Genomic DNA, 72,089 nt, shown 5'->3' with positions numbered 1-72,089 from the left:
GCATCTCCATAGATCTCTTTTGTACAATGTATACAACCCTTTTTCTACCCGAGAGAGAGAGAGAGAGAGAGAGAGAGAGAGAGAGAGAGAGAGAGAGAGAGAGAGAGAGAGAGAGAGAGAGAGAGAGAGAGAGAGAGAGAGAGAGAGAGAGAGAGCATGCTTCCCAACTTAATCTTAAGAGACATTAAAGATCCTAAGGTCATTGGCCCCTTTCTCTTTGTGCCATGCCAACTTTGTTGGTGCAGATTTCTACTGTAGATTATGTGATGATATCTGTTGCTACACTTTCTTACTCACATGAAAGAGATAGCGATATAAGCCCAAAGGACAATAAAAATTTACCTAACAAGTCTTGAACTAAACACTTGGTATGAAGAGAGAGAGAGAGAGAGAGAGAGAGAGAGAGAGAGAGAGAGAGAGAGAGAGAGAGAGAGAGAGAGAGAGAGAGAGGAGGCAGAGGAGGAGGAGGAGGAAAGGGAATGTTGTGCTGATAAGCCAGTTGATTCTCAAGAATTGGGAAAATGAGAGTCCACATCATGGTTGGGACATAAATGTGTATAGGGAGATCTCATAGCTAAGAATGTGTGGACAAAGTATGCATGTTGTGACCATGTGAAGTGGTGTTATTATGTAGGTGCAAAAGACAAGGGAAATTCGGGGTTTGCATAGTACGCATTTGCTAAGAGAGACATTAACTATACATAATCTAAAATAGCTGGTTGTTGATTTCCATACATTTAGTGATTTAAGGCCACTTAGAAAGCGCACATGGATGAGGAATATTTTGTGAAAATAACATGGCAAAGCATTCAAATGAGAACATGTAAGAGCACGCCATAGCAAGTTAGGCAAAGAGTAGAGCAATGTTGAAAGGGGAAATATCAAGTCAAATCAATTGAATGGGAACAAAGCATGGAAGGATATAGGTACCTCTTATTGGGTAGGTTGCTGTGGTGAATATAAGTGCTCATGAAGGGGCGAGGGATGTGTATATTGTTGGGTTAGGATAACATAGCACACTAAATCTATGCATAGCAGAAGGCAATGTATGGGAGCAATATGTGTGTTGGGGCATTTGTCAATGTGGATGCTGGAGCCACAAGGATATGGACATGGCTAGGACAAAACGCACTAGGCCGTTATCCGCCAATGATTTTCCTCAAGATGCAATTACATATCGGCATTGGAAATTATGCAGGTAGTTGATACATTGGAGAATGGAATTTATGATGAGATTTTTTTGCAACACGTTGGTTAGATATGATGAGAAAGTATGCTAGGTGCAAGCACATATTGATTAGGATGTATGTCAACAAGTGTGGTGTACTTGCAAAGGAGAATCAAATTGATACAGAGCATTCAATCCAAGATGACTTCTCTCTCTGAATGATAAAGTGTTGATTGAAAAGACAGGTTTGTACTTGGTTGATGTGAATTTTGAAGGTAGTGGATATATTGACGAATATAATTTATGATGAGTTTTTTTTGCAACATGGTTGTTAGAAAGTATGCTAGGTGCTAGCACATAATGGACATGATGTATGTCAAGTGTGGTGTACTTGAAAAAGACAATAGATTGATAAAGAGCATTGAGTCCAAGATGACTTCTCTCTTTGTATGATAGAGTGTTGATCCAAAAGTTATACTTGGTTGATGTGAATGTGTAGAGTGGCATGTCTACACCTTATGAGTTGTCAAACATTGCCCTGCAGAAAGTAGTTAGGATGGTGGTTGAACTGTCAGTATTGTAGATCTCCAAAATCTCGCATGAAAATCATAGAAATTTACTCGCCACTAAGGAAATGAGGAGATCAAAGATTGCTATAATTGAAGCATACCTTCTTTTTGGCAGCAGCAACGCACGGGTCCCATACTAGTGAGTAACAAAAAGGCTTCTACTCACAAACCTCAGTCTTAGACACGAGTGTATAAGAGAGCTCCACTTCACACAACTTTCATCACCAAACACCATAAAAAGAAGTGAAAGTGCAAAGGTCTACACCCATGTTCTTGTCCATCTTAAGGAGAAGAGACACACTCTCAATTTAGGCCACAAAACCCTCGCTCGGACATGCCTACACACACACACACACACACACACACACACACACACACACACACACACACACACACACACACACACACACACACACACACACACACACACACACACACACACACACACACACACACACACACACTAGTATTACTAGTTGGTAGGGGTTTTGGTTTTTTTCACTCCCCGTCGTCACCTTGGGACCTTTTTTTACTCATGGCTAAAATAGGGTAGTGTGGACACCTACCTCCTCCGAAAGGTTTGTTTGCTTTCTTGGGATATTTCCCTAGTGGGAGGATACGCTTGTTGAAGGTGCTTGGTAAGCATAACCTTATGATGGCGGGGATAAATGATGATGGGTAAACTCCCCCCTCCCATTTACCATAGTTATTTTCAAGCCCTTACTCTCTTTGTCTCTCTCTCTCTCTGTCTCTCTCTGTCTCTCTCTCTCTCTCTCTCTCTCTCTGCATGGGGGGTAAGGTGCTTGAGTAAAAAAGAGACCCTATAAAGGAGGGGGAAAGCCCCAAGTTAGGGGAATATTTGACCTAACCTCCCAGTCACCCAATGGGCACCCCTTTTCTCAAGGGGCACATGGGACACATGTCAGACTCTCCGTATGCTTAGCCACATGGTGTGCTTGAATGCTATTGGTTGGGCTAAAGAAGGGTCCAATGAGCTTCTAGGTCCATCCAACAAATATCTAGATATTTGCAAGCTCTCTCTCTCTCTAAGGGGTAAGGAGGACACTTGTCCAAAGACTACCCATGTACTTAAAAGGCATGCTTCATGTGGTTGGCTAGGGGGAGAGGGACCAAATGAGCTTGAGGCATGAGAAAAAGGTAGAACTCGCGCCAAGCAAGCAAGGGATGTGCTGGAGGGGTATACACCACACACACACACACTCATTTTGTGGATGGATTCTCACTTGGTGAAAGTAGAGGAACTCCACCTCCTTCTCCAAGCTTGTGAGAAGTGAGAGCCTACACCAACACTCTTGGCTATGGAATGCAAATACAACCAAGAGCCATGATTCAATGTTGAAGCTTGCCATCTTCTCCATCTTCATTACTATGCTATTATGTATGCTAGCAAGAAGAGTGCTGATAAGTGAGGAACCATTTCTTTCTCCTATGGAATGTTTCTTCTTCCTCTTCCCTACCCTCATTCCCCGCTAGCTCTCTCCACCTTCGAAGGTGTTTGAGGCCATGGAACTGAGGCTTGGGATAGTTAATGATTTCTACAAAGTTTATGTTATGTTTGTGATGCATGAAGCTTTCCCGTCTTCATTGCATCACCTAGGTCACAAGGAACACAAAGATTGTATTGTACCAAGTCTCTCTTGATGGGAGAAACTATAATACAAATGCCTATTGGAGGGGGGGACCGCCGGTTCCGTATGAATCCGGTCCTCAACTGTTGTCATGTTCTCTAAACTCTCTCTCTCTTGAAAAAGTATTGTTCATGCCAAGATAAGTAAATACCATGTTTATGTTGCTACCATCAATTAAGTTCACCCACTATGCTCACAAAGTAATCTCACAAGAAGTGCTTTATCTAATTCCCTAATTCCACCAATCAAAGTTCATAGGCCATTTCCATTACAACTATTACGTGCTGGGATCTTCTAATTTTCATCAAATTAAGGTAGTAACACTAAAATTTAAATTCTAACCAAGGCAGACAACATGGAATTTTGAGTAGCATAGAATCAAGAACTTTGAGAAGATATACACAATTTGATAGCAAAGAGTACCGTGCTTTGCTTCAAAATGTTGTGTGTACACACACAACATGGAATTTTGAGTAGCATAGAATCAAGAACTGTGAGAAGATATACACAATTTGATAGCAAAGAGTACCGTGCTTTGCTTCAAAATGTTGTGTGTACACACACACACACACACACACACACAGAGTGCAAAATCGGACAGGGCTTGGAAGAAAGCACTCATGCTTGAGAAAAAGAAAGGCAATTGCCGTAAGCAAAGGCGGGCAACCCAATTGGCATGTGTGTGTGCAACCGTGCAAAGATGGGATTAGCAGGCAAGTAGGCGCAATTTGTAGCCAAGAGCATGTGAATGTGTAGTTTGCACAAAGGAACTAGCCCGTATTGCACAAATTTGTAGCTAGGGGTGAGTGGATACCTTAGTGAATTTCCTAGCAGCTTGAGGAGAAAAAAAATAGCACTGGAATTATTCAAGCAAAGGGGGTAGCACACAAAACATTGGTGGATCCTATAGCTAGTACATGTGGTGCTACATAGAGAAGAGGTAGAGAGAGCAAGATTTGGAGAGATCTTTTCTCGGTGTAGACATGAGAAGTCAGAGAGAGATTTTCTCTGTGTACATAGGAGAAGTGAGAGGGAGCGGGATTGCATGCATAGTACAACATGCACACGGTTTTTCTTTCGGCCTCAACTCATAGAATCAAGAAGATTTGGACATCTCACAACATATGAAAAATGGATTGGCTCTAAAGGCCATTTCCCTCGAATTTGACATCGACTTGGATATTTTGCACTTCCATTCGGTGATGGAATACAGAAACAATTACGGGTTTTTTTGTCATCACGTGCTCTTCTTAGCATCAAATTTGAGATAGTGAGAGCAAGAGAAAGTGATTGAGCTCTCCTTCGGTGTAGTCTTGACATTGGGTACGTTCCCCCAACATAGCCTCACCATCAGCTCTCCTCCCACACTCATCCGGAGTGGTTTTGCTCCATACTTTTTCTTTGGCATCCTAGCCTCAACATACAGATCAAGAGAGAGCGTCATTGACTCTCCTCTAGCCTACACCTGGAGAAACTCTGCTCCAACATAGTCTCCTCGGTGACCACCCTTGAGATTGATTTTGGCTTTGACACTTCTCCTTTTCCTCTTTCGACCACACTTTAGACACACAATGGCTCCAACGGACCATTTCAAAGTAGATTTCCCATGAGCGTGTTCAGATCTTGGAGGACATTTACAACCATAGGTGGCTAGTTGCTCTATGTGTCTAATTTTTTGTCAATGCACTTTTTGACCAACGAGTTAGTGTGCCAGATTTTAGCATTCTTCTCATAGGTTGCTTTCTTTTTGGTGAAGATTATGCAGCAGAGGGTTTGTGCTCATGTATGATTGTGTGGGTCAATTTAAAGAGTAGTTTGTGCACAATTTTATGCGGTTTTTGCTATGTATACATATGTGGATATAGAGTGAGCTATTTATAACTCGCAGGTGGCAGATTCATAGGTTTAAAAAGTTTTAGAAAAATGCAATTATCCATAGAGACACTTGTTCAGGAGTGAGATAGATTGTCAAGATTTTGGTAGTTTTTGTATACCATATGTGGACTTGTGTATTAAGACACTATCCATGGCTTATGCGGTTTTGGTGAGATTTTTGCTTAAGTTTTAGGGGCAAATCTGTCGGATTTTTCCTAGATTCTTGCCATGATTTGTGCATATCTGTAGTTTACTCTTTAATGGTTTAATTGTTGAATGTGACTCCCACTTTGACAATGATTGAGTTTTGACTCTCACTTTGATAGGTTTTGTTAGTTTTGGACATAGATTGGTGTATTTTGTACCCACTTTGGCAAGAGTGAGATTTGGATATTCTAATAGTGGTTACAGATAGTCATAGGTTATATGTAAAATTTCTATGCAGTTTATAAATTTTACACACAGATTTGTGGGTGCATATTAAACATCATGTTTGCTCTCTACTTATGCATACGGTTATGGATTTTATGCTCTGGTGAAAGCTGTTTATCCCAGTCTTGAGTCTTTTCTGCTGGATGTGCTTGCATTAACACGTGATGCTTGTTTATGCACTAACTTTTCTTGGTTTTAAGAAGAAATTGGACACTGCTAGTTTACAAGTGAGACTCTATCAAATCTCCCCAAGGATTTCTCACCTAGATTTGGTTTCTTGACATCAATATATGTGATGTTGGCACTGTTTTCATATAGGGCACATTGGGTGTTATTGCTTTCAATGTATGAGGCAACACAAGCAAAGTATGTGAGATGCAGATGTGGTTTTAACACATGCTAGAATGGTGGCTTCATATGCCAGTGAAAATGATATCACGTTCACATTTAGCATTCCTCTTGCTTACATGTCTTCAAGAGGTGGCACTTCTCATCATTGGTTGGTAAATGAAGATGTAGTTCTCCATGTCACAACACATTGGGAATGGTTAGAACTTTCTCTAGTGGGAGCTTTGGTCATGTACACTTGGACAATGGTTTAGTGTTTGACATTTCACGAGCAGGAGATATATGTTTATCATTACCTAGTGGTGCATCCTTTATGCTACAACATGTGCGATATGTTCCTTAGTTGAGACAAAGTTTGATCTCAATGAAACAATTAGAGAATTGTGGGTGTCAACAGATAGTGCCATACTTTGATATATGAGATGGCATAGTCTCAAAACTTTTTTTGGCATGCATTGAGGGATGAGACATCTCTCCTTCATGAGTGAGCTCCACCTTGCTCATGAGATAAAGCTTTTATCTATGCAAGACATGCCAGTACACTCTATGGAGATAGAGGTAGAGTTGTAGTGCTCTAGTGAGACTAATAGGTGTCATTAGAGTCTGTGCAAATTGGTAGAGTGTGAGAGAGAGAGAGAGAGTATGTATGTGTGTGTGTGTGTTTATGTGTGGATGCATGTGTGTGTTTATGCGTGGATGCATGTGTGCATAGTGTGGTGTGGGAGAGGGAAGAGCAGCATAGTGCTGTGTGTGAGTGGAGGAAGCCTCCAAGAAGTGGGAGGAGCTCCTTATTATTTTAGGTACAAGAATTATAAGAAACATGGGCTAGTGGGTGGATACACAACCGCTCGCTTGCATGTAAGTGCATGTCGGCCATGGGCAGAGGCATAAACTCTTTTACCCCAACATACTCCCAGTTAAATGAAATGCGCCAATAAGTGAGTGCTACTAGCTAAACTACTAGTATGTACGAGAAAATAGGTGAGAGACTCTCTCAACGTATGCCCACTAGCTCACGCAGTCAATCTACATGCATTCGTATTGGCACTAGTGATAAGCGAGTGTGCTGTAAGTCCGCCAGACAACTCTATATGGTATGCATAGCTCTAGGATGGATCATGCTAGTGTCACTCATCATAGGAATGACAATCCCTGCTATAAATTCTCCCACTATAGCTGCTAGGTCGATCCTTAATACTAGTAGATCATACATGAGATGCCCAAACACTGACAAATAATGTGCACAAACCTTGCTAAACTAGCCTCCCCTATGCTATCTGCATACATTGCATCATCATGGATACTCATCATGTATGGATGTATCATTGTTTCCCTCAATTGGCTATGTCTCCCTCATGAGCATATCAAAGAGCTCCATGTCTCTCATCTTTGCCTGTGTCTCGACAAGAATTTATTCCCACGATTCAGTAGTCTCAAAGATACAACACATGGCGTATCTTATCTCAGTCAAATATTCTACAACTAATCCAAAAAACAAAATCACAACTAGTCCAATTGAACCACAAGACAATTGACAAAAGACATACAAATTCAAATATACTTCAAATGACTCAACGAGGTGAACCACCCGAAACCCAAAAAATAGACCAATGCAAATAAAATACCCAAACAACAAGACAAAGTACGAAATGTTTAGGCTGGGTAAAAAGACAACACAAGTTCAACAAGTGGTTGATAGACAGGATTAGGGTATATCTTTAGATGCTCTTTCATGATTTATTAACTTCATCCAACAATCCACTTTTATCTGAATAGCCCTCATGGCATCTTGATCAAAGTGGTAAAATACATCCTCTGGGAAATAAATTTTCCTAGCTACACTCCAAAAGTCTATCAACATGTCAAATAGAAAACCTAATGCATAAATGTTTCTTGATTTTGTGTATGTATCTGCACACCGTGGATCATATATTTCTAAAGAAATCCACAGTCTCTTTGCAATCTCTCCTTCCCTTGCTTCCTTTGCCTCCAAAATTGCAAAGTTCGATTGAGCACTCGGATGCAAATAATCAAAATGGGCTTGTTGTGCCTGCTTGATGGTTTTTGTTGCAATATTTGCCCTCTCCTTGCCTGCTCTACGTATAGTCGTGTCGAGACAGCTCTTTGTTCGCATCAATTTTGCATGTATCGGTGTGTAGATTCAATTTTGGCCATCTGCATATTTCTATCCATTCATTTTTCAATCTTTCTCTCAAGATTTAAAGTGCCCCAATTGGAGTTTTCCTCTTCAGGTTACGACTAGTTCTTTGTAGGGTTATGGCTATGGAAACCTAGTGGCAAATTGTGTACAGACAGATTGGGAGGGCATGTATCTATGGATTGTGGAATTGATGTTGAAGTTGTGGGTTTTTTATGTTCAATTGTGAAATTGGAGGCCCTTGTATTCTTATGCATAGGTCGGTGTGTGTTGTGAATCCGTTCTTTGATAGGGTTTTTCTCCTAGGTGACATAGTCTCTTGCGTGGGCGACGGCCAGTAAATTCCCAAGGGGACTACTCTTGTTGGATTAGTGGTGTTTCAAAGGGTTTTCCCAAAGATTTTGGTGTTCTTTTAGTGCTCTTTCAATGCTCTTGGATGACATCGCTATATAGGTATTCCAATTTGCTTGTTTCCCAACAATATGTTTGAATGGTGCTCTAAGCATCATGCCCCAATCAATGATGGTGATGCGGGGTTTATTTCCATGAGTAAAGTCTAGAATTATGTTGAAAGTGTGAAGGTTGCTGTGCACTCTACCAGCTAGTGAGCAGCTGCAATGCCATCAATTAAAACATGTAAGATTGTTGTCATCTACTCAATCACTGTTTTGATCTGTGCAACCTCTATCTTTGGTAAGTGTTGATTTGTTGGTGACAGAGACCTCCAACCATGTTGTATCCTGTGCATGTAGCATCTGAATGCTCCATGGGAAAATGGCAGGTGGCACATCATGTTCCCCAAGGTGCCCCCATTGTAGTATGGAAAGATTGCGATTCAAGGAGCCTTGATGGTAAAGCCAATGCATCTTAAAATGGAGGGGTGAAGTGTTTGCATTCTTGGCTCTATCTAAAAGCTATCAGTTTTTTCCTCACTCCCTCCCTCCCTTGCAGCATTTTCCTACATATGTAATGTGCTCTAGAAAGAAAGAAATGCCTTTAATGGTGTATAATGTACATACACCAAAAGAGCCTGATCCAGCCCTTGCACCATCCACCAGGGCCTCATGGGGAATGTCAATCAAATGAGCATACTTGGCATTCAATGTTGTGTGCATGATTGTGTCATTGTCACTGGCATCTGATCAACCACACACAGTCGCTTGCGTATCTTGGGCCATATTCAATCTCTTGGGTAAGGAAGCTTGGTCTAAAGCTTTCACCCACTTTATCTTGACCTTCTGCTCCTCCCATAGTTTGTCCCACATCTCTATTTTTACCATACGCAGGTGGGAGGGAGATCTTCTTTTAAGACTATGCAACAGACTTTCATATTGCCCACAACACTGACCTATCCACCATCATAGCCGCTTGCGCATCTTGGGCCATCTGCAATCTCTTGGGTAAGGAAGCTTGGTCTTGAGATTTCACTCGCTTCATCTTGACCTTCTGCTCCCCCCATAGTTTGTCCCACAGCTCTATTTTTACCATATCGCAGGTGGGAGGGGAGATCTTCTTTTAAATATCTACATCAGACTTTTATTGCCCATAACACTGCCTTGACCTTGTGGTGGGGGTCAAATTCTCGGATCCCTGTAGGAATCAACAACTTATACTGGCCTTCACCTCGCAGCTTGCACTCTGTGCTCTCCCATATAGCTCTAGTGAGGTCTTTAATGAAGAGGTACTTTCATTGATCTTCTGCTACATGCAACCATCTGCATATGATGATATTGCCAAAATACATTCTTTTCAAATGGCACACTTAATTTTTTTCTTTTGATTTGGCATCATTTTTTCATTGAAAAATAAAAAACAACATATCAAATACAGTTTCATGGGTGCACTGACACTCTCACACTAGTTCAGGCAAACCATAGCCGTGACTTCAAGATTTCAAAAAAATGTGCACGATTATATTGATACCGATTGAAAACCACTTTCACTTTAACATGCTATGTTTACTCAGATCAAACAAAATATGTTAAAAAGACATTTCATCATATTGTGATAAACCATAAGACATTTTAGCATATTGTGATAAACCATAAGACATGAGTTCATTTTTTGCACATGTTGCACTCTCACACTAGTTCAAACAAACCATACCCATGACTTAAAGACTTCAAAAATTGTGCAAGATTATTTTCATTGGGGTTGATAATCATTTTCACTTTAAAATGCGTGCAAAATGCAGAAAAAAAAGTTACTCCTAAGAAAATCATCCAGATCCAATTGAAGAGGTTAAAAACCCAAAACATTTCAAAATATTCTAATAGAATATAAGACGTGAGTTTATATTTTGCACATTATCACTTCAAAAAAAACTGTCAATAGAAGACATATGCATCATCATGTACATATTGCCAAATGCGTTTTAGCTTATTTTAAAACATTGATAGTATACAAGACACTCATAAATTGCAATTTACAAAGAACGTCTTTCTCTTTAAAAAGTTAAAATGAATGTCTTACATGCAAAATATGTGCGTATACTTTTTTAAATTGAGAGTATATTAGCTATTTGTAGACATAGAGAAATCGCATAGTGTGAATATTGCTTATGTAAATATAGCATTTAATATAATAATGATGATTGATGAATAAAAACACACGTTATGGCCTCCATGACATCTCATGTACTCTTTGCCTCCAAAACTGCTTCCAAAAAGGACGCGAGTTTATATTTTTCACGTTATCACTTCAAAACATTTGCCAATAGAAGACATGCATCGTAATGTACATATCGCCAATTTCATTTTAGCTCATTTTAAAACATTGATAGTATACAAGCCACTCATAATTTGCAATTTGCAAAGAACATTTTTCTCTTTAAAAAGTTAAAATGAATGTCTTACATGCAAAATATGTGCATATACTTTTTTAAATTGAAAGTATATTAGCTATTTGTAGACATAGAAAAATGGCATAGTATAAAATATTACTTATGTAAATGTAGCATTTAATATAACAATGATGATTGAATAAAACAACACTCCATGGTTTCTTTGACATCTCATGTTCTCACGTACTCTTTGCCTCCAAAACTGCTTCCAAAAATTGTGTTGCACTATATACATAATTATTTGACATTGGCTTGGATGGGATTTTGGGCATCATGCCCAATTAATAATGCCAATGCAAGGTTTATTTGCACATGTGAAATCTAGAATTATATTATATAAATATAGATCACAATGTACAATGCCAGCTAAGTGAGTGGTTTGCGATGCCATCAACCAATGCATGCAAAATGGTTGGCATGTGTTCAATCACCATGCTGTGATGTGCATGCTCTATTTTTTATGGTTGTTGATTTGTCTGGGAAAATTTATTCCAACCATATTGGAGTTTGTGCATGCAATGTCAAAATGCGCCTTGCGAGAAGGATGCTTGGTACACGAGCCCCCATTATAGTATAGGCATAAAGTGATCCATGGGGCCTTTATAATGAAATAAATGCATGTGGAAACGGATAAATACAATGTTTGCATGCCTTGCTCTATCTAAAAGCTATCAAAATCTGCTTTTATCCCTTTCTTATAGCATTTTCCTACGTAATTTCTAGAAAGAAATATATGCTCTTAATGGTATATATGCTGCAAACACTAAAAAAATTTGATCCAATCATGGCACCTTCCAGTAAGGCTTCATGGGGAATTCCAATCAAATGTGTACACTTAGTATTCAATGCTATGCACATGAATGTTCTCGTTCCAATGGAATCCAATTGCCGATGGATCCCTTTGCATCTTACACCATGTTTACTTGCTTAGGCAAAGTGGAGTGATCTTGTGTTTTCACTTTTTTCATCTTTACCTTCTGCTCTTCTCACTATTTGTCCCATACCTCTACCTTGGCCATATTGCAAGTGGCAAGAATATTTTCTTTCAAGTCTTTCCAACATACCTTCATGCTGCGAAGCACCATTCTGATTTTGTGATGCATGTCAAATTCTTTGATACCAAGAACTCATGGTGGCCTTCTTCATGCAACCTTCACTCTCTATTCTCCCAGATAATGCTAATAAATTCTTTGATAAAAATGTCACTTTTATTAATTTGCTGGATTGTAGCATCTGCACACTTAAAAAATACATGTATACACTCTTTGCGAATGGCATGCATGAAGATCTTATTTTGTTTAGGTATCATTTTCACACTGGTCAATAAAAAAACAATTTTGATGTTGCTGCATAGTGCATCTAGGTTTTGTACATGTTAGACTATCAAAATATTGGGTTAGAGACATGTAACACTTTAAAAAACTATGTTAAACCATAAGACATTGGTTCACATTTAAAATATGACACAAACCATGGTAATAATGCTAATCAAATACATTGACTGAATCTTTCAAACCACAAAAGTTAAAGACATGTAACACTTCAAAAAACTATGCTAAACCATACTGCATTGATGCACATTTTGATTGCTAGCACTAGTTATGTGCAAAGTCGGTAAAATATGGAAAAAATAATGATGATAAGGCTAATCAGGTACATTGACTCAACCTTCCCAACCATACAAGTTAAAGACATGTAGCACTTTAAAAACTATGTTACACTATAAGACATTAGTTCACATTTTGATTACTAGTTCTAGTTATGTTCAAGGCTGATAAAATATGGTTCAAAGCTAAGTGAAGGTGTACAAATGTCTCTCAATGGTCATTTTTTATAGATAAGAAAAAATGGACAGTTTTTTGCTAGATTATTTTGAAAGGGAATCAAATCTTTCAAGAATGTTGATATTTTTTTTTCTTCATTCTTATGTAGTAAAATTCAATTTTACAAAACAATTTTTCAATTTGAGGTAAAAATTTTATTCTCAAGCTTTTCATGGCAATTGTAAGGTTTATACATATGTAAATTGAGATTTTCTTTTCTTAATTCCATATGTAAGAAGTTTAAAGAGGTTTTAATGCTACGTAAAAAAATTTAGTGTCTCATTTACTAAAATCTATGATCTGAGCAATTTTTGTGTCTCAAGTCTGTTTGGTAGCTCATTACAAGTTTTCCATCCTTGAGAGAGAGAGAGAGTTCAATACAAAATATTAGTTTTTCGATAACATGATAGAGATGATTGACAATAATTATGATTCTTTATTTTTTATATAAATTATGATTTGATATGAGATACTTTGACAAAATAATCAACATGAACATTTATAGACATTATGAAAATTTGTATACAAAATACTCTTCATTGCTGCATTACTAACCAAGTATTCATGTACAAAGTACTCAAACAAACACTTTATACATGTACATATAATCTATACGGTGTTCATATGGGTGGGTTGATGACCTGAACATCAACATGAACATTTATAGAAATTATGAAAATTTGTATACAAAATACTCTTCATTGCTGCATTACTAACCAAGTATTCATGTACAAAGTAATCAAACAAACACTTTATACATGTACATATAATCTATACGGTGTTCATATGGGTGGGTTGATGACCTGAACATCACATGTATACATAAGTACATGCTTCTAACAAACAATACATATATTAGCCGTGTTACCGACCAAGTGTAACTCAAATCTTAAGATTGTTTAAGTACAAGTGTCATATGGCCACATTACCTACCAATGCCCATATGTTGCCTTTGCTTTGGGAAGGAAAGTTGACTCACTGTAATTATACTAGTATTGCTGCAATACCGATGTAATACCCATGCCATGAGCCAATACTTACAACAAGGACACCATATTCCTTTTGTAACTGAGGTGATGCCCCCCGTGGTAAACATTGTTCTGTAGAATGACTAATGCAATCACTCACGTTTATGGCCATCTCCTTGCTATTGCTGTGCATCATGACACATGGCATGCTACCACACAACACACACATAATACAAGCACATGAGTCGTGTGGTCTGCTACTGCAAAGCACGCTCCCACATAACCCCCTCACTCCCAACCTCTTCTTGACATATAGGTCCGAAGGTCATCGTCTCTCTCTCTCTCTCTCTCTCTCTCTCTCTCTCTCTCTCTAAATGAGTCAATGTGGGCCCACCTAGCCTCGCCTTTTTATTATATTGTGGGTTTTGCGGGGTTTAAAGTTCTCCCACTGGGCTTTTGGTGGGCTATTATGTCACCAATAATCGGCTTAATTGTGATCATGTATAGTGTAATTGGGTAAATATGATAATAAAACATTGTAATCACATAAAATTTTATGTGATCGTGTGATTTATTAAACCCCTAAAGGATGACATCTTGCTCAATCTAGACCTTTGTTAGGAACCTTTTGATCCAGGTCACTCTCCTAGGCATCCATATATGATAGTTCTCTTCATTTATGTCAACCTTCTTGGCTAGTGGCCACTATGTCTTGATGATGGTGACCGTTATCTATGTCCTTCAGCACAACCACACTTTTCCTCCTCAATATTATGTCTCCCTTTGCTATGGAAATATCATGTAGGTGAATATCATTAAACAACATTCTCAAACTTGGAGTATGATAAGGTCCCTTAAAGATAATGAACTTTTGCACTCTCTATATGACGTGAAAAAATGGAGCTTTGACTTTCTTCTAGAAAATGCACAAATAGCCAATGTAACCTCTAATCGGCAATGGCTTCCAAGAAGGCCATGTGAGTTTGAAGGAAAAGAGTCTCATCCTTTGTACGATGAGCCTAATTTTTGAAACTCTCATCATGTATCAAAGAGAGAGCTTCAAAGTCAAAGAGACAACCATAGTTGATGGGGTCCGAAAGGTGGTCCCATCTCCTTATTCCCTCAAATTTTTATTTTTATTTTTTTGGAGGTGGTCGTTGTGTGTGGGGCGGGGGGGGGGGGGGGGGGGGGGGGGGGGGGGGGGGGGGGGGGGAATGAAAAATTTGTGTTTGAAGTCTACGTTGACTTGGATGTCCTTCTTATGGTGCTTCTTGGGTTGCCAAAGCATCCCAAGAGGTGAGATCATCCTAAGGGACACAATTTATGTTTAATGGTCAAAATGGTGGAGAGGCGGAGGTTGGCCTTCATTGAGCTTAAAATTTCTAATATTTATGAGTAGAAGGAGTGACCATACTTCTTGAGGGGATGAGAAGTTACCAATGATGTGCTTTGTTAACTATGGAGCTTGATTCATTCCTTGTAATTTTTAGTCTCAAAAAGGCACATTTGTAAGGCCTTTGTTATGAGGAGAAGCCATCGTGCGTAAAAAAAATCACTCATAAAAAGACCAAAAATTCACACACGGTCAAGAGCTTTACAAATCATTGGCATGACAAATTCATGCATGGTTGAGAGCTTTACAAATTCACGCCCAGTTGAGAGCTTTACGAAGTTGCTTGACAGCCTCTACGAGAAACCATCAGTATCCGATAAGGTATTTCTCATGAACTGGCAGAGAGTGTTTCTCGGCTGCAGAACACCTAAACCACTTCAACAAAAACATAATTTAGCTTCATTCGGTGTAGATCAACTTTGGCAATGAAGTGCGAGCTCTCTTTATACTATCGTATTTGCTGGATAGCTAGGGCAACCTTGTGATGGTTGTAGGTAACTCTATCTCTTTTACAAATACTCTTAAGTTTTATGATGTTGTGGGTACTCTTTTAAGCAAGGAAATGCAAAGGATAAGCATAGATAAATCATCAGTTCTCGAGTGCTGGAACTGCGGCCCAAGAAGGGCTACATCAAGAAGGATTGTGGGTTCAAGAAGAAGAAAGAGTTGGAGTCTCAAGACAACAAACCAACATCTAAAGCCAATGTGGCAGGTAAAGTAGAGCAAGATTCTCTAGTTCTTTCACTAGATAATGTGTCAAATTCTTGGATAGTTGACTCTTGAGCTTCATCCACGTAGGACCACATAAGCATCATTTCCAAGATTACACCAAAGGTACTTTTGGGTATGTATACTTGGGAGATAATGAAGCTTGTGAAATTGTTGGAAAAAGTACAGTTTGTGTCAAAATTGCAAATGGAAATGAATGGAAGCTTAAAGATGTTATTCATGTTTCCTCTCTTAGCAAAAACTTGATCTCTTCAGGTCAATTAGGCGATGAAGGTCACAACATTGCATTTGGAATATTCGTCTCCATTGTTGGATCCAAACCTCGCCTCGCCTCAAGTGTTTGGATGCGAGGCTTTTTTGCATATAAATAGAATCCTAAGGTTAAAGCTAGAAGCAAAGTCCAATATGTGTTTCTTCATTGGCTATGGAGAAGTGGACTTTGGGTATCGCCTATGAAATTGTAAAGATGGTAAAATATTTAGGAGTTGGGATGTAATTTTCAACGAACATAATAAATACAAAATTACTTGGGAGAAAAGAACGGTACATGTGATGAGTGCATAGAGCTAGAGGACGGTGAAGACTCAAGGAGTGCAAGCGGTGACAACTTGCAACAACGTTAACCAGATGAGGATCCTTAACCTATGTCCCAAAGATCCACAAGAGCAAGTAGACCTCCAGAAAGGTTCATCCCTTTCTTCAATCATCTCTTTGTCTCAGATTTTGGAGAGCCAGAGTCATACGAACAAGCCATTAGAAAGAGAAGGAGTCTAGGGGATCCTCTGTTAACTGAGTCAACGTGAGTTAACAAAAGCTTCTAAAGATCGAAGACTTACGAATGTACATCGAGGATAAATGCAAAGAAGCAGTAAAGATTGGAGTTACACATTTTCCACATTTTCCCAAAATGATCACGTATTCTAAATTCCCGACTTATTTCAAGCCATTGTAATATTTTAATGTGTTACGGGCTCAATGGGAGTTCCAAGTTGTAAAGAATAGGCCACTTACTGTGCATAGGTTGCAAATTCAGTAAGTGATGAGCCCTAAAGGCCTTGTGCGGCCGGACATTGCATATTTTTAACCTAGGTATATAAGGAAGTGTGTAAAAGAAATTAGGGTTCTTAAGCTCATTTGTTGAGAGCACTCTTTGGTGAGAGCTCTTGAGGTGTGTGGCTATGGAGTCCTTGAGCTTCTCCTTGCTTATGAGACATGATTAACACTAATCAATGATTCATTATCTTTCACTATGCCTCTCTCATACTTCTTATGATTGCCTATGATGCTTAGATTAGCTAGATCTTAACTAATTAGTGGTTAATCCCTCTCTAATCTTGTGTGATTGCCCTCTTTTGCTTGTGTGTGCATGTAGGTTTGATTGGAGTGTGGTGCTCGATAGATCTATGTGTGTGTGCTTGCGATTAGTGTATGCATGATAAGATTAGTGTTGTGTGCGTCTTGCAATTGTAGTGTGTGTGATTGGGTTGGAGATTGCCCTTTATTGCGGCTTAGCTCCTCCATAGGCCAAGAAGCTCACTCATAGAGTTAACTATTTGCATTGCCACGATTAGCTCACTAACCGTGTGAGTGTTTCCATGCCCTAGCCAAGTAGCGCATCCCCCCGGATTGATAATTTTGTTGGTCATTGGAGCTATTGCAACGATGGAACCTCCAATATTTGGCGCCGTTGCTGGGGACGATGGCCTAAGCTAGTGTAATTGTGGCATAAACAAATGCGTTTCCTCACTAATTTCACTTGTGTGTTTATGTTTTTGTGGATTTTGAATGTGTGTGCATGAAGCATTGTGTTCATAATTCCCTAATGTGTGACCATATCTTGCCAATTGTGTGTTTTACACACCCTAATTTCTCACTAACCCCTTGCTAATTTGACTAATTTTTGCTAGCTTACTAATTTGCTATGAAGGATTGGAGCATTCGACCATTCAATTGATCTTCAATGCAAAGGTAATTAAGGTGGTATTCTCAACCTGCCTAGAATCTAAGGATGTGTTGAATTGTGTAGAAATCCCACCATGATGCAATGTAATGCAATCCTATGTTGATGCAATGTGGATTGGAAATTTTGCGATTTTTCATTTTCAGGCCGTTGCAATGCCGAAATTTTTAAGATGGTGACACATGAATTTGATAAGTTTCAATTGCTAATTGATGAATGTGTGTTTCTATTTGGATGTCTAATTGAGTTAATTGCATGCTTGGATGGTCAATTTCAAGTGTGTGTGCATTCTAATTGAGTGTGTGTATGCTAATTTTAGGTGTGTGTGCACTATTTTGCCCATGCTTGAGCACCTAGAAATCAATGTGCGCGTTATGATTTTTCAACTGTGATGATTAATTTGTGTTGTGCTCATGCTTAACTATTGATTTGTGAAGTCACATTGAAAATCCGACAAATTTAACCCTTTTGTGTGCGCACCTAAAGATTGGTAAAAACTGCCAAATTTTTAGTGTGTGTGTGTATCTAAACAATGTGTAATTTGCATGGCTAATTCAATGTTTTGATTACATAAATGATGTGTGTAATGATGAAATGCTGCTTTTTTGTGCTCAAAACAGGGATTTACACACTCTAATTGCGTCAATTTTTGACCTATTTTTGTCAGTAATTTTGTCGATTTAATTTCCTATTCTTGATTTATTTGATAAAATTGGTGGTAATTGAATTGATTTGATTTTGGAAATTTAATTTGGCTACACCATTCCCCAATGTGTGGAGAATTTGTAAAAAAATTTTGGGTATTTTTCGGATAATTTTTGTCAATTTTTTGCTAATTTTTGCATTGATTTTTGGATAATTCCATAAAAAAATGATTTTGTGATCTTTACGATCTACTTTGTGTGTGCGTAATTATGGCATCATTTTGTTTGCATTTGTGTCCTCCATGGTCAAGTTTTGAGCGTTTCACGATTTTCGGGGACCGGGTGGACAATTTTGTTGAAATTGATGTTTTCAAAATCTGCTATTTTTGGTGTGCTTTTGTGTATCAAAAGATGTTCGATGTGAATTACGATGATTTTATAAGATTTTTGAAATTTTCTAGATAATTTTTGGACTTTTCTGGCAAATTTTGGGATTCTCTGGGGATTTTAGGGTAAATTTTAGCTAATTTTGGACTAAAATTGGCTTTTTCGGGCATTAAAAAATTGAAAAAAGTTGCTTCGACGAGCACCAGCTGATTGATCTCGAGCTTTGGCTCTTTTGGAGCATGCCTTTCGGCACATGAATGGTCTTCCACTTGCGCATTTGGAATTTCCTCTCTCCTCTGTTGACGCCGGAAGCCACCTCTTCGATCTTTTGCGATAATTTCCTTCGACATTAAAACTCTTCTTTTTCTTCTCTCTTGAATATTAAGTTTGGAGTTGAACTCCTTGTCGGCTAGATCTTACGGTCCCTAGGGATAATTTCCTGCGACGTTAAAACTTTCTTCTTCTTCTTTTTCTCTATGGGTGAACACACCCCACACTCACACACACAATCACTCTCTCTCTCTAACTTCTCCCTCGTTTTACTCTCTCTCCTCCCTCCAATTCTCTCTCTCTCTCTCTCTCTCTCTCTCTCTCTCTCTCTCTCTCTCTCTCACTCTCACCAACTATCTCTCTAACTCACTCTCCCCATCTCCCTCTAACTCTCTCTATATCCTCCCTCTAACTCTCGCGAGATACCTTCCTCTTCGTCTTCGTCTTTATTAAACATTGCCCCCGCGTGGCTCCCACCCACGACGTCGAAGCCTTCAAAAATTAGGCATGATTCCTCATATTGACGGTGTCAACGCCCTCCCACTCCCCGCGCATGTGCAACTGCTCTCTTCTCTCTCTCTCACTCGCTAACGCTAGGCCCTGGACCGCTTCACGCGCTGCCATTAACTCTCCCCGGACCCCCTCTCCACTGCTCCTGCACGCACGATTGGACACCCCTTCGCGCGTAATGGGACGCTGTCAGCTTAACGACCTCCAGGTAACTGTTTGTTTTTGTTAAATTCAATTTCCAAAACTCATTAATAAAAATAAAACAACAACAAAAAACAATAATAATAATAAATAAATTCACAAAAAGAATAAAAAATAAAAAAAATCAATAAACAACTCAAAAAAGGATTTAAAAATTACCAAAAAATCTAAAAAACATAAAAACAATTACAAAATTCAAAACTCAATAAAAAAGAATTAAAAAAAAAAGATTTTCTAAAATTCCAATTAAAAATTAAAAAACTCATAAAAAATCAAAATTGTAAAAAAGTCACAAAAATCAAAATTGTAAAAATCAGAAAAAGTCACAAAAAGAGTAAAAAACTCAAAAAATTTAAGAAAAAATCACAATAAAAAAGAAAAGCATAAAAAATTCATTAAAAAGAAGAAAAAAAAACATCTTAGAAAATTCTATAAAAATGAATAATTAAAAAAACCACAAAAAAGGTAAAAATTCCATTAAAAATCCTAAAATTCACAAAAAATTTAGAAAAATTCACAAAAAATAATACGCACATAAAAAAATCATAAAAATTTCAAAAACTCACAAAAAATTCAAAAAACTTCAAAGATAAATCAAAATTGACTAGAAAAATCATAAAAATTTATAAAAAGTTCATAAAAATTCACCAAAAGATAGAAAAAAGACTTAGAAATCATCTAGAATTTAAAAATTTCATAGAAAATTCACTTTTCCAAAACCATTATTAAAAAATTTCATAAAATTACTCTAAAAATTAGAAAATTCAAAGTTTTATAAAAAAATTTAGAAAAATAAAAGGAAAGTCACTGGAAGTGCCAGAAAAAGACAAAAAAGGCAAAAAAAGCCAGAACAAGCCAGAAAGCGTTAGCGAAGCAAAAGAACAGCTGGGAAAATTACACCGAGTAAAACAAATCGGATCAGCCAAAAAAGCAAGCGAAACGACCAACTCAAAGCCGTGAGCGGCCGAAAGTTGTTAAATTTGTCAAAATGCCAAAAATTGACAAATCAGAATTGTAAACTCATTGAAACTCAAAATTTCGTGATAACTTTTGGGATCTCCTTGGGAACTAAGATTGAATTAATTTGGCCAAGAATATTATTATTCTAGATAAATTTTGACAGAGTTTCCGCGATTTGATCAAGGAGCTAGAAGTGAACATGCACGCTAGAAATTGGTAAGTGCAAGCAATTGCATTGACAATTAGCTTGTAATTGGACAAACACGAGCACAACTCGCATACGATTGCAGATTAGGCTAGTACGAGTAGCATACATTTTGCTAATCAATACCAGAATCTACCAATTGATAATTTTTGTGGATTAAGTTAACATGGACTCAAATCGAGCTGAGAATTCAAGTACATCAGAGCAAGGTAGTAGTAGTGGCAGCAAAAGTGCAACTGCAACTGACCAAATTCTACAATTATATGGCTACAATGGAGACAAAGTCTTATATGCAGATTCAGAAGGCCATAGATACTTGATGAGCAGCAAAAGCAGCACAGGAGCCAAGATCCTATTAGCAGAGTAAAGCCAGATTCAGAGAACTTCCCAATGTTCACAAACTTCAATGGAGCCAGGTATTGTAAACTTAAAGACGAAGTGTAGATAGAAGTGCAAAAAATCAACCTGAGTGTTTATCTAGAAAACTGCACAAGTCCACAAAGCATCCATTTAGTGCATATGCAATCAGGTTCATTGTACATGGATTGCAGTGGTCAGATCTATAGTCAAGAGCCACAATTGCAAGATCCAACAAATCAACCAATTGAAGCCAATCTAATTGGAGAACCGAGCCAAAGATGGTACAAAGGCCAAGATGGAGCAGTCTATAGCTTGATGCTAAGTGTTCTGAAAGAAGATGCCGACAACTTGGTCAGAATAGAAACAGAGACTTCTCTGCAAGAGCTTGACATGACATAACCAAATGAAATACCCTCAGTCATGGCGTATTGCTCAGATTGTGGACAAAAAGATAGACATTTTTTGAAGATTGTCCAAGAAATCCAGACAACAGGGATACGCCAACTGCCAACAAGCAAGGTACAAAGAAAAATGGAAATGTGAATCTTGATGTAAGTGCATCTAACCCGTCACTTTTAATGCAATCAGATGATTCACCATTAAAAGCATCAGTAAAACCACTGCAAATTCAAAATCAGCATAAGGATGCACAGGCACCTGAAAAGCTTAAAATTGATTCTTTGAACAACAAATTCTTGCATGAATTTAGTAAAGGTGTCGAGATATCACAAAAGGATGAAAAGACTGTTAGGTTTGAAAATGATTTTTCATCCATTGACACAAGTGTGCAATCATTCATGAGTCTAAGGGACACATCAAACAGAATGATGTTAGCTTTGTATGGACACATAATTCATATGCACACTGTGTGGACCAAAAAGGGAAACTGTACAAAAAGGATCAACCAGTGTTTGAACGGCCCACATACCAGCTCATAGAAGTGAGTCCAGTGATAGATCAGAAAGGATGGTTCATTTCAGAGGAAAGAATCTGTTATAGCCCATCCTCTCTAGAGCTGAAGAATATTACCCAAGTGAACCCATAAATTTTTTCATAGCCAAACTCTCCTTCATCGAAAATCAAGCTTCGATGTTGTGACCAAAAGAACATATACTTTGACCAAAATAGTTGTAGATATAGACGAGAGTCTAGCATCTATGATGCCTTGGGTCCTGAAACCACATAAGCTCATATCATAGGAGATCCATGGGATAGATAATATCAGGGCAAAGATAATTCTATCTACAGCTTGACTTGGGGAATAATTTGTCATGTTTCTCAAAGATACATAGGAAACTATGTAGAAGGTTTACAGATGTCAAACATTACCAGTGCTACCCAAAGTGTATCTTCACAGTCCCAAAAGGTGAGACTAAACGAGAGCCAAACACTTTTGAACTCTTACAATGAAGCCCGCTATAGTGATCACCCTAGGAAGGGGGGATCTGTAAATTCATCAAGCTCAGCTCTTGTACCAGGAACCGCAATGTCAGTTAGAAGCCCTAGAGCTTCAAGCCAATAGACCTCTTTAAAGAAGAAACAATTGAAAGATCATATGGTTGTTGGAAGTTTCCAGTTGACCCAGATTCCATCAGAATCTGTAGACAAATGCTTATATGAGGATTATCAAGGACAAAAGTTTCAGATGATCTCCACAAGTCAGAGTCAAAAGCAGACAAGTCCAATAGTGTTCAAACAATTACATGTGACCAAGCTTACATATGAATATCAAGATGCACATAGTAACAAATATCAACAAGGTCATGACCTTGTACGAACTCATACGGATGGCCCGACTGAAGTCAAAGACTATCTAAAGATGATGCAAAGCCTCAAGCTACCAAAACAAGTGACAACAAAGTCAAAATCAATGGGAGCTAAAGTCCAAAAAGCTACACAAAGGTCACCACCAAAATTTCCTCCAAAGAGACAGATTCTGCCAAAAAGTACAATGGATCTTTTAAGGTCAAAGGTTACTCAGATGCAGATAGACAATGCTCAACAATTGCAAAAAAGTGCTGTATCACAGCCAATGGAGTCAACAACGATTGAAACAAGTGATCAAAGCAAAGAAAATACAGATAAATCTCAACAAAAGGATGCTGTCACAACAAAAGCAGTCAATTCGGATAAAAATCCTAAGAATATCAAGTGCAACATGTTGGTGAAAAGGAAGAAAAGCTGTCAAGAGAAGTAAAGCTAGATTTTCAATTAGATAAGAACCTCATGTCTTTTCGCACTTGGAAAAGATGTGGCCAACCACACCTGGAAGATGCTCTTGAATTTGTGAGCATATCAAGAAACAAATGAGCATAATGCTGGGGAATCATCTCCACCACCATTGAAGTAAGTTCACAGATCATCATAGCTCAATTCTATGTGATCACAGCAAAAGATACGCCAAACGACATCATATTAGGAATGCCAATGGCCTAGAAGATGTTAGAGATATAGAATGCAAACATGTCGGAGTCATTACAGGCATCAAAGAATGAAGACCAAGACTGGTCACCCGCGGACGATAACATAAAGTCCTCAACCACAGTTAAATTAGAGACCTATGTCAAAACAGATCTTATTGAAAATGATTCATCTCCATCGACCATAACTTCAGAAGTGCTTAAAGAAAATCAATCAATAGTAAGTGCAGATCAAACAGAGCAAAGAGAAACCACTGGATCTATTGAGCAGAGAATGTCACTAAAGCTAGAAGTAAAGAAGAACGGGGTTGCAGACAACCAAGAAGCAATAGGAAGTCAGATTGGAAAACAAAGTCTCAAGGCACCCTACATGGAGACACAATTAGATCAAGATGAGACCATGGAAAAAGCTGGACAAAGATCTTCGATAGAACCAAAAATTTAGATTCAAAGTTGCAAAAGTCGCAAGGATCAAAGAAAAATCTTGCAGATAAAGGTAAAGCTAAAGTGGAACTTCCACCAATTAGCAAAGAAGGTGTGACAACATATGCCTCTACATCAAAACACCTCATGAATCAGCTACTTCAACCAAGTCAAGCTTTCAAAACTTCAAGTCAATTGCTGACCCAACTGAAACTAGAAAAGCAAAGACATTTCAGCCAAAGCACTCAAAAAATCAAAGGAAAGTCAAGCAAGTGTTTGTTTCGAGAAGTTTAGTCAAAGTCAATGATCCAGTTTGGATTAAGGACAGGAAATCAACACAAAAAGACAAACACATGGGATGGATAGCATCACAATGGAGCTTAAAGGAACATGAGTACTATGAAGGTAATAGACAGATATGGGTGCCAAAACCGCAGGTTAGAGCATATGAATTAACTTCAAGTCCCTCCCAAGAAATCAGGCCCACAAGGTATCAACTTCAACAATATCCTAGGATACCTAAGAAGCAGGTATGCAGCAGAACAACATTGAAAGATGCTAAAGTCTACCACAACTTTCAAGAGGATACAGAACAAATACGGATCTCAAAGACTGTTCCTCTTGGACAAGGATTCTACACAGGCTATACAAAGATTTGGCTACCAACCAACCACAAGCTAACTGCAACTACACCAGACCTGCATGAAGATCTCAAGAGCTCAACAAGACCTAGAGCTCAACAAAGTCAACAACGGAGATACAAAGGTCATCAAGAGATTTGGATTCCTAAGTCTTCCAATGCTCCGAGTCAAAATCTAGATACCGACATTGAACAAAGGCCTACAACAACATCAAAGACTTCTCTCAACATGCCTATTTGGAAAATCAAACAGATAATGGAATCTTCACAGTCAAAGAAGGACAACCCAACCAATGCGAATGCAAATTCAAAGATGATAAAATAAGTATGGCAAAAGAAACCTTCAATGCCAACTTGGTCCTTCACTAATCCTCTTTTTGAGGATTCAAGTTTACTTTTACCTGAAGAAATGTTTGTAGTAAGCACAAGAATGTGAAAAGTCAAGTTGCCAGGGTGCAAAAAACACTCTTTCATAGTTAGAGTCGGGCTATTGAGCCATAAAACGAGCAAAGCATTAGTCCCAAAGATTCAAGTCATATTAAAATCTGTGCTAAGAGTCGTAGTTATTAGGCTTACGCTCAAGCGAAAAGAGGTGAGCATATCTAAAGTCATGTTGCTCATGCTGGATGAGATGAGCGTAAGGGTCAAAGTCTATTAACTTACAATTGGTGGAGTGTCATAAAGTTCAACACTCACGCACAGTGCACAGTAAGATGAGAGCACACATCCTCGTCAACAAAAACCATTCTTAAAGGGGTGCCAGCTTGCAAAGCCATGTCATATGATTTTATAGCTACACCATCTTTCTGAAGAACCCCTCAAATCCTTCTTGCATAGCATATTGTTTCCCATGCATTTTTGTGTATGCATAAATAGGATGTCCCATCATTGGACATATGCATTAGACACCCTTTTTTTGCTTCCACCTATGGACCTTGAGTGGACTACAACAGGCAACAACCAATGTCATGCTAACCAAAAAATCCATGTAGTGGGGTCACTACTAAGTGAATAGGAAGCTTGGGGATGGCCCAATGCTCCCTATGTCTTGGTGTTGACCCTCATGTTAAAGCCGTTACAAGTGCCAAAAAAGACCTTGGGACACAACAATCGACAATGGTAAGACAAAATTCAATGGAGTCACTACTGGGAGAATAGGAAGCTTGGTGATTGCCCAACTCTCCCTATCGCTTGGTGTTGACCTAGGTGTTAAAGCCATTACAAGAGATGTCAAAGACCTTGGGGCATGATAACCAACAACAAAAAGGCAAAATTCAGTTGAGTCACTATTGGGCAAATAGGATGCTTGGGGATTGCCCAACGCCCCCTATCGCTTGGTGCTGACCTTGATGTAATCGACGATGAAGACCATGGTGATGTGATTACAAAAATACACTTGAGTCACTACTGGGAAGCTTGGGGACTGCCCAACACTCTCTATCGCTTGGTGTTGACGTTTCTCTTAAAGTCATTATATACGATAGTTGAGTCAATACGGGGCGAATAGGATGCTTGGGGACTGCCCAACGTTCCCTATCGCTTGGTATTGACCTTGGGGTTAAAAAATCATTACATGTGATGATGAAGTCAGCACCGAGCAAATAGCAGGCTTGGTGATTTCCCAACGCTCCCCATCGCTTGGTGTTGATCTTGGCAAATTGGCGTCGGCCTAGTACACTTCCACGGATATCACATTTTTTCATTACATATCTATTTGTGAATAATCCCTTCAGTACTTTATTACATTTCCATGCTAATAAGTACTCCAATAATGCGCGTATCCCTAAGGCACTTTTTTCCACTGGGTTTTTTTCCTTTGGTCATCCAAGTATTAGACCCTAATTTAGAACCTAATCATTCTACTTCCCTTGTACATACTATTCATAAATAAACAATAGCCTCATCATTATGCTATTAGAACGGACAAATGCAACATCATCTCTCACATTAGACACATTCGGACCAATGAAGATGCTACAAAAAATTGAACCTCATCAACAAATCCAACGACAAATGAAGACAATCATCCAATCAAAACCTTCCCTTGCCTCCACGGACACTTTTCGACAGTGCCTGAGAATGGGCACTAAAATAGGAAGGGGAGAATGTTAACTGGGTCAACGTCAGTTAACAAAAGCTGCTAAAGATCGAAGACGTACGAATGCACATTGAGGATGAATGCAAAGATGCAGTAAAGACTGGAGCTACACATTTTCCACGTTTTCCGAAAATGGTCACGTATTGTAAATTCCCGATTTATTTCAAGCCATTGTAATATTTTAATGTGTTATGGGCTTAATGGGAGTTCCAAGTTGTAAAGCATAGGTCACTTACTGTGCCTAGGTTGCAGATTCAGTAAGTGGTGAGCCCTAAAGGCCTCGGGCAATCGGAAATTGCATATTTTTAACCTAGGTATATAAGGCAGTGTGTAAAAGAAATTAGGGTTCTCAAGCTCATTTGTTGAGAGCACTCTTTGGTGAGAGCTCATGAGGTGTGTGTCTATGGAGTCCTTGAGCTTCTCCTTGCTCATGAGACTTGATTAACACTAATCAATGATTCATTCTCTTTCACTATGACTCTCTCATACTTCTTATGATTGCCTATGATGTTTAGATTAGCTAGATCTTAACTAATTAGTGGTTAATCCCTCTCTAATATTGTGTGATTACCCTCTTTTGCTTGTGTGTGCATGTAGGTTTGATTGGAGTATGGTGCTCGATAGATCTATGTGTGTGTGCTTGCGATTAGTGTGTGCATGATAGGATTAGTGTTTTGTGCGTCTTGCAATTGTAGTGTGTGTGATTGGGTTGATTAGAGGTGAAGAGAAGTGGATATGGAGATTTTCCTTCATTGCGGCTTAGCTCCTCCATAGGCCGAGAAGATCACCTCGTAGAGTTAACCATTTGTGTTGCCATGATTAGCTCACTAACCGTGTAAGTGTTTCCATGTCCTAGCCAGGTTTAAGGGAGTCAAACCTTTAGTATTAAGAAAGCAATCAAAGGACAACTTTTGAATTCAAACCAGTAAAACGGTTAGTTTGTTTCATTTCAATTTTTTTTCCCAAAATGAAATTTAAAATCTAGCAGACAAAAGTATATCACGTAACACATATCTATGGAAAGAGCTCGGCATGTAGATTCTAGATCTACAATCTCCGCTCAAATTGAAGATCATATGTAGGAGTTATGAAAGGCCAAAAATCGTAAATTTTTCCTCCTCCTTTTTGGGGAGAAAAGTGCATCCTTTGACCACTCTTACACACCCACCATTCTTGCACACATGGCATGTATCTATTTGTCCAAATATTAATCACCTCTATAATCTCATGGCAAATAAAGAGGCCCTCTAGACCCCATCCTCTTTGTAATTTATGCAATATAAATCCAAAGAAGAATGGATGACGAGCATGCAAGCGGAGATGGACTCATTACATTGCAACCAAACATGGGAGTTGGTTGGGTTGCCTAAAGGTAAGCGGGCATTGCACAAAAAATGGGTGTACAAGATGAAGGAAGAAGAAAGCGGCAAGGAAAGGTACCAGTCAAGGCTTGTGGTAAAGGGGTTTTCTCAAAAGAAAGGTATTGACTTCAATGAAATACTTTCTATTGTTGTAAAAATTAATTCCATTGGTTTTTCTTAAGCCTTAAATCTTGATCAAATGAATGCAAACATGATGTTCTCTCATGGTGACTTAGAGGAGGAGACTTACATGCTTCAACCAAAGGGCTGTGAAGAGAAAGGTAAGGAGAAAATGGTTTGCATGTTAAAGAAAGCTTGTATGGTCTAAAACAAGGAACAAGACACTGGTACTAAAATTTTGACCTATGGATGTTGGATCATGGATTCAGAAGATGCAACTCAGATCCTTTTGTCTACACATAGAATTTGGGACATTGGAAGTTCATCATCCAAATGTTGTATGTTGATGACATGCTGATTGCAGTTGCTAACATGCAGGATATCAAAGACCTAAAAGAAGAGTTGTTTAAATGTTTTTCATAGAAATATTTAAGTGTTGTAAAGCAGGTACTTGGTATGAAGATATCAAGGGACTGGGAGAAGAAGACACTAAAGCTACCTTAATAGGATTACATCAAGAAGGTGTTGTAAAGGTTTGCAATGGAAGATGCAAAATCCATTTCTACACCTTTGGCTAGTCACTTTAAACTAACCAAGGATACGTGTCCAAAGACACAAGAGGAAATAGCCTACATGTCTAAGGTTCCATATACTACAATGGTAGGTTCTTTAATGTATGCTATGCTCTGGACAAGGCCAGATATTGCACATGCAGTGGAAGTTGTGAGCAGGTTCATGGATAATCCAAGTAAAGAGCATTGGCAAGCTGTGAAGTGGATACGGGCAAGCACGAATGCTTTGTGGTTTGGAGGCACTAACGTTTTCTTGCAAGGTTATGCTGATGCAGATATGGCAGGTGATAAAGACAACCAAAGGAGCACTACTAGCTATGTCTTCATGGTTGGAGACATAGCAATAAGTTGGGCTTCAAATCTATAGAAAATGGTCTCACTTTCTACTATAGAAGTAGAATATGTAGTTCTAATGGAGGCTAGCAAAGAGATTATGTGGCTTCAGAAATTCTTGGAGGAGCTTGGATACAAACAAGACAATTGTGTCTTGTATAGCGATAGTACAACACCATTCATCTTGCAAAGAGTTTAACCTTTCACTCAAGGAAAAAGCATGTACTATTTTGGAAGAGAGACAACTAAAGCTAGGAAAGGTGCACACACATGAGAATATTGTGGACGTGTTAACAAAGGTGGTTAAGTAGGAGAAGTTGAGCTTTTGTTCACCTTCAATCGGTATTCAAGGACAAAAAGCCAGGATGGAAAGCAGTTATAGGTTTGGTGTCGAGATCAGTCAACAATGATGAGTTTTGTTAAGTATGGAGCCTAATTCACCCCTTGTAATATCCATTGAGTGGTTGCTTTCCTATGGACGTAGCCCACTAGGAAGGCAACCAGAATATACATAGCCCACATTGGGTGAACCACTTATATCACGTGCTCGCTCTCTATCTCTCTATTATCTCTCTTGTGTGTGAAAATATATCTCTTCATTGAGTAAAACACTTTAATCTCTAATTAGCTATGCTTCTATTTCCTAAAAAGTTTCACTACAAGTTTATTTTCTATTAGCATGAGGTCTTTGATGCCCAAACACACCCCCCCACCCCCTTCCTTCCCCTTGTACTTAGGAAGACCACATATTTTCCATTGAGCTTTGACAGATTTGTGGGATGTTCCCCCTCCCCATAAGAAATTCTAGCAAATCTTGGACATTTGAGAGATGAGAGAATTTGGTGGTCTCCAATAGGTTATGAAAAGTATAACATAATCTAAGTGGAAGTGCTTGACGACAATAACCATTGCACCCAAAGAACTATGGAATCCAACCCACCTAATTTTCTTGGATTTGAACGTCATGCAAACCCATTTTCACCATTGTTTGAAGGAGATACCCAAAGCCCATAAATATTCCCAACGGCCTAAAAAGATTTTTGTCTTGAAGGGTTTGTAGTTGGCTTCAACTATCCAATTAGGAAGCACTTCATTAGATAAAACTCCTATTTTAGAGAGATTATGTTTTGAGCTAGAGGCTAGCAGAAGGTGTCCAACACCCCCAAAAACTCCTTGAGGGAACTACCTTCATTAGAGAAAATGGCATTAGTGGCATCAACAAATGGAAATAGACATTTCCGCCTCTAAAAATTTGGAAGCCTAATGCCCTTGATGAGCCCTCACCTCAATCTATCCTTAACCATACAATTTAGACCATGAGTTGCTATTGCAAATAAAAGATGTGGCAAGGGACCACCTTGCCTTCTAGCTCTATGGAGATTTAAGACCTCAAAACATTGATCACTAAGGGGAATTCCAGCTTTAATGTGCACATAATTAACAAATTTGGGTCCAAAGCTGATGCATCGCTTGCAAACTTTTCATAAGTCTTGTTTTGAGATCAAATTTCAAAAAAACAAAATGATGCCCAATAACTTGGACATAGTCAATTCCTTCTTGCAGGGAGAAGATTGCTTCAATACTTTTTCTTCCTTTAGCCACTATTGAGCATGGTTAAAGGTCTACAATCAGCAAGATTTTGGATCCTCATTGTGTAGTAACTTGATGACCCTTGTGTTGATATACAGTGTAGAGATTTATGTTTCAACGATTCCTCCCTAACTAGCACTACCATAAAAAAGTGGATATCACATGGGTCCAATAGCAGGGATTGTTTCTTACTATATTTTTTCACATTTTCACATATAGAAGGGTATTGGAAAAATGATCTTAAAAAAATATTCTCGGATTGAATAGGAAAATGGTCCTTTTAGTTGTTGAGAAACTTATAGCTAAGTGGTTTTATTAAGAGTATCTCAACGCATGTGATATATAGGCTTCACATATAATGACCCCCCGCCCCCCTCTCTCTCTCCTTCCCCCTCTCCTTGAGAGCTAGAAATAGGAAGGGGACTAGAAAAACCTTGAAAATCTATAAGAACTTAGCAAGGAGCCTATCAAAAGGAGGAATTTTATTAGGATTGAGAGATTCTATAGCCATGGTGATGTCAGCTAGGGAAAATGGGAGATTGGCTAGTGTGGCTCCATCCTAAAGTATAACCTTGGTTCTATGTATTAGAAACTTCCTTTTTTATTTGATCATGTCCTCAAAGTCTCTCGTATGCCTTTCTAGCTGACTCATGGTGCTCGTTATCTTGTCCGTTCTATGTATTAGAAACGTCCTTTTTTATTTGATCATGTCCTCAAAGTCTCTCGTATGCCTTTCTAGCCGACTCATGGTGCTCGTTATCTTGTCCGTTCTATGTATTAGAAACTTCCTTTTTTATTTGATCATGTCCTCAAAGTCTCTCATATGCCTTTCTAGCCGACTCATGGTTCTCGTTATCTTGTCCGTCTTCCATATCTACAAAAATATAGATGATATAAGGATCTCAGTGAATGTAAGATTAATACATAAGACAAACTAATACATGCCACTTGCATCATAGATTTTCTCTCTTCGCAATTTGGCAAGGACATCTAGTTTCTGGCTCTATAATGTATAGCTTGCATGGTAGCTTTTTTGTGGGTATTGCCGCCCATCCACAATTCCTGCAGTGCCTTTCAAAAGTCATATAGCACTTGTAGTAAATATCCTAGAGGCAAAAAATCACTTGCCGGAGTATAGGCATCTTCAAGAAAGGAATCATATAACTTGGATTCCATCCATCCTCTCTTATGTCGCTCTTGCTCAGTAGTGGATTGGGCCTCTACCACTTTTTCTGGGTTTTTGTCTGTCTCATACACAAAATTAAGCAAAAATCAATTTTGGGGCGCTCTTAGTAGAAGTCCACAATGAATGATACCGATGCATGCCTTTAGATCTTTAGTGAAATTCAGCACTACATTGAATGTGTGCAGGTCAGTGTGAATAATGCCCGCCATATTTGCGACTACCATGCCATCCACCAGAGGATGCATAATGTGGGGCATATTCATCACTACCTCCTTGACCTTGGCAAGCTGCTCCCAGCTTAGTCGCATGTCAGGAGGGGGGGTGCCTTTTCCACCCTTGATCCAAGTGATATATCGGTGTTGTAAATTCATTATATTTGAAGGGCACCTTCAAGAGCATGTCGCCGAGAAAACCTCCTTCACAATAAGGAAATATTGTTGGGTGAAATACTTGCATGCCCTGCTCTGGTTGAAGACTCTCAAAATTGAAGTTGTTGTTTTCCTTGTATAGATTCCCAAAATATGTTATGTGCTCAGGAAGAAAAGAAATACCTTGTATTTTGTACTCATTACTTCACCAAACGTCTCAGAACCAATTGCTTGTCCTTCAATTAATGCCTCATGTGGAATACCAATGAGATGTGCGCACATAGACTTGTAAAAAGTGCACATTATTGTCCCTATCACTATAACATCTGGTTATCCAGATGATGCAATGACTATGTCTTGGGTGATGCGCACTCTTTTGAAAGTGACTCTACATCCAATGCCTTCATGTGCTTGCTCTTCACCTTTTGCCCATTCCATATTGTGTCCCATAGCTACAGTCGACGTAAATCAACAGAGGCTGGCACCAAACCTTTTAAATCCTTGTATGCTACTCGCATACTTCCCAAAATGGTGCAATTTTTGTCTTGATAGGCAAAGTCGACTAGCTTTTGTCTATCACACAATTCTACGTTGCCTTCTCTTCGGAGACGATGCAATGTATTTTTCTAGATCTTCTCAATGAGGTACCGCATGAGGATATTTGACTCATTGATTTTCCTTATGGCCTCATCTACATCTTGCAATAATATAATGACTGCTTATGTGCGTAGGGCACGGAAGATGACTTTTTGCTCATCGGTTGTTGCAAAAATAGCGAGAGCTACAACTATTACAACACAAAACACTTAATACGCATCCATATCTTTCAAAATAAAAACAAAAACAGAGTGTCAGACAATATAATTGATTGTACATCAAGAAAAAAATCACATTGCTATCCATTTACACTAAAATATGAGTCAAACAATAGTAACTAGACCATTAATTATTCTTCAAGAAATATTACACTTAATACATATCCATATGTTTTGAAATAAAAACAAAAACAAAGTGTCAAATAGTAGTAACCAGATAATTAATTGTACATCAAGCAAAATATCACATTGCTATTCATCCACACTAAAATATGTGTGTGTGTGTGTGTGTGTGTGTGTGTGTGTGTATGTGAGTGAGAGAGAGAGAGAGAGAGCAGATATTAGAAAGCATTTAGAGTAGTTTCCTAAATTTTTAAAGATAGACAAAAGCAATGTTTGGAATTGTTTTATATTTTTATAGAGGGAAATATAGAGAGTTGCACTACATAGCATTTTGAATTCGTAACAAAGAGTAGCTTTTTGGGGATTGTAAATTTGATTTGTATTTCTAGAGAGAGTAGAGATAGAGAGTGAGAGTGAGATCTAGGTAGTATTTTGAATTATCTCTATAATTAATTAATGTTGAAGAAATAGAGAACAATTTTTGAGGATTACTTTATATTTTGAGAGAGTCATAAAGTGAAATATAGTAAATCATATGTAGCATTTTCAATTGTTTTACAAGTTCTTAATAAGAGAGAGAGAGAGAGAGAGAGAGAGAGAGAGAGAGAGAGAGAGATTGCATGGTGTGAATCTTTATTTTCTTGAAGATAGAGATAGAGAGAGATTAGATGATATGTCTTAAATTTTAGAAGTTCATCAAATTAAAGAGGAAGATAATACGAAGTAAACGATGATCCAAGAAATACTCACTCCGCGTTACCGACCAAGTATCGCATGAATCACACACATAGAAAACAATACAATCCACATAACCAAAAAAACCAAACAAATTTAGAACATTTTTTGGCCGTATTACCGACCAAATGTTGCGATATGCAAAAAATACAACACACACTAGCAAACGAGAACATTTTTCTACGTTACCAACAAGGTTCCGTCCGAATCTAAGAGAATAGGAATTGCATACAGACATAACTTAGCCGCATTATCGACCATATGCCCGCATTTGATAAAAGGAAGGGAAGGTGACATTGTCATAAAAATACTATTATTGCCGCAAAATCGACTAGTACCACTATGACACGCCATACTCATCATAGGACACTACTCAATAGCGTTACCAACCAAGTGCCCCATGATAAGCACCATTCCAAAGAATGGTCTTAGACGTGAACACATCCCTTGTGTAGCGGGCTATCCACATCTAGCCACACACTGCGAATGTGTGCAGTTGCTCGCACGAGTACACACACACCCACTCACATGCCACACATACAAATGTTAGTACTTGTGGGTGAGAAGATGATCATGAAAAATATCCCAGGGGACCCATTGGGGTCACCTATATATAGAATAATGTACCCCGTTGGGCTTACTGAAAACCCTAACAGAGACTGTCAAGAATTGCAAATATGTGACAGGCCCGTCGGGCTCTCTAAAACCCGGTGGGGTGTTGGCCGGTTCCCAAATCACCGTAAATTGGCATTTTTGTGAACATGAAAAGATGTTAACATGTTATTAACATTCTCACAATTGTTATTAACAAAAAAAAAATTGTGATCACATGATTATAAAATCCCTGGTTGTGTGGGTGGAGCATGCCTCCAAGAAGTTGGAGGAGCTCCCTATGCTTTTAGGTATAACAAGAATAAGGGAATGGATCAGTGGGTAGACGGTTGGCCGAGGGTAAGCGGCCACTTGCCATGGGTGGAGACGTAATGCCTTTAGCCCAACATACTCCCACTTAAAGGCAATGCACCAATGAGTGGGTCCTACTATCTAAACAACTAGTATGTACAAGAAAATAGGTGAGAGACTCTTTCAAACTGCACCCAACACTGGATCGCTTAGTTGATCTACATGTAGCCATATGGAGGCCATATTGGCTCTAGTGATAGGCGAGTATACGTATCTACATGTAGCTGTATTGAGGTCATATCAACTCTAGCGATAGGTGAGTATGTGTATCTAATATTCATGCTAGAGCCTACATGCCAATCCCGCAGATAAGTTTGTATGGTCTACATAGCTCCATAATGCATCATGCTAGTGGTAGTCACTGTATGACTAGAAATCCCTGCTACAAACTCTCCCACTGCAACTGTTAGATTAGTCCTTGACATTAGGAGGTTGTAGATGAGATGCCCAAACACTGACAAGATCTGCATAAACCTGGATATAATAGCCTCCCCTATGCTATCCGCATGCACTGCATCATTAGAACTACTCATCATGTATGGATGTTTCATCATTGACACTTGGGAAGGCTATGTCCCTCTCATCCATATGTGGAACTATGTGTCCTATCATCAACACAGTAACCTCTAGCATGAGCATATCAAAGAGCTCCATGTGTATAATCTCTCCTTGTTTCTTTAGGGAGTAGACATGCTCTAACCCTGTCTGCACATACTTAAAAACACGTATTGTGTCTCACTGGAGCGCTCCCGCTCCACCTCTATCTCTAAGAGTCTTCTGGCATGTCTTGCATAGCTAAAAATCTTTGTCTTGTGAGCATGGTGGATCTCACCCACAAAGGAGAAAAATCACATCTCTCAACACATGCCATCAAAAAAACCAAGACTATATTGTCTTGTACCTTAAATACATGTTGTCTTGTACCTGAGATACATGCATAGGATATACCAAGCCACTTTGGGCTCCCTTGGCAATCATTGGTGATCTACAATACATCCAAAAGGAATACTCTCTAAGAAATATCTGACATGCACAATTTGCTAATTGTCTTATAGAGATATAATTTTCTACGTCACACTCACAATGTGGTGTGACATAGAAAATTATATCCTCATCTAGCAGCCAATAGGGAGAAGTGTCACCTCTTGAAGCCATGCAAGTAGGAGGAATGTTAAAGGTGAATGTGACATCACTATCATCGGCATATAAATCCACCAACCTAGCATGTGTTAAAGCCTGATCTGCATCATGAATACATATCCATTGTTGTAGCCTACCTCATACCTCTGAGGCAATGGTGCCTAATGTGCATTGTGTGACAACAATGCCAACATCGCATATATTGACAACTGCAAGACAGTCATCTCTCAGGAGTGATCACTATGGACTCTAAACTATCACATATATTTGCTATATGGATGCCAAGAAAACAAACTATGGCAAGACATCCTGGGAGAAATCTTGTAGAGTCTTCCCGATAACTTGAGCAAAAACTCAAGAAAAATCTCAACCATAAAACATGCCAAAATGGCAACAAAATCGGAGATCACTCGAGTACTACACAATCATGAAAACCATGATCAATTGCATCAAAATTGATGCTTGCATATGCATAAAAAACTACACAACTTGTAGGCATAAACATTGTCACTTAGCTAAGTAAGACAATCTAGGACAAACATCTCAATTGAGCGTAAAGCACATAGTGAATAAACAGTTCTCAACACAAATCCCAGAAGAAAATTACCTCCAACGATCTACAAATACTTGTAGAACCTGTAAAGCCTGTGACTACCTATACTATAGCCACGAGAGCATACGTAACTGATGAAACCTATCAAAGTGGGAGTCAAATTCAACCACCAAACCATCAGAGAGTAAATTGCAGATACACACAAGAAATAGAATCTGGGAAAAATGGAGAGTTTCCCCTGAAAACTGAGTAAAAACTCAAAAATCTCACAAAATCCGAATAAAGCATGAATAGACACTCAGTGTCTCAATAGAAAAATCCACATGTGGCATACATAAACTACCAAAAAATCCTAGAAATTTAGATCATTGAACGAGTGGCTCTATGGATGACTGCACCTACCCAAAATCCCTATAAACATGTGGCTTCGCAACTTGGAAGCCAGACCTCACTCACGATGTATCCGCATGTGCATACATAGAATAATTGCACAAAATTGCACTAAAACTACTCTTTGAAGTGACCCACATAGTCATACATGAGCACTACCTATGCTGCATAGTCTGCAAGCACTAGAAGGAATGCACAACCTATGAGCGAAACACCTGGAATCTGGCACACTACCTCGTCAATTGGAAAGCACGTTAACAAAAAACCAAACACATAGAGCAACCAGCCACTTGTGGTCGTAAACATTATCCAAGAGCCAAGCTTGCTCGTGGGAACTCCACTTTGAAATGGTCTATTGAAGCTGTATGTGTCCAATGTGTATCGTCAAAGATGGAAAATGGAAATTGTTGAAGCCAAAATTGCTATGTCAAGGCTGAAATTTCTAGGGGAAACCGTCGGAGTAAATTGCTTCAAAATGGGTGCGGGAGGAAATTCAATGGCAAGGTAACGCTGGACAAGAACCAAAACACTTGTGTTTGCAATGGCTATGTTGAAGCCAAGAAAATTTGGTTGATGCGGTCTTTCACCGCCAAACAAACGTGCTCATTGATTCCATAGCCGGTTGATGCCCAAGGTGTTGTTGAGCCAATGCCAAGCCAGGAAGAATGGGCCAAAAGTAAAAAATGTGATAGTCAAAGCCGTAGGCGCATCAAAGGAGATCCAATGTGCTCTCTCTCCCTCCCTTGCTTTATGCCAAATCCGTCAGGGTATGTGAGACTGATGCAGAGAAATTACTATGCGTACTCATTGATGCTCACATACACAACACCTGTGTGTGTATGTGTGCATGCGTGCACCAAGCGCTCTCTCTCTCTCTTGTTGCTTCTCAGCTAAGAGAGATCCCAAACTCTTTCTCTTTCCCTTTGTAGCCACGTGGAGTCTTCTCTCTCTCGTTATCTGAAGCTAGAGATTGTGTGTGTGTGTGTGTGTGTGTGTGTGTGTGTGACAGAGAGAGAGAGAGAGAGAGAGAGAGAGAGAGAGAGAGAGAGAGAGAGAGAGAGAGAGAGAGAGAGAGAGAGAGAGAGAGAGAGAGAACACACCCTTAGAAAAAAGAAAAAAGTCAATTCTTCTTCTCGCTACCTATGTTTGCAGTGTAGCTTAGTACCTTAATCTGCAATGTGTAGAGAATCAAGACAACATCAAAAAATCGACCAATGTGTGTATGTGTGTGTGTGTGCACATACATGTGCACACACTACCACACAATCAAAGCTACTACTACTTGATTTTTTGACCACAACGCTTCTCTCTACTCGATTTCAAGCTAAAGAGCTCCCCATTTTTTCAATGCTACCTTAGCTTTAGCGCTATACTTGAGAGGTTGTATTGTGTGTGCGTGTGAGAGTGTGTGTGTGAGAGAGAGAGAGAGAGAGAGAGAGAGAGAGAGAGAGAGAGAGAGAGAGAGAGAGAGAGAGAGAGAGAGAGAGAGAGAGAGAGAGAGAGAGAGAGAGAGATCACACACACCCACACACTCCCAAGCTCTCCTTGCTGCAAAATTTCATATGCTTTTGTTTTGAGCATAGGTAGACTTTGCATGCTACTCAATTGCAAAACTAAGATCTGCCCTTTTAGGGCTCAATTTTGCTTCCTTTAGACCTGATGTTAGCTACTCGATTTCCCTTCAAGCTCTACCAATTTCAGGCTATTCAATTTAATGATGTAACTTGGGCATAAAGAGCGACTGACCCAACTTGGCAACAATAGACTAAACGTACTCATGCAGCTAGATTGGGAGACTTTTTGAAGGTGACCCACGACACGAGTGCATGATCTCTTCATTAGGACAAAACTCCAGGGTCCATGGCATGAAATATGCAAAGGATGAAGCACCCCAAAGTCCTCCTGTTATGACTAGATCTTGGACTGCGTGCTTTGAGGACCCCATGACATCATAAAACCCCTTGCCTACTACTGTAAAGTGTTGCACTTCATTCCTATTGTCGAAAACTGCATATGCCCACTCTGAGAGGCCTTGGGTGGTCATTCGCCGCTTGCCCATGAAATAGAGCATGACATACTTTGCATTGCATGGCTTCAAGTTTTGTAGAACATTGTCAGAATTAAATTTGACTTAGATTGAGGCTCCATCACCACCTTCAGTTTGACTAAACACATTAACCCCGTGCAAAATCTCTTCTACCATTGTTCACTCGCCAAACAGGGCCGGCTTGAAATTTTTGTCATGGGCTCTTGCATGTGGGAACAGTGGTCAGTACCACGCTTTTTACCCTCCAGCAGGAAGACAAAGTCCACTGGGAGGAGTCAGCTGCAAAAGGACTCAACCATTTTGAGGAGGCTTCCCACATGCAGCACCTCTCGACCCCGTGGTTGAGCTTTTTAAAAAAGAGCACTTATAATGTTCCCACTAAAACCATGCTTATAATGTATCCATTGAAAGAACGCTTTTAGTGTAACCACTAAAAGCGCTAAAAAGGTTTTAGATAAAGCTCAGCAAGTATTTTCTATGAATAATAATTGCACTCATAACAAGGGCTAGGCGTGAAGCAATAGTTTGTTGAAAGCCTCTCAAGTGGTCTACGAAAATCAATGCATGGTTCCACTCTTTAACATTAATTGTTGTCCCTCTCTTACCTACTACAACATGAATGAGCTTGGTGCTCAGAAGCACAATATCATCAAATTGAGCCCAACCCGTTTTGCCTTGAAGACCAAAGGTTCCTAGTTCCAAACATGTTTAAGGTAGCAAAATTTGAAGATTTGGGTGTACATTAGAAACCCCTGGTTTGAAAACTATGCCCTACTAGGATTAGGTGATCCGCTTAGAAGATAATCTCCCAAGGCTTTCATACCCATTTTCAAACTTTAGCGGCCACTCCCCGTGAGGTAGGGCACTTGCTAATAAACAGAAGTAGGGGGTCCTCAAAAGCCAATCTACAACTAGAGCAAGTGTCAATGCCAATCCCAATCCCTTTAGTGTGAAGCTTAATCCTAGTAGGCATGGCTCCCCACAACACCTTTCAGATAAATAAATTCATGTAATTAGGCCATTTAATCTCCCAGACGGCACTAATGCTCTTTTGCCAATGCTCTTTTCACCAATTTTTCTTCCATATTTTGGTGAGTTGGGAAAAACCGTCCGCTTTGTAAACTACCTTGACCAATGCCTAAACATAGTGTCCTTACCAATAACTTCCTCAGACCATCCCGCGGGGTCAAACAAATAGTTTCAAAGAGAGAAATCAATCTTGATTTCTCAATATTGCACATAGAGTCAGAAGCAATAGGAAATAGTTGGAAAATCTCAATGTATTTCTCGCTTGGCTTTAAGGAAGAGCATAGAATTGTTTGCAAGTAACTTTGCAAGCAATTTTTTACCTCTTGAAAGTGATAAACCTTGAATTTCCCCTTTTTTCGCATTGTTCTTGAGCGAGGTTACCAGAGGGTGAGAGCCAATATCAAAGAGCAGCGGGGAAACCTTGCTTAATCGAACGCTTGACCTCAAACATTCCCACAATCTTGTTCTTGAAGAGCATCTCAAAGTAACTTCCCTCCCCAAGCATGTGAACTATTGCACACATTTTGATTCCAAGACCCAAAGCCTTCATGACAGCCGCAATGTATGATCACAAGATTTTGTCGTAAGCCTTATCCATGTCAAGTTGAAGGAGGATACATTCTTGGTTGGTGAAATTAGCATACTCAATGTTGAGCATGGTTGCCAAGATATTATCATAAATTTAACTTCCTTTGATGAATCCATGTTGATAGGGGGGGGGGGGGGGGTTGATGATTTTGTTCAAGATTGGAGCCAACCTTAAAGAAATCACCTATTTGGGAATAGGTTTGATTAGCCCCTTTTTGGGGTTGGCATCCAACTGTCCCTTAAGAGAGCCCTGTTTGCAAATTGCACTAGTGGAATTTTAAGATCCTCCAAGAATTTTTTGAAAAATTTGGTTGTTAGTTCATCCCATCAAGGGGACTTTTCATTCCCCATTGCTTGCAAGGAAATCCAACATTCATTGACTAAAATAGGAATCTCCAAAGCTTTTGCTTCAACTAGCAGAACACCACACTTAACAGTACCAAGAAGTTGGTCTTTGGCCTCCTCGACCCCCTATGACTGTTCTTTTGGCTGATCAATAATTTGAATGAGATGGCCATTCTGGTCTCTTACTACATCCCCCCTTCTATCGGTGATTGCTGAACTAAAATCCCTTCTTCTTTCAACCTTAGGAGCTCTATAGAAGTAAGCCTGGTTGGCAAGGTTGGGTTTGAGGACAAGCTCTTTGGCTAGCACGTTGGCCTCAAGCCATTTCTTATGATCCACCTCAGAAGCTCTTCCTTATTTCTTTTGTTTGGAGAACTCCTCTACTTCTTCTTCTAGCTCCTTGTTTGTGACCTCTTGAGAAATTTTCATTGATTGGATGTTACGCACTAGGGAGGACCAGGGGCGGGGGTCTGTTGCATCCACATCATCCTTCAGTTTCAAGGGAGCCTTCTTAGCAAGGGACTTGAAGAGAGGGTCCTTAAAGAGATGCTCCCCTTATACTAGTTTCTTCTTCCTTCCCTCTAGGGAGCAAGCGCCATTACTGGCCCTCGCTATGTGAATCCCAAGGGGCAAGTGATCCGACATACTCTTGGAGGTATCGATACACAACATCACAGAAGGAGGAAGCCAATCCACTTGATAGGAGATATAGCACCTACTAAGATGGGAAGTTGTGTTGGCATATTGGAGGCTTGTGTACATCCAGCCAGGATAGCTGCTCCATGGACTAGTAATCCACAAGTTGGGCAACGCCCATTTCTCACAAAGTGCTTGTCATTTGGACTTTTTAGAACCTGGTAGTAGGCTAGCCGATGTTTTTTCCTTTTGATCCTCCACCATATTGAAATTGCCCATGTTGCACTAGTCTCCTTCTAGATGTTGATCCCTTATATCCACCCAAAGTTTGGATCTCCCATTAGCACCACATGGAGCATAAATGTTAATAATGGTAATAAATTGTCCATCCCACTTAACTCTTACCCCAAGGAATCTCCCTAAGGCATGGTTAAGCTCTAATTGCGGCTCCGACTGCTTATAAAAAATGGAGAGCACCCCACTAAACCCAAGAGTTCCATCATTGTAAAACATCATCTTATTCCCTATTTCCTACTTCTTGCAAGTAGAGTCATCAAGATGGTGCTCCTGCAAGTAGAGTCATCAAGATGGTGCTCCTGAATAATCCAATAATTTGTGGCTACTTTTGCGACCTCCTCCTAAAGCAGAGCGCTCTTTTTGGCTGATTTTATACCTTCACATTCTAGGACTGAATATGTAGGTCCTCCCTTATTGAGAGAGCGGGACAAACTCCTCCACGTCTAGAGAACCATTTGATCATGCTGCATGGGAGCTCCACCGTCAGCTTCGAAATTCCCGGGCTTCTCCATCATCCTGCATCATGGCATTCATTGCCAACTCTCTTTTTTTATCCTTCTCCATATCACCTGAGGACTACCCTTGTCTCTAGTGATGCCTGCCTCTTCCATTGCTAGTCATGAGAAGGATACCTTTGAGGTAGATAGGCCCCTCAAATTCTTGGACTAAATTACCTCAAAGAAATTTCCCACATGAATGGGGGATTACTGACTATCAAGGGGTTCTCCTTGTGGTAGAATTTGCTACGCACCAATGTTTTCCCTCGCTTGCACTTGATCACAGTGACTTGTTGCTAGCCCTCATCCATTGTCTTTGTCCTAGGGGCCAAGGCAATTTTTTGACAAGGCCTCAATGGTGTTTTGATAATAGGGAAAGCAGAGAATTGTAATCTTGGAGTGGCTTGAATGCTGCTAACATTTAAACTTGGCTCAGTAGTAGAGTGGTCCAGAGGGGTGTCCACATGAGTGCCCTTCTTGGTAGAGTGGTCTTGAGGGGTGTCCACATGAGTGCTCATCTTCTCAAATTCAATCACTACATTTTTAGTGCTGCTCCCACCTTCACCTTGCTTTTCACCTTTGACTTCCATGTTGGAAACTATCGGTTCTTTGGATGTGGTTGCTTGTACCTTTTCTGCCCCACCATCTACTACTTCATTCGCACCATTAAGATGGCAGTCTATCACAAAGTGGCTAAACCCGTTACACTTGAACCATGTTCCAAACATGTATCAAATCTGAGAGGGATCACTTTTAAACATATCCCTATGTTAGTTACCATGCTCTCCAAAGGAGGCTTATATAAATCCCAACATATGCACACCTTGCTTGTCGTAGTCCCCACCTTTGTATGTACTGGTACGAATAGAGGAATACCCAAGGTACTTGCAAGGTCTCTAAGGTTATCCCACAATGATATTGGAAAGTTGACAAAGTCAACCCAGATCAGACACATAAGGACTCTAGAGATTTGAAGGATGGATTTCACGGTAGAACGCAAACTGGGGAGCCGTTAAGGTACAATGGTCTTTTTTCAGGACTTTGTCAGCTACAGTTGGGTCGTTGAAAAAACAGTGTAGAGCCCTTTGGTCAAGTATTGAATGTAGCCAATTGTTCTGCCATGGTTGAGGACCACAGGATTGGACAACCACCTGTTGAGATAAGCCTAAGATGGAACCCTACCCATAAAGCCAAACACCAAGGTTGAGCTAGCCACTGTGGCAAGCTATCTTTTAACCAATGCTGGTGGGACTAATATTGTGCACGCATTTTGCACTTCAACCAAATGTGGCAGGCTTTTCTTCAGAGTTTGAATGTCTCTCTGTCCAATTGATTGACTTGAATCAGACACAAATCTCCTTGCATCCTCAAATGATCTCTTGTGGTTTCCTGAAGCTCCTTTTGATAGCTCACATTGGATTGCAATGAGCTGTGCTTTTAAGAAAACCTTGCGCTCCCGCAACTCCAACACTATGTGTGCTTCTAGATTACCATTAGGATCTTTCCCTCCCTAGTAAGGCAGGGATTTCTTATCCTGTCCCTTGGCTCCCAGCATGGCCTCGACATAAGAAGGCTTGGGGGAATTTTTATCTTCCCAAAATGCACTCCGAGGTGACTTGCTCTTGCATTTACATCCCTTTAAGTGGATGTTGTGCCCCAAAGGAGAAAATAAGCACAAAATAAAATAACCTACTACGAACCTAATCGCAAAAAGATGCAAAGCATTGCAACAAGAAAAGCTTGGGGAACCTAAGCGTGCTTATGATAGGCACATGCCAAAGGCTTGGAGTCACAAAAAAGGAGCACTTAGAATAAACAAAGTAAGTGTTGACTTAGCACGCTTAGAATCTATCTATCCTATTATAATGGGGGAAGGGATTTTGGCCCCTCCCCTGGACATGTGGTGCTACAAGCTTCATCCGAGAGCTTTTGCAATTTAGGCTAGCGTGCTCTGCGTGAGGTGACACAGTGGACAAGCGAGAAAAGTCAGTGATCACCCAGTGCGCGCACGCACGAGAGAGAGAGAGAGAGAGAGAGAGAGAGAGCGATCAGGAGCGAGAGACTCCAAGGATAGAGAGACTTGCAAGAGGTGACGGCCATAGACTGGATGTTGAAGTAATGGGCCATTTCAACATCCAACTTGACAGCAGCAGGGCCTCTTGTAGCTGATGCTCCTCCTCGAGCCTCACCTTCAACACCTAATTATGCGAGGAGAAGTAGAAGCAAGTACCTAATGAGTTTTCACCTACATCGCCAGCATCATCATCACCCTCATTATTGTCGTCAAATAGAATCAAGTGCCACACTGTCCATTGCCCCAGCAAGACTAGGGGGCCTACATCTTCCTGAAAGGAGGCTCTCCCAATGAAAAAATGAGTAAGACTACCACACAGAGAGAGAGAGAGAGAGAGAGAGAGAGAGAGACATATTGCGGCTAGAGAGCGGGAGCATGCATCAATAGCAATGATATGTATGGCTTCAGTTATCAGAAATATGGCGCCTCCAAATAGAGCAAGGGAGGTGCACTCAGATGGAGTGGCTAGAGCTTAGCTTCCTCCAACCACAAACCGTGATGACAGACGAGGACCCAATTGTTGAAAAGTTCTACAGAGTTGAATTCCACCTATTCAAGGATACTTTAGCCAATGGAAATCACCAGGATTTTGTTGCGCTTATAGCGGGTTTTCTGCCAAAGGACGCTTTAGGACTCAAAAGCCAGGTTTTCCTCCACCACATCCTTGCCTTGCTATAAAATGAGACTAAAACAACTATTCATAATTGGATTTGAGCTCGCATAGCCACGTGGAGAGTAAGGATCATTACTATGACCAATTCAACTTGGCTTGATGGTGCTTGGGCGGTGCACTTCAATTTTTAAGAAAGGATTCTTCTGCCCTGGCTCCTCGCGGCACTAGCTGGCGTGCCTCTTGCATGCGTTGCCAGCGCTTGCCACCTTTCTCTCTCAACTTTCCCACCACCTGCCATCTGCTCATTTGTGATGTCGTCTCTTGGAATGCATTGATTGCTAGATATGTCTAACTCGGGCAGGGCCAAGAAGCTCTAGGTTGGTGCACTTCAATTTTTAGAAAATCTTATTTGTCCTAGCTCCTCATGGTGCCAGCTGGCCTAGCTTCTGCGCGAGTTGCCATTGCTTGCCACCTTCCTCTCCTTACTCACATAGCCACGTGGAGAGTAAGGGTCTTTACTATTTAACCAATTCAAACCTGCCTCGATGGTGCTTGGGAGGTGCACTTCAAATTTTAATTAAAGCTTCTTTTGCCCTAGCTCCTCGTGGCACTAGCTGGCGTGCCTCCTGCACGAGTTTCCAACCCTTGCCCATTTCTCTCTCGAATCACTCACCACGTGCCATTTGCTCGATTGTGATGTCGTCTCTTGGAATACACTGATTTCTTGTTGGAGGGGAGCGACTCACACACCCATTAAGTGCACGCAAACACTACCTAGATCAACATAATGTCAATCGAGGACACAGATGACACGATAGGCACACTGAGGAAATCTCTTTAGCTTGTCAAGCTGAGACTATCCTACACATACAACACTCCGGAAGGCCAACTAAACCACAATCAAGAATCTCACTGCCCTCAACTACACCACATAGCCACGTACACACATACGGAAGGTAACTCACCTAATCATGCCAGATTTGTACGAAACTTAAGGAACACCATCCCCTCACTAGGATACATCTGTCCCTAAGCTTCTACACTCAAAACCCTCACTCTAAACCCATCTGCGGAAAACGCGTAGGATGACAGAACAGAATTTTGAAAGTGCCCATAAGTAAAATTTATGAGTACCTATGCGTAGCTTATGTGTCCACGATTCTATAGACTACTAGCACATAGAAAACAGACATCGTTTGATACACTTACGGCCACAAATAGCTCGTAGATGTGTCGGCGTGTGCGCTTCGTCTCGCGTGGAATGCTTGGCGTTGTCGCGTAGCTCTCCTCGAGCCTACAGCAATGGTGCAGTCGGATCTCCAATGTGTTGATCGAGCCGGGCGTAGCGAGAGGATGAAGCTCACGCTCACTCTCTTTCTCTCTCACACACAGTAGACGGCAGCGCTAAAGTTTTGATTATGATAAAAGTCTCCTTACAAAATGACCTAGGTACCTTATATACTAAGGCTACCTTAGGTTTAACCAAAAATGGGGTTGAAAAGGTCAAATGGCTTTGTATTTACAATCTGGAAGTGCCATTGCATCCCGGCTTCTAAAACTAGAATAACTACTCATTACAAATGACGTTTATAGCCATAATCCGCAGCATTTCATAACTCGCAAAAGATAAGACTTTGGTATGAAACTTGAGTTATGTTGTGTTGTTGACCCAGCAGTCAACATTCCCCCCTTCTGCGTTCATGTCGTCCCCGACATGACCTGATTGTCGATGGCGATGTGGTCTTTGTTATCGTTTTGTTGTTGTAAAGAAAGTATAGACTATAGCCTTTGCAGTAGCTTGTCTTGTTCGTCCAATCCGATGTACATAGTCTTCACATGATTCAGGAAAATCATAATTGATGACGAACTTTATGTCTTTCACATCCACACTCCGAGCTGCAGCATCTGTTTCTGTTATTATAGGTCTACTGCCAGATCTAAATTCAAAAAGAACCCCAATGTCGTTTAACTTGACTCTTATCATCATGGATAGAGAAAGATCCATCCATCATTTGCTCCAGCAAATCTGTCAATTTGGACTATTTGTGATTCTCAGAAACAACTTCTACAATCTGTAGAATTGAGTGATTGGCTTTCTGATCTTGTGATCCAATGACAACTTTGTAAGGATTTTGTAGAAATTGTATGGCTAAACCCATAACTTCTTTAGGCCAAGTTGCACTCCAATGCAAAGTCTGTCTGTCAGGCCGAATCCAGGACTTAATTATTCTAATTTGAGGTTCAAAACCCTGTTGAGCATTCGATGCGCATTATCAAGGACAAGCTTTTGAGATCCTCTGATTACCCTTATGTCTGCTCTTTGTCATTGGGGACTTCTTTGTTCCTGTGCAATCATGTTGTTAGTGTTGTCTGTAGCTTTGTTATTGTAGGCCATTCTTTGACTCACCATTGAGGAGAAGTATGCTATGATCTGAAATTGGTGCTCCAATTCATTTGTCAATTGATTTGAGTAGCATTTCCTTATTGTTGATGTAGAAGGAATATGTACAAGAGGATGGTGATAGGTGTCTTTAGATTAGGGTCTAAAACCTGGATGACCAAAGGGAAAAAACCCGGTGGGAAAAAAATACCTTTGGTATACGCTCTTATTGGAGTTGAGTAGTTGAACGTGAAGTACATGTTCATGAAAGGTGAGTGCTTGGGTGAAACACGGAAAGAGTGCCTGATGCAAGTGCCAATTATGGGACACTCTATATGCATATGAGAAATTTGTCAACAAAAGCATGCAATGTGAAAGAAGGAGATGATGGGTGTTTCGAGGAATAAATGTAGTACATGTGACATCAAAAGATGTCTCAATAGCTTCCACCTTTCCAAGAAGGGTTTTCGATGTAGAAGTTTCTCCACTCGTATCTCACCGTGCTCAGTACGTGAGTGTCTTTTGGACCTTCTCCTTCACTTCACCAGACTTAAGTACTTAGACTTCGACTCTTTTGCTCACCTATACCAGCATGAGCGACACAACGTAAATATGCTCAACTATTCTAGCTTGAGCAGTACCTAGAATAGCTAAGACACTTAGACCACAGAGAATATTACTTGAAGCTTTGGGACTAACATCTCACTCATTTTGTGGCTTAGCTACTCGACTCTGACTTGTATGACTTGTCGGTTGCATGTTGACACTACTTTGTGACAAGTTCTTTGGCTGTTGTAGTGGCTACTGAGACATACTTCGTGAAGTTTCCCCGTACCTTCTTCTCTTTGTAGTGCTCAGGCCTCTCGTCAGTCTTTTCTTCATGTGGATTATGGATTTTTAAAGATTTTTTCTTAATAATAAACAAAGAAAATCTTTTAAAAAAAAACTCAACAAAATAAAAATCATTCAAATAGAAATCTAAATGCTATGTACACTATACACATGTCCCTAGGGGCTCATATATGGATTTTGTCCCCATACTCCTCTATAACACTACTATGAGGGCATATACTCTAAATTTCGTCAAAAATTTACCACAATAAAACGCAAAAATTCAATGCATCTCACAAAACATTGCCCTCTAATAGTCATAATATTAGGTCCGCATTCAGAATGCCTCCCCCCTTCCTATTTGGAGTCATCCTTTACGACAGGGTATCGCAAAGGGTATGTGTTGTGCTTGGGCAAGTAAAAGTTGTGCCTATGCAGGCCTTGTAATGTAGCCCTATTATGCATACACAGTCAATGCATGGAAAAGATTTATGTTGTGCAAGTTGTGGTTATAAGCAATTTTCTTATTGGCATTTGTTGGCGAGGGTTCCTATTCTAAGCAATGTAATGGTCTTTGAAGCTCCTGTATTGTTGCTTGATTGAAGCGACTTGCTCTCTTCTAACTGTACTGTAATCGTAGGAAGAATTGTAAGAATTCAAGCTCCTGTATCGTTGCTTGATTGAAGCGACTTGCTCTCTTCTAACTGTACTGTAATCGTAGGAAGAATTGTAAGAATTCAAGCGGCGATGCACTGACAGCAGTTTGGTTGTTCTTCTTTGGGACCCATTTCTTTGCGATTATTGGTTGTTTTGTTGTTGATGCTCGTTTGGGAACCCATACTTTCCCGTGCTTTGTTTTTGTTTGAAGAGACTTCTTTGGGATCCACCTTTTTGTTGTGTGAGTCAACAGTGGTCTTTGCTTCAGCCCTTGTACGCTTGGTTGGTGATGGGATTCAGGCTTTGAAAGTTGATACTGTGGTTGTTTTGGAATCCAAATGAATTCCTGACTTTTTTGTGCTTGAATCAACTTCTTTGGAGCCCAAACCTGAGTTGTGAAATCTTGCGACTTGGTGATATTCTTACCCGTTCGTGCACGCTTTCCTTGTTTTTGTTTTGGTGTTGGATCTTGTGATTTGTCATTAGAGATCTTTGTCTTCTTGATCCATATTTGTTTTTGGCCGATCTAGCTTTTTGGTATCCAGATTTGTCGAGCTTTTTGGCTTTGACTTGTTGTCCTGTTCTTTTGACCTGTCATGGTTGTTGCTGAAGCGGTTGGTGATAGTGATGGCCTCAGTTGATGATAGGGGATGTCGTAAGATTCATCACTATCGCTACTATCCTCAGCAAGGTTGACTTCTTGTACTTTCCCTTGATTTTTTGGCTGGTAGTGGAAAGTTACTGTCTGTTTGCTCGTGGGTGGTAGTTTCTTGGAGGACTTTTCTAGCCCATTGATTGGAGCATTGTTAGCTCGTTGCTCTGGTCGTATTCCTCCTAGCTGAGTCTTTGCATCCTTATTAGGAACCATCTATGAGGATGCTTGTGGTGGCTGTGTCTTCACCGAGGACTTTGGAATCCACTTTTGATGCACTTTATTCGTGTAGAGATGACATTGATTCCCGGGTCGTTGATCTTCTTGAAGCTCGAAGTGTTCTACAGAGTCATAGAACTCGTCATCTTCTTCATCTTTTTATTCTCCACATTTCTTTGTTTGTTCTTTATTTCGAGAGCTTGTTGATGTCTGGTTCTCTTCGTTTTCCTGGATTACACTCACTGCAAAATAAGGAACGACATCATAGCCATTTTCATCACAAAACTTTGTTGTGGGAGCATCCTCCACGGCGCACACGTCTAGAGTAGCCAAATGTGTTCCCATCCAAAAGGCTCTAACTCTTCTTCAAGAAATGGTTCTGGGATATAGTCCATATTCTCTATAGCCCGTTCTAGGATACATTCCTCACATTTCAAGCTACCACATTGTGAAGCTCCACACATCCACAGTTCTTTAGGCTTACCTAACCAAGCTGGAAGTTCTGATCCTGCTACTGTGGAGGAATCAAACTCCTCTACCGGTGTTCTCGTCACATCCCTATAGCTATGGTCCCTCAAGTTTATCTTTGTTATGGTTTCCATATGTCTCAGGTATATATGGTCATAACCCCAATCTTGGACCATTTTCAATTGTCGCATAAATGGTCTTCCCAGAATGATGTCATAGTTGTTCTTCTTGCCAAAGTCAACAACAGCAAAAGTGTGTTCATATTCAATGCCACAAGAAGTAACAAGTACTTTTTCTAGGAGTCCTATGGGCTTTTCCTTGTGTCCGTCTGCAAGCTGCAGGGTCATTCGTGTGGATATCAAGGCAGGTTTTCCCCATTTTTTCCAAACCTCTTTGGTTGCAATGGCCACACCAACTCCACTGTCAAGGATTTCCATGGTTTTTACACCATTGAATTCCATAGGAAGGGTGGTGTTTCCATCTTCTCCCTCGTAATACTCGCCTACCTTGTTTAATGGCACTGGCCTAGTATTTAGTTGAGGCATTTCAAGCTCTTTGATGCCTTCCTCGATTTGAGTCATTGGGATTTTTACACCAAATTTCTCTAGACATTTACCCACATTAGCCCACATGTTTGGTCTTATTATGAGCAACTTGACTAACATTATTTTACAGGTGACTGGGGTAGATATATAGAATATCTACTAGCCCCTTTGAATCGATGGCCTTGTTGGGAGACAGTCTCTGTGATGGGACTGCAACCACATCTGACTTGGTCTCGTACTCTCCCATGTAGGACGGTAGTGTTCTTAGCAAATGGGGTTGACTATCCATAGATTGTACAGATCCTTTGTCGCCCCAATACAGAGCATCGGTCTGCGGAGAAGAGCTAGCATACCAATTTGGAATCTACCTACCAAGATATACAACCATGATCTCTTGATGGATTGTGAAGAAGAAAAGTTCTCCATATTATGGAGAAGCTACCTATCAAATGGATCCATGAGCTATAGTCAAGATGAAGAGATACATCTATATAAATATGTACCACTACACTAGGTGTAGAAAGAGGTACTCAAAGAGTGCAGCGAGTGAAGACAGAGCGATAGTTGTGAGGCATTAGAACATCTTGTATAGAGTGTTGTATCAAGGAAACACATTGTGAGTACTTGGGTCTATAAATTCAGCATTGGGTTTGAGAGCATCCCGTGAGTCTCTTTTTCAATACTAGTACTATGTATCTCAGTGGTTCACAATACCTGGTTTGGTACTTCCAGTACCAAAATTTGGTACTGAAAATTTGATACTTATAATACCAAACTTTGGTACTTCCAGAGAACCAAATTATTTGTTTGATACTATTAGCTCTCTATTATCGGCTATTATTTTTTAATTTTAAGATTCTATTACAATAGTATAAGCTTTGGTGGTCTATAGTATCAGTTTTGGTTCCTGAGAGTACCAACATTGTATCCAAGGTATTTTGCTTATGTTAAAGTTATTCCCCTCATTATATTATTGTATTTCTTATACATTTGCTTACATAATGGTTCTCCTCTCTCATATATCTTGGCACAAATATCCATACACACGAGAGACTTTGATTAAGTTTAAGTGAGTGTAAAAATCCCCCTTTATCACATCACTTGTGAGAAGTTAAAGGCAGAATCAAATCTACACAAATTACACTTGGGAGAGCTGAAAAGCGTAATGGCAACAACTATGCAAATTGGAAACTGGTGAAGATGGAGTCTCTACTCTTCTTCCAAGAATTTTGGGAGATGGTTTCTATGGAGAGACCAAGAACAAAAGACTATACTCAACAAGAGATGGAGAAATGGGAAAATAAGGCTATGTTTGCTAGCCACATGATAAAGTTGAGTGCCAAGGATGACATTCTCATCCATCTAATGGATGTGAATACTCCTAAGAAGGCTTGGGACACAATGAAGAGCATATTAAACAAAATGTGGGAGACAAGATTTCAGATAATGAACTCTCTACAATCAATATTCATGGATTAAGAGATGGATATGAGGGCCTAGGTCAAGGGCTTGTTATCTTGAGAAAGAAGACATCACTTGATGAGATAGAAAAAATTCTTAGAGATGAAGATCAAAGGCAAGCATCCATGATGATAATACATGATGGAGGAAAAGCATCACCTCCAAATACCAATAGAGGGCTCTCTTTAGTGACAAGATGAAGAGGAAGATCAACCACACAAAGAGGAAGAGGACAACATTAGGCCAACAAAAACCAAGACAACAATCCTATGGAGGTAACTCATTTTCATATGGTAGAGGAAGCCATTCATTTAGAGGTAGAGCAAGAGGAAGAGGTCGAGGTAGCTACCATTCAAATCAACAAACTACATGTATGGATAAGATGGATGGAAGCCATTCATTTAGAGGTAGAGCAAGAGGAAGATGTAGAGGTAGCTACCATTCAAATGAACAAACTACATGGATGGATAAGATGGAGAAGTAATCTCACATTGCTTCCAAGAGGATACATCATTGCTATCTTTGAAAGAAATGGCAAGCTGTAGTGAAGAGGAACCATGGTGGATAGAGAGTGGAGCAAGATTCCACATGACCTCATATGCTGAGTATTTTCTAATGTAGATGCTACTCACAATGGAGCCATATACACAATAGATATTACTCTTAAGATAAAGAAGACATACTCATTCAATTGGCACAAGAATAAAGAAGACTCTTGGAAATGTTCTCTTGATACCATCCCTTACCAAGAACCTACTCTCAATTGGAGCTATGATAGAGAAAGGTCTTAAAGTGGACTTTGAAGGGAGCCGATGCCTCATTAGAGACCCAAATAGTCACTAAAAAGTTATTTTCAAAGGAAAAAAGCATGGGAAACTCTTTAAATTGGGAAAAGCACCCTCAACATTTTTAGCTTTTGATGGTGGAAAATCAGCCCCTCTCATACCCACAGAGTTATGGCATTAGAGGTATGGATATTTAAGCTTCAATAACATGTGTATGTTGAAGAGTCAAGGCATTATTTTGGGCATTTCAACCTTACAAAGAATTGGAGAACTATGTGAAGCATATTGCCTAGGAAAGCAATCTAGAAGCATGTTTCCAAGGAGCAAAACTAGAGTGCTTTGAACGATTGATTTGATCCATGCTGATATGTGTGAATCAACCTAGAATCCCTCACTTGGTGGTCACACTTATTATGTAAGTTTCACTGATGATTACTCAAGATACACTTGGTCTTACTTCATGAAGTCCAAGGTGAAGTATTTCAGATGTTTGAGATTTTCCACTTGATGATTGAGAAGGTGATAGATAGAAATCTTAAAGCTCTAATGTCAAACAATACCTCCTTCAACGTGGAATCAAATGACAACTTGATTTCAGCTACACTCCCAAATAAAATGGTGTAGTAGAAAGGAAGAATAGGACACTCTTTGAAGTAGCCCGGTGCATGCTCAAAGACAAAGAACCTAGCAATGGTTATCGGGTTGAAGCTACCAACACAACATGCTACTTGATGAATAGGTCTCCTACACCGTATGAAGCACTATAAAAGGTAACAACAAAGTTACATCATCCGAGAGTCTTTGGTTTCTTGACATTTTCTCATATTCTAAATTCCAAGAGAAGAAACTTGATGATGAAAAGTCAAGGAAATGCATGCTTGTTGGCTATAGTGATGTAAGCAAACCTTACAAGCTATATGATCCAATGGGCTCAATATTGAAAGAACGCCCTTTCAACAACGTTTCCACAAAGATTCCATTAAGATTCCTCAAAGATTCTAAAGATTCCACATGAAGATGTTGATGAAGTAATGAAGATGAAGATGGATGCTGCAACATGAAGATACGAGTTCATAGACATCATCGAATATCCCGTTATTATTATTTTGAGCCATTACGGCGGCCACTTTTGTAATGTTTACGGGAACCTCATATTTTAAATCAACACTTGTATTTTGGCCGCAGATGCTTGTATCATGAGTAAAGCCAACTCAGTTTCTTGTAATTAAGCTCTGTAGAAGCCTAGGGACAATTCAGGTCATTTGGCCGGACATTAGGTTTGAAGGCTTTGTATATAAGCTGAAACCTAAGGCTTTGTAAAAAAAAAAATTACGTTATCTCAATTAATATACAGTCGTGGGTTCTGTAGCACACAGTAGTGAGCTTCACGCACACACCGTCTAACACACTAATCACATTGCAGATATGAGAGTAGGAGCGTGTTAGCATCGAGGAGCTCTTCGCGTCGACGCAAGCAATGCAAGCTGAGGACCACATCGCGAGCTTGCCTACTACGAGCTATATTTGGTCGTAAGTACCTCAAACGACATCCGTTTTGAATGATCGAGTAGTCGTTAGAATCAGGGCGAGAAGCTCTTCGTGTTGATGTCTTTGCAGATCAGTTTCAGACACTTTGGAAATTGTTGTTTTGAGTCTATTGCGACAGCGATTAGAGGTCTTACAATTATGGTTTTCAGGGTTTAGGTGTTTGGCCATATAGGATATCTCCTTGTGAGTCTTGCCCTCCGATTTCGAGTCATTCTGATATGATTTGAGACTGTTTCGAGCTTGTAGTGTTTCGTAGAATGCGTTGTCTGTTTCTTTGCTTTATGGTAGTGTTGTGGTAGGATTAGTGACTGTAGAGTGTTGTTCGTGTCTAGCTCAGGGTTGACAACCCAGAGATTGCCTCCATGCCCTAGTCGAGTCAGCTACGTCCTCGGATTGACAGTTTGTTGGTCTGTGTTCTCGCTGTGCTCCATCGTCCGTCGCGGCATACCCGCTAACATTGGCACCGTTTCCGGGGACGAAGCGCCTAAACAAACGTAGACCGCATCACTCGTGTTTGATAGTATAGAGTTTCTCTAGAGTTTTCTAAAATGTTGTCACCATTTGCCTTCTTAGTGGGAAGTCAGAGAGCGGAGATCTTGACTGAGGGATAGCCAGGGAGCCTGCGTCTCGCCGAGGTGGTCCACCATGAGGTTGAGGTATGGTTATATTATTTTGTTGTGTGTTTAGATTAGGTTTTATGGTTTGTGTGTTTGGTTGTGACTTATGGTTGTGAAGAACTTGAAAGAGAAAAAACGCAAAGAAAAACGCAAAAGGTAAGTAGGAGGCTGTTTGCTTGCCAGAAAGCAAAAACAACCATTCAACCATGCAAAGTAGGACTTTAGGTAGTGTAGGATATCTGATGTTGATCTAGAGCAATTTTGACATGAAAATGTGCTTGAAAACACAAAAGGCGGAATTGTGCTGATTATGGTAAAAGTGCTCTAAAATGGTCGTTTGAAAGCCGATTTGAGTGCTTGTTTTTGCATTGGAGACCTTAAGGTAGGGGGAAAACATAGATTTGGTCCAATCCAAAAAAAAAAAAAAACCCTAAAACTCTAAAAAACAAAAATCTGAAACCAAATATGCAATTTTCAAAAAAGTTGGTCCTCAAGACCTTGTTTTGCATATGCTCTAGAGCTTGTATGTGAAATTTCAAAGCATTTGCATCAGTGCTTGTGCATCTAAGTGGGAATTTGCTTTTTTTGAGTGTAAGAAAGTGAACTGTGAAATGCTTCAATCCAAAGGAAAAGAAGTCCAAATTGAATGAAACTTTGGGGATAGGCTTCTAAGGGCATTGGGAACCAAACTGTCCAAAAACAGAGAAAAAAATCACTTCCCAGTGGCTCTCTGCTCAGTCTATCGCGATAGACTGATGAATTGGAGATAGACTCACAATCAGGCAAAACCCCTCATACCACAGGTAAAACACATCAATACAAGGCTGCTCCCAAAAATTGAGTGTACTTGGACACCTGCTTGACCACTAAACCTCAAGTCTGGTGTTTAGAGTCAGACTTCACAGAAAAATTGGGTAAAGGGACTTGACCAAATTTCCAAACCTTGTGAAACTTGGTATACATGATCTACAAAGGGTAGGGAACACATCTGTGAAGAGAAAATTTGAAAAAAATATCATTTTGGCATACTTGGTGAGTTTATCGCGATAGACTAAGAACCCAGTGATAGAAACCAAATTTTTCAAAAACCTCTGTGGCATAGCTTGGAAAGGTGCTATCAAGGACCCATAAAAAGTTTAAAGTCATTTGGACATCAGAAAGTGGGTCTAAGACCATTTGAGAGGATTCAGCTTGTAGAAAACACCAGATCTGGTCTAACTGACAAAGTAAAAGTCCAAACCACTTGAAAATTGGTAGGAGGACTAAGGAGAGGTGTTGGAACACAGTGGTATACTCAAAGTTCAAGTTTGACCTATAAAAGGGGTACTTGCTGAGTCTATCGCGATAGACTCAAAGTAAGGCCAAAGAAACTGAATTTTTCAAAACCCTCTGGAGCATAGCTTGTTTAGACTCTCAGGAGGTTACGCACAAAATTTGGTGGATTTTGGACATTGGGAAGTCATCCTATGTCTATTTTCTAGTGATCAGATAGACTAAGAATTCTAGAGTTGGAGTTAGAGACCTAAGAAAAAGTCCAAAACAAGTGAAAATTGGTGAGCAAGGTGTACAGAGCATAGGGAACACAATGGTGAAGAGTGTAAAGAATGAGGATGCAAGAGAGCTACACAAGACAAGCACAAAGCACACAGAGATGGAAAGCTTCTTCTTCTTCTTCACAGAAAAGAGAGTACAAAATGACTAAGTGCTAAAGCTGAAAAGTAGCACATATGTACATGCGGTCACTGAGTGTGAACTCGCTAGAAGCGTACTAGGCTGGCACTATAAGTGTAGTCCAACTGTAGAATCACTGGCAAAGATCCTCCGTTTCGGTCACCTAACGCGCCAGTGAGTAAATGCCGTAAGCGGCCAAGACCCGTAGTGGATGCCAGCTCAAGGTGTAGAGCTCGACATCTCAACACTCCCCCTCGAGCTCTGCATGTCGCAGAGTCCAAGCATAGTCCGGAAACGTCGAAGCTTCTCAGCTCCGAGGGCCTTGGTAAAGATATCCGCTATCTGCTCCTCTGTGCTGACGTAGACCAAGTCGATGTCGCCCGCCAACACTCGCTCTCGAACGTAGTGGTAATGGACCTCTATGTGTTTGGTCCTGGCATGGAACACTGGGTTCCTAGCCAACTGCATGCTGCTGAGGTTGTCACAATGGATGAAAATCTGCTGGTCCACCTGCACTCCCAAGTCCTCAAGTAATGTGCGTAGCCAAGCTACTTCGCACGCCGCAACTGCTGCACCTCTGTACTCGGCCTCTGTGCTCGATAAAGCAACCGTAGGCTGCTTTTTGCTGCTCCAAGTAACAGCAGCACTCCCAAAAGAGAACATGAAGCCACTCATAGATCTCCTATCAACAATGCTACCTGCCCAATCTGCATCTGTATACCCATACAATGCTAATGGTGCATCTGCTGCATAGAACAATGCGTAGTCAAGAGTACCTTGCACATACCTAAGTGTGCGTCGTACTCCATCCAAATGTGGCTTCCTCGGAAGTTGCATGAACTGACTCTCCAACCCTATTGTGTAGCTCAAGTCTGGCCTCGTGATAGTCAAGTAGATTAGACTACCCACAATCTTCCTGTATATGTTGACATCCTCAACAACATCACCCTTCTCTGCACTCAGCTTTGCATTCACATCCAAGGGAATAGAAATTGGCTTACAATCAGCCATACCATACTTTGACAACATGTCCAAAGCATACTGTCTCTGTGATAGCCATACACCCTCTGGAGTCCTGATCACCTCAATGCCAAGAAAGTAGCGCAACTCGCCTAAATCTTTCATTTCAAACTCCTGTTTGAGAAGACCCTTCACATGGTCAATCTCCATAGCATTGTCACCAACAATAATAAGGTCATCTACATATATGGTAATGACCACAATCCCCACATCACTCTCACGTACATAGAGTGAATGATCAGCATGAGCTCTCCTAAAACCAATACTGACAAGATACTTGGCAATCCTGTCATACCATGCTCTAGAGCCCTGCTTCAAACCATACAAAGCTTTGAGAAGTCTGCATACATAATCTGGGTAACCTGGATCGACATAACCAGGTGGCTGATCCATATACACTTCCTCTTGCATCTCACCATTCAAGAAGGCATTCTTTACATCCATTTGATGCATAATCCATCCTCTAGATGTAGCCACTGCTATGACAGCTCTCACTGTCGTCATCTTTGCCACTGGAGCAAAGGTCTCCTCATAGTCTATGCCATACGTCTGTGCATAACCCTTTGCGACCAGCCTTGCCTTGTGACGCTCAATGTTACCATCAGCCTTATGCTTGGTTTTATACACCCATTTACAGCCAATAGCTTTCTTGCCACTTGGCAATGGCACCAACTCCCATGTGTCATTTGCTTCCAATGCAGCCATCTCTTCATTCATTGCATCATCCCAATGCACATTTTCAACAACTGCATCCTCAAAACATGTGGGCTCCACATCCTGTATCACCTTAGCCATGTAGGCTTGGTGATGCGCTAGATACCCATCATAAGTCAATTTCTGAACTGGATTTCTGACTCTATTAGATCTGCGCGGTCCTGGGTCACTCCTTTGTCCTCTAGCATCTTCTTGTACTTTCCTTACACCAGGTGTCCTGACAGCCGGAATTCCAAATTCCTCATCAAGACTTTGTTCAGAACCATCTGAATCCATGTCTACATGTGAAAAACTTGATGATGCATCAACCATAAAGGGAGGTTCATCAACCTTTTCCTTTCCTTTTCGTGATACATTCCCTGTACCTGTTGGTGGAGTAACCTGCGTACGTAGTCTACCATTCCATGGTTTCTCAACAGAGCCACGAGAAGAGGACTCTTGTGGTCCACTCAAAACCTGTGACTGTGGCCTCACATTTTGTACAACCACATCATCTTTTACATTAGCCCCAATAGTGCCATGTGCATTACTGTACCAGCTGCTCATCTCATCAAAGACTACATCTCTGCTCACTCGTAATTCTCGTGTAGTAGGATTGTAGCACCTGTATCCCTTTTGTTCAAGGGAATATCCCACAACAATACATTTCTCTGCTTTAGGATCCAATTTCCTACGCAACTCATTTGGTACATGCACATAAGCTATGCAGCCAAACGCTTTCAAGTGTGCCAAATCAGGCTTTGTACCTATAAACTTTTCCTCAGGTGTTACATCATGCACCGCAGCTGTAGGTGTCCTGTTCATAATGTACACAGCTGTATTTACGGCTTCAGCCCAGAAATGATGAGGCATGTTCTTCTCATTCATCAATGCACGTGCAACCTCTGCAATGTGCCTGTTTTTCCTTTCTGCGACCCCATTCTGTTGTGGAGTATATCTGCATGTAAACTGCCTGCGTATACCATGCATTCGAAGAAAATCTGAAAAATCATTGGAGAAGTACTCTCCCCCTCCATCTGACCTCAATGTCTTGATTTGCATATCTGTCTCCTTCTCAATCATGACTTTGAAGTCTTGAAAGTGACCAAACACTTCACTTTTGTTACGCATGAAGTAGACCCATACTTTCCTTGTATGGTCATCAATGAAAGAGACATAATACCTGCAACCATGTATACTTGCAGTATCGGTTGGACCCCAAACATCTGTGTGCACCACCTCAAGTGGCTTTTTACATACATTGCGCTCATGTGGAAATGAGCCCTTTGACTGTTTTCCAAACTGGCATGCTGCACACACTTTATGCATACCATCCACCTTGAATTTGGGCAAACCTTTTACAATCTGTTTTGATTGCATGCTGCGCAATCTCTGCTCATTGACATGGCCAATGCGTTTGTGCCAAATGTCAACATCAACCACAACACCTGTGCCCTGTGCAAATAATGCAGCTTTTACCTCAGGCATGTCTACATTCAGCGTAAACATTCTGCCCACACATTTTCCCTCTGTGATCAGCTTACAGCCATTCTGGAAATCTTCTACATAATAGCCATTTGGATTGAAGCGAACCTGCAAACCCTGCTCAACCATTTGTCCAACAGAAACAAGATTCTTTGTAATGTTTGGGACATGAAGTACATCTGCTAAGTACTTTGATTTCCCACTCTTCGTATTTAGAGGTATGTCCCCTACATGAGCAATGGGGTGAGCTGTGTCATCTCCTGTCTGCACATAGCCTGACACATCTGGTTTGCGCATATCTCTAAACCACTCTCCACGAGACGTCATGTGATTAGAGGCACCTGAATCCACATACCAAACATCATCTTGGGTGGAATTCTCTGCAGTCATTGTATTCATTACATGTTGCATAACAAACATGCGCTCGTTTTTGCTGTCATCTGCATCTCTGCTAGTAGATGCATAGTTGCCCTGTTCTCTCTTTCTACTTGCTTTTCCCTTTGGACAGTCACGTGACATGTGACCTCTTTCACCACAAGTCCAACATTCTCTACTATCTGGAGTATGTTGCTGCCTGCTTGATCCTGCACCACGACCTCTTTGACTCCCCCTGCCTTGAGACTGGTTTCCCCTGCCACTTGTATTGTTTTGATTTGATTGACCTTCCAGAAATTGGCCCCTGCAACCCCTTGGGCCTCGACCACGACCTCTACCTCTAGAGGAAGTTGGAGTTAGAATAGAAGGCCTGTTCAGAATTATGTCTGCCATGAGAAGAAGATGTGTCAAATCTTGGAACACGGGGATGTCGTCTCTTGTATTCATGGAAGACCTAAAATGTACATACTCATCTCCTAGACCATCCAAGCATGCACGGACAATGTCATCGTCTTCCACTGAGACTTTAATAGATCCAAGAGCCTCAATGATACTCTTGATCTTCAAAGCATAATCATTGATGGAGAGGTTGTTCCTCTTAACCTGATTTAGCTCCGACTTTAGTTGAAGCTTCCTGGCCTTGGTGTTCACCTCGAACACTTTGCCTAAGTTTTTCCATGCAATGGCGGGGGTTTCAGCATCCTGTAGATAGCCCATCATGCCATCTGTGATGCTCATAGAAAGCCAATACATCACTTTGCTCTGGCCTTGTTGCCAGTCCCTCAAAGCTTTCCTTTGTTCTGCTGTAGCATTTGCCTCGGGAATCTCTGGTTCCTTTTCATTGTCTCCTTCTACATAGTCCCAATAACCTTTTCCTTTTAGGAAATTTGTTATTCTGAACTTCCATGCAGGGTAGTTATTTTTCTCAAGCTTCTCAGTAACAATCTGACTGAAACCGTCAGACATCTTGAAGCACTAAGACAAAAATAGCTGCAATCAACGAGTGTCCACAATCAAGCGTACATACAACCACTGTACTTGTACAGTAAATCTCTGTATACTGCACTTTGGAGACCTGTTCAGAAACTTGGCATCTGGTCGTGGATTGCGAACGAAGGGATTGTGATGCTCTTGCTCTCTTAGCCTCTCTTGCCTGCACCGGGCTCTAATACCATGTAAAGAATGAGGATGCAAGAGAGCTACACAAGACAAGCACAAAGCACACAGAGATGGAAAGCTTCTTCTTCTTCTTCACAGAAAAGAGAGTACAAAATGACTAAGTGCTAAAGCTGAAAAGTAGCACATATGTACATGCGGTCACTGAGTGTGAACTCGCTAGAAGCGTACTAGGCTGGCACTATAAGTGTAGTCCAACTGTAGAATCACTGGCAGAGATCCTCCGTTTCGGTCACCTAACGCGCCAGTGAGTAAATGCCGTAAGTGGCCAAGACCCGTAGTGGATGCCAGCTGAAGGTGTAGAGCTCGACATCTCAACAAAGAGAAATCTGGAAAATTTTCAAAACTGAAGAATCTGCTGAGTCTATCGCGATAGACTAGGGTTTTTTCACAAAAATTGAAAATTTTGAAAACTGACCTTAGAGCCTTGTTCTACATGTTGTTGTGAGCCTATGGTTAAATTTTGAGTAAATTTGGAGTATTGTAAGTGCATCTAAGTGGATTACCTCACAAGATCAGAAAAGAAACTATTGTTTGATGCAAGTTACAAAGGAAAAGTATTCCAAATTGGTTGAAACTTGGTGAATAGTATCTCAAGAGAAGGGAGAACTCAAATCTGTAAAAAGAGTTGAAAAACTGTATCCCAGTAACACTCTGGTGAGTCTATCGCGATAGACTTAGGAATTCACTGTAGAAAATTCAAAATTCAAATCTGACTTCATATTTGGGTTCAGAAGGCCCATTATACCCTGTACACAAAGTTTGAGTGCATTTGGACATCTGCAAGGGGTACTTGGTGAGTCTATTGCGATAGACAACTGAGGAAAAAATTTTGAGAAATTTTTTTGAAACCAAGTATACCACTAGGTTTATCATTGCCTAAGGAGTGCACACACCAATTTTGGGCTCAAACTGACCACTTGCAAAAACATCAGATAGAGCAACTTTCCAAATTACATCTCACTGTTTTGGTCATAACTTTCACATACGAACACCGATTCCAAAACTTTTTTTATCAACACGTAGCTTGAGAGCAGCACTACAGATCTAAGAGCAAATTGACCAAAATGGTTGCCACCGTCATACATTTTTTATAGTTTTGAAAAAAATGTTGTTTAAGGCCTCAAAATGCATCCGGAAGTCAGGGGTATTTAAAACCGACAATTTGAGAGAATTGTAAATAAACGCTCACGGTTTGGACATAGTTTTGGATTTTCCATACGCTGCGGAATCTCGTCATTGCAAACTGCATGCTGTTCTCACCAGGTAGCTACACGCAGTTCATGCAGTCCACCACCCGACTTTCGTCACATGCTGCCAACTGCACACTGTGGTATCTACACGCAGTTCACACTGTGGTAACTACAAGCAGTTCACGCTGTTCTCGCAGAGCTTGTAGCAAAGCCTGTAACTAAACTGCCCATTGGAGGCTTCTCCCCAACTCCCCAGCTCTCGCAACCATAGCATGCTCTCGCTCTCGCAACCACCCCGTCAACCCCACTCTCACCCGCCTACGTCATTTGCTGTGCTATAACTAGCTTCGCTTCATATTTTCAGCTATGCTACTAATAGCTCGTCACTTTGAAGGCCATACTCCCATATTGCCACAGTGTAAGAGGCGAGTCACCTTGCTAAACTTGGTTTTTAAGGCCATATTCCCATACTGCCACGGTGTAAGAGGCGTGTCACCTTGCTTAACTTGTTTTTCAAGCTAGTAGCTTCATACTAACCCCCGACATCACAAATAACTATTATCCTACCTCGATTAAGCATGAATTCACCAAAGCCAACACCTTCCAACACCAGAATCCTCAACGATTCCGTTACCCCGATCGAGGAGCCACACGCCAACAACCTCTTCGTCGAGAATAATCTCTCAATGGATCACCTCACACTTGACCCCTACAAGAAAAACACCGACGAACTCGACTACCCCTACAAGAACAACACCGACGAACTCCACTACCTCTCGGAGGAATCCTTCGATTTCTCCCCCAACCCTCACCAAGCTACTCTTAGAGTTGAAGACTCACCTAACCGCCTCGAGCCCAATCTTGACAATGAACCCACCTGACCCAACCATAACCCTCCTAAGAAGACCAAACCCAACCTTCGCATCACCCTCTCCACCATCCAGCGCCAATCCTCCTCACCTAATGGGTTGAGCCCTTCCTCTCACCCACCACCACCAACTACAAGGATCACCCCCTCCTCTTCACCCAAGGCCCTCACCTCCGCTTCACCAATATCACACCCCCTTTCCCCTACAAAACCCAAAGAGTTTGAAGACATCATCAACCTCTCACTAGTTGAATTCAAGAAGTTACATCTAAAGCTAACCAAAGCCTCCTTATGCGCCACTCACTTGGTAGAACTTCATAAAAACAATGCCAATCCCAATAGCCTCAACATGAAACCACTACGCTTACATTTGGAAGATACCCAAGCCCAAGCTCTCCTTAATGCCAAGTTCACCGCCCTTACAATCCAATATCACATGGATTGTACTCCAGCCCTTACCCAAGCGCAAAAGATTCTAGTGCAAAACCTACAAACTAAAGTTGAAGGATATCACCTCGAAGTAGAAAGCCGCCTCACCGATCTTGTGAAAAAACTCTCTTGTATCACCTTGCCTCGCTTAGCCTGTTGTCATTGGCACCAATACCTAAAGGTTTGGAAGGAATCCTCGTTTCAACAATTTCTCTCCCTAATGCAATCCTTTATTGTTAACTCTCACTTGGCCTCCTCAAAAGAAGAAGAAGCTTACAAATCTAGGAAACGCTCTATTGCTACCATGAAGGAGGGAATCCTACACCTCCCTAAGGAGCAAACTATCAAAGAGCTTGTGGAACTTGAAGTCCATAAACATTTAAAATCTCTCCCGTTTGCCAAACCCCCTACTATTGTAACTTCCACCAATCCCCGCTACTCCAAAACTTCAAGTCACCATCCTCCCTCCAAAGCCCCTTTTTGCCCCCCTAGATCCTCCCACCATACCCCCAAACCATCCAAAGATCTCTCCCATCCTACACACTCCTTATTATCCCCTACCAAATCTCTTAACCAATCTTCCAAAAACCCACTATTCCCCTCTCCCTTAATACTAGCCTCTATCCTCACCCCCTCCCCTTGAACTTCTCTACAAATATTCTAAATTACAAACCCCTTTAGACACAATTTTCCAAACAAACTCCCCTCCCCCCCCTTTATTATCATTCCCCAACCCACCTCCTATATAAACTCCCCCTCCCTCTTTTGAACTCCTTGTAAAACCTACTATCACCTCCTACCACTGATGAGCTCCTCATGGAGAGAAACGCGTTTGGTTCCCCTCCTAACCTTTAACATAGCCCCATCCTAAACCTCTTTACCTTATACATAAATTCAAGTGCTACGCACGCTTGGCATATTTTTATAGTTTTGAAAAAAACGTTGTTTAAGGCCTCAAAATGCATCCGGAAGTCAGGGGTGTTTAAAACCGACAATTTGAGAGAATTGTAAATAAACGCTCACGGTTTGGACATAGTTTTGGATTTTCCCTAACCAAAACACTGGAACACACTGAGAGAGGTATTACTACAGCAAGCTAGAGCTGTTAAGCCTAGAAGTCATGTCTACATCAGACTCAGACTCAGCTTATACAAGCACATGGATTTCACGGATAGATGAGCACCCACCCAGAATAGATCTTCCAAACCTACAATACATAAAGAACAATTTTGTGGAGAGAGTTTGGACGTATAACCATGAAAGTGAAGGACTATATAGGTATATTAATGGAGATCAATTCAACCTTTACAGTTGCTTAGAGCCTTACCCAGATGAGCTGACAGAGTACAAGCTCTTATATGTCTATACATACGAGGTCGACCGACAATGGACATCTTTATTTGTTGACAAGTATGGACGAGAATATAGAGCTGTAGAAAGCACAAATCGGCGAACCAAATTAGAGATGAGTGGATATTTGGTCAATGAAGCACCTCAGATACATCCACCAAACACAGGAACCTCTAAGAGAATTCCAAAGAGGGGACCACCACCTGGATTTCCTCCTAGAGCGATAACGAGAGATGAAACGATACCAGAGAGGAGTATGGTTCCATACTTTACACCCCAAAGTATAAGACCATCTCAGCTAAGAAAATGGGTAAATAGAAAGTACAATGGCATAGGAGACCCATACGCCCATGTCTCGGCTTTCAAGCAAGTCCTACGAGGAGAACGAGTAGAGGACTTCCACACGCAGTATGAGGGTTTTGGACTTACATTGGAGGACAATGCACAAGCATGGTTAGAACTATTGAACCGGAGAGAGTTCCCAACCATTAATAAAATGTTGGATGAATTTGTTCCAGAATTCACCAAGAGGGGCATAAAACATAACACCCTTCCTAAGATTCAGGAATTTAAACAAGGCGAAACATAAACATTGCGACATGCAATACTGTGTTTCAAGCAATATGTTGCTAGATGTCCTACCCAAGAGTTACCCACGCCAGAACGTCAGATCCTATGCTTCATCAGAGGACTTAGGAATGAGAATCTCCAAAAGGACCTATACATGAAAAGATACCAAACCTTAGAAGAGGTGACCAAAGTGGCAGTTGACCTAGTTGACAATTTTGAATTCTATGATGATGGTCAAAAGAAGATGAATGATGCGAGTGAGGAAAAGAAAAACGCTGATCTTGAGGATCAAAGAGGGAATCTAGGACAAAACCAAGTAAATGTTGAGGAGCAAATCATAGAGAATGTGATGCAAAGCATCAACCACTCTAACAGAGTACCAGCCTATAGAATTCCTCAACGACAAAGCTGCATGACATGTGGAGGGGACCATCTGACGCAACATTGTCCTGACTATAGACCTAAGACTCCACCAGGGTTTGAGCATGTTATGTCACAACCGCCTAGATATCATCCTGTAGCGGAACAAGTGTTCTTAAGTGAAAGACCCATAGCTGCTAGAAATGCATATGTGAGTCATGAGCTTCAAATAGAAAGAAATGTGGTAGATCAGAGGCCACTTCAAGGTCAATATCAAGTATTGCCACAACGACCAATACGTCCATGTGACAGATGTGGTAGTAGTGATCACTTGATTAAGGATTGTCCACACCATTATATCATGATAAATGTATATTGTAATGAGTGTGCAATCACACATATGATTTGAGATTGTCCTAAGAATCCAAGGAAGAAAGGTAAAATGCAACCACATGTTACCTTTCCTTCAACCAACAAATCAGAGAAAGAACGAGGCACAACAAAAGGAGAGACGAGAACAACAACAGAGCAAGAGAAAATTGCAAAAGAACAGGTGCTTAAACAACAAGAAGATGAAAGTAAGCAAGTTGCCCCAGTAAACATTGGCACAAGAGCACAAGCAAAAGTGCAAGAGCATAAGCCTACAGATGGAGAGACTAGTAAGAGTTCCAAAAGCCATAGAAACTCTAGACGAGCAAGGAGGACTAGAATGAAAGCGAGACTAGAAAGGGAGAAAGGAGAAGAAAAGGATGTTACAGCTGAGCTAGAAACAACTCAAGAGCAACAGACACAGCAAAGGGAAGCTGAAACCCTTAAACCAGCGAAAGCACCCAAGAGTGCTAGTTCAGGAGGATCTGTCCTAGTGGACAAAGTGAATGAGCCTTTAGACGCAATTTTACAGGCTTATGAGGCTAGATTGGCAAATAGACAGACCTTAGAACAAAGATGGATGACTTATCCTTATCCTGAACTAGAGAAGCAGAGGCTAGAAATGTGTAAGCAGATCATTGAAACTGCTCAAGCATTGCTAGAACCACCTCCACCAGAATTGAAGGATAGGATAGTCACCCCAGTGCACAAAGACGAGAGCATTAAAGTAGCCGAATTGCCTAGAGAAGAGGTAGATCATAGGGAAGAACCACTGCCAAGGTCACAAGACTCGAGGGTAGTTCAAAATACAACAGATGAATCAATGAGGGATTTCCCACCCTATGTTCCTATAGTTGAGGAGCAGTGGCCACAGGAGTTATGGAAGGCTTTCCGAGATGCCCAAAAAAGAGAAGAGGATGCTGGACCAGCACCATTTCCTGAAATCACATTAGATAGACCACAAATGAGTGTTGATGCGAGGTCATATTATGGTGACGTAGGATCGATTGCCTCCGAAGTCAGTAGACCTGCATCGTTAAGAACTTTGCCACAGTACATGGGAGATTTTGAGGCAAAGTCGGAGATTGTGAGAGTTCCATCACAGAGGCTAGGAGGGACAAAAGAACTGGACACAAAAATTTTGACTGACTTGCTATCCACGCCAGTGAAGTGCACAATTACATTGGCATAGCTTTTGAAAATCAGGCCAAGTATGTGGATGGATATAGGAAAATTCTTGGAAAAATTTGGGATCAAAAGCCCATTAAGGTTCATGGAAAAAGAACTCGATGAGATCGAGAAGCCTAGATCAAATGTAAGATAAGTACCTCTGAACAAAGTAGGAGAGTACTATGAAGGAGAAGATGGTAATGCCACTTTGCCTGTCAAGTACAATGGGATTGAAATGAAAGCTATACTTGATAGCGGAGCAGGAATTTCCATAGCAACAAAATGAATATGGGAGAAATGGGGTAGGCCCGCCTTTAGAACAACCAGAATAAAATTACAGTTAGCTGATGGGCATGTGGAAAGACCCATGGGATTGCTAGAAGCAATAGTGGTGTCTTCTTGTGGTATAGAGTATGCGTATAATTTTTCCATAGTTGACTTTGGCAAGAAAAATAACTATTAAATCATCCTTGGAAGACCATTCATGAGGCAACTCAAGATGGTACAAGATTGGGGTTATGATTATCTATACTTGAGACATGCTGAAACCACAACACGTGTAAATATGAGAAATCATAGTTGCCAAGATGTAACTAGAACGCCCGTGGAGGATTTTGATTCTGCAACACAAAGTGGATCAACAGACCATCCGTGGATGGGCAAAAAGAAAGAAATCTGGATGTGCAGAGCATCAGAGTGTAGTGACTTTGGGAGAAATGAGAATGCCTTAGAGAGGGTCTTAGAAGATGATGCTTACATAAGAGAACCTTTTCCGAAAGAGGTGTTAGAACCGCTAGAGTGGACTCAGATATTGGCTACTTTGGATGTCTGTGTTAATGAGACCACACCAACAAAATTTTGCGATGAGAATGGGTATGACATAGTCCCCTACTACATGCTAAGGGTTATGTGTGAGATAGATGAAGAATCTGAGTATGAGTTCGAAATAGGGTTATCAGCTATGGGGATAGCACAAAACCAGACACCTAGCCCGAATACTTGTCATATAGAAATAGGTGCTCTTTGCGATCAGTGTGCGATAACACACTTGATTACAAACTGTCCAACTCGAATGCATAGTACAAAGGAGGAGCCGCAAGTCAACGAAGAAAAGTTGCAGGAAGAAGGGCTAAGATCCAAAGAAGATGCTTCAGGTCCAACGCCTACAAACGAACAATATGAAGACTTGGAATCAATCAAAGAAGAAGTGTAGCAAGTGACAGGAAGTTCAGACACTATTGGTGACATTTCAACAACTGAAATCGAGGAAGAAGAGCCTATGACTCTATAGGAACCAAATGCTGATCTTGTCTCTCCAAAAGACATATCAGAGGAAATGGTGGTCAAGTAGGATCTAGAACACACAGATGAACTCAGAAGTGTGAACAATGAAGAAAAAGACAACAAGGAGTCCAGGCCAAATATTGCTCAAGTCACTCAAGAGAACACATGCAATCTAGTACCAAAGAAGATCAAGTTTTTGCTAAGTGCACAAGACGGAGTCAAGATGAATTTTATGGCAGAAATTGATACAAATTCCATGACTAATGTCATGTCATATGGCATGTGGTTACTTCTAGGTAAGCCAAAGCTTCATGATATTCAGATAAAGGTAAATCTCTCACCTGAAGTGGATGTTATAAGTATGGGAATTGCAGAAGCTACTCTCCAACTACACTCACAGAATGTCAAAGAAAAATTCTTGGTGGTAGATTCTCGACAAATGGGAACACACTTGATTTTGTCCAAGCTATGGGCACAAGTCTGTGAAGACGAGCCTGAATCTTCAACAATGGTCATCACGACAAGCTATCAAGTGGCAATAGAGGTCAAGCCTACAACAGTTCAAAGATTCTTGGCTATTAAAAAAGGCAAAGCTAAAGTAAGCCCACAGTCTCTAGCCCAGCCAATGCAAGTGCAAGACAAAGCCTCTACATCAAAAGCCAAACCATCAACAAAACAATGGAAACCCAAGAAAAAAGTCTATCAACCGAAGTTTCCATCGCACGAAAGTCTCCAAAGGAAGTCAAAATAGGTCAACCAAGTGCTAGTACCCAAGGCACAGATTAAAGTTAATGATCCAATTTGGATACAATCACAGGAACAACCTCAACAAGAAAAGGTAACAGGATGGATCACATCAAGCGAGTCAATTATTGCACAAGGCTACAAGAAAGGAAATTCAGATGTTTGGGTCAACAAGCCCAAGATAACAGCCTGGCGATTTCCATCCCATGACAACCACTCAGTCAGGAATCAACAAAGCCGTCAACGTCAATCACATAACTCAACCAAGAGAAAGGACAGGTACAAAAAGCAAAAGAGAAGGTCTTCCACTGGACAAACCATACGACAAGTCTGGGTAATGAAATTAGAATTCTACCAGACTACCCAACAAAGTCAAGTGAAGATCACCTCCAAGCAAGTCCAAAGATTCATTCTAGTCGAGTTACTCGAAGAACAAGGAATCTATGAGGGTAACTTTCAAATCTGGTTACCTAAGGTAGTAGCTTATCAAGGAATCACCAAGGAAAAGCAAGAAACATCAAGAAATCAAGAGCAGCCACCCGCTACACCCAAGAGTACTACAACCTATAGATGGATACCTCGTCAATTACTACAAGAGCAAGGCTTTTACAAAAGTAACAGCCATATTTGGAAATTAAAGACAAGGTGCCATCAAGTCAAAGAAGAAACAAGGCAAGTGGCAAAGGAGATCACACCAGGACCAAGAACAATGTGGGTTCCAAAATCCGCGATTGAGGCTCAACAACAAGAAAGATACACAACTCCTTTACAGCCTCTTAACAACAAAAAGAAAGCAACGGTAAATGCGAAGGTCACAGTTTTGAAGAACACTATCTGGAAGAAGAAGACTTCATCAACCATTGCTTCAACATCAATACCTGTCTCATCAAGCAACCACAATTTGCTACCAAGGAATGAAGAGCAGATATATGACAATGTATTGGACAACATGGAATCTCAAACAGAAACTAACGAGAAAGGCCTAAACATCAAAAGCATATGGAATTGGATTTCAGGCCGTGATCAGGTAAGTCCAAGTCGCCATTAAACTTACATGGCATAAGAGTCTAGAGTCGGGCAGCTAAGCCACTAAATGAGCAAAGTGTCAGATCCAAGCTTCAAGTTAATATTTTTCTGTGGTCTATGAGTCTAGCTAATAAGTATAAGCTCAAGCTGGATAGTTGAGCATATAAAGTCATGTCGCTCATGCTGGAAGAGGTGAGCATAAGAGTCAAAGTCCATGTAATATATAAGGTGGAGAAGGCGGAGTAGTCCAAAAAAAAAAAAAAAAAAAACACACACTCACGCACTTGACACAGTGAGGAAGAGTGGAGAAACCTCGACAACAAAAACCCTTCTTGTGAGTAGTGAAAGCTTTTGAAGCACTCATGCTATATGTTTTGTTCGCTACACTAACTCCATGAAGAACCCATCAATACTCTTCTCTCGCACCGCATCTTGTTTAACATGCATAACTCTGTGCACGCATATATATGTCCCATCATTGGACATATGCATTAGGCACTCTTTTTTATTCCACCCATGCACTTACACAAACAAATGTGACGATGACCAAGCGGAAACAGGTTTTATGAGCCTTTGCTCAACAACAATGACTCTGACTTCAAGCTACTAACACTTATCCATGTATATCACGCCCATACTAGTAGCCATATAGCCATATGTACTTTAACTCATCATAACTCTATAACATCAGAACCTAAGTACATATAGCCTCGCATTTAATTATGACTAAAGACAT

Source organism: Adiantum capillus-veneris, chromosome 8, assembly GCF_014529385.1.
Source record: "Adiantum capillus-veneris isolate H3 chromosome 8, ASM1452938v2, whole genome shotgun sequence".
Classification (NCBI taxonomy): Eukaryota; Viridiplantae; Streptophyta; class Polypodiopsida; order Polypodiales; family Pteridaceae; genus Adiantum; species Adiantum capillus-veneris.
Note: the sequence above shows the minus strand (reverse complement) of the source record.